Source organism: Physella acuta, unplaced genomic scaffold (assembly GCF_028476545.2).
Source record: "Physella acuta isolate Inbredline_101_S28 unplaced genomic scaffold, ASM2847654v3 ptg001242l, whole genome shotgun sequence".
NCBI classification, from domain to species: domain Eukaryota; kingdom Metazoa; phylum Mollusca; class Gastropoda; family Physidae; genus Physella; species Physella acuta.
In genome coordinates, this window is record NW_026732758.1 from 1 (window position 1) to 72,089 (window position 72,089).

Consider the following 72,089-nt stretch of genomic DNA (forward strand, 5'->3'; position numbering starts at 1 on the left):
GTTCAGTAAAGAGGCCTTTTTTGGAAATTTAAATTATTTCTACAATATAAAGGAAACTGGGTTTCCTTTTTATTTTTAAAATTATTTACATAAAATAAATATTAAAATTCCAATATAAAAGTTTTAGTTTTTTTAAGAGAGAAAAGGGCCCCTATGTGCCTTGGGCCCCCCATTGCCTTGCTTACGCTAGCTTTACGGTAGCTACGCCACTGTTTCATAACCTTGTTTTCTAAAACAGAGTTAATTAAATGTAAACAATGCCTGCGCTTGGATCATAATAGTCGGGACACGTGTTTACCTCCACTACCGCATGAAAACCTTGAGTGTGCGTTAATCACTCAGCGAAATAATTTAGGTAGAACACACTTCGGTAACCACCCATGTGTCAAGGACGTAGAGGGGCGCTCTCGGGAGTCCCCAGTTATATTACCGCAGAGGTGCCGCGTACGGCCCCTGGATGCTTAAAAATAACATAGGCAACATCTGCTCATAGGATAACCCAGCGTGCCAGATAGCATTCTGTTAACAACGATGCAGATTGCGTCATTTGCTAAAGTGACACAAATGAACAGGATTTTTTCTTTAACACGTAAAAAAAAATATTTTGACGTGTTTTAATTATCAGTGTGATTGATGCATATGTTAGCGTTAGTAAAGGTCTATTATTAGATGACGGATCTCAATTTCTGATTGGATTGTCTAAAATTAGATGCTAATTGGATTATTCGCAAAGTGACGAAACTGTTTGGATTTTTTTACGGACAAAACGAAACATCACAGTTAATAATATAACCTTGGTTAATTTTTCGGATTATTAAAATAAAACTTATTATATGGCCCTCAGTGACCTCTGTTGAGCCTTTTGGGGCGGAAAGTGAAATTTCTTCGCAGCCAAATCGCACCCTTCCAGTGCGCCTGTGGACAAGTGGGATCCAATTTAGTGAGCGACTGTAACGCCCCTTCTTATCTATTGTCTATCACACTGTTCAGAACGAACGTAGTCGCCATAGTCATGGTATTTTTGTGCCTGATTACGCGATTACTTGGGTTAGATTGGGGGGGGGGGGGGGAGATTCAACTTCATTTACCACTGTCCTGTAACTTTAGGTCTATTTTTATACCCAGCGTTTGTGTGACATTAATGTCACTCTACACAATAACGGCCTGTCCCGTTCTAGTAGTGAGGTGGGGGAAGGGTATAACCAAATCAGAGTGAACATAGCGTCAGTTTTTAGATGACTGTTCTAAAAAATACATATACAATTACACTGATTAAGAAATAGATTTAAATAAGTAAAAGTGGTATTACGACAGTAAAAAATTTTTTACAGGCGGGTCCTAGCCCCCCCCCCCCTCGTCTTGCCTATGCCACTGCTACAAATTTAGTTTCTTAACTTTAACAAAATTCTAAACATCCCAACCCCAAAAGAAGAACGACGTCATTTATGGACCACGACCTCACCCTATTCACTGCTATAAGGCTACGTTTGATATAACTAATTAAAAAATCTGAAAATCTCAACCCCTATAGGAGAACGATGTCATTTATGGACCACGAACAACCCCCCCCCCCCCCCTCCGTCCCATTCAATGTTTATAAAGATTTGGTTTATAACTATCAGTACGTGTCAGCTTGAAAAGTAAACGCTGACAGAATTTCAAAGAGAATGAAGAAACATAGGACTGACAGCAATGACAAAGGACAAATAGGAATACAATTACAGGATAGTAAACAGGTTAACGTTAAACTGAAAGTTTAGATAGACACACTCGAAAAATAACTAACATAATGGGACATGTGTTTTAATAGGTGTGTATAAAAAGTCTTACCTATTTCAAATATACCATACCGTGTAGCTTTAATGCTTCTTAATGTGCTCTACACGCTTCTACACACCATAGTTATTGAATAGATTCCACAACTGGCACAAAGTCATTCTATAATGTATCCAATTCTCTGACTATATGCATCTATTTATAGGCACAGATTTCCCGGAATCCACTTTTGTTTTCTTTTCTAAAAATAGACTGTTGTTATTTAAGTGTTTAAAGCGAAACTGGAAACAGGTTAGTGGAATAAACGTGCTTATTTAAAGGATGGCGTAGCAGAATGGAATGTATGGTAGCTGTCACGGAATCTTCAGTTTCGAAACCCAGTAGCCTATAGCAAGGCTGTTCATTTTCTGTTAAGGTACGCATCTTAGTTAGGGTTAGCACTGTTTCTTTCAGGCATCTCTTCGAGAGAAGGGGGGACCCCGAAAGAAATAACATTTATTTAGAAAATATATATTCTTTTAACAGTGTCCGCTCCTCCACCCCGAAATTTTCAAACCTATGTGAATAAAATTTATAACACTTAGTAACTTTTATGGCATTTTATTCTATCCACTTCCCATCTTGCCTAGGACTGAGCTGGGTGATCTGTATACAGTGACCATTTTCCCACTGTCTTTTTGTTTCTAGCCATGGGTTAATGAAAACTTTTGGCTTCACATTTCATGATGGGGCATGGGGCAGCAGCTAAGTAAGCCCTCAAAAGAAACTGAGTTGCATCCCCTAATTATTGTTTTCATTTAGGTTTTATGTCATTTTAAATTTCTTCATTTAATTACTGAATGTAAACTTTATCATAATGTTTTTGAAACTGTTAAAAGCTACACAAAAAAAATTGAAATTTAAAAACATAAGATATAAACCTAGGGGACTTATCAAACTTATAAAGCATGTCAACCAATGGGAATGAATTCAACTTTTTTTTAATCGAAATGATAAGTTTGAAAAATGAAACTTGCTTAAAAAATCATCCACATTAAATATTTTTTTGTATTCATTTAGATAATAAACGCTTTAAGAATATTGCACTATGGCGATCAAGTCGATTTTTACTTACATACCCTTTTTGACAACGGTCGATTCTCTGTCATATACATACAGACACAGAATCCGTTTGAGACAGGACTAACCCGGAAAAAAATACATTTTGTGTTCACGGACTACTGCACACGCCTTTACAAAAACGAACCGACACACAAGGATAAACAAGACGAATATCTAAGCAACATCAAACCACTAGACGAATACGACAAAAACATAATAGATACATCCTTTAACTTAGACGACATCAAGAAACCTATCCAAAAACTAAACGACAATAAATATCCTGGACCTGACGGCCTGACAAGCGAATTTTATAAGATTTTCATCGCAGACCTAAGCCCCTTCTTATTAGACACTTTTACTGAAATGTATATATTAGAGCATTGCCATGAAAACTTTAATACATCATATATAACACTTATTCACAAACCAGAAACAGACCCTAAACTTACCAAAAACGATAGGCCCATATCCCTTCTAAATACAGATTACAAAATATTAACCAAAGCACTTGTAACCAAAATAGAACCACACCTACCAAAACTAATACATACAGACCAACAATGCAGTGTCACAGGCAGAAACATACAGAACCATAATCACCTAATTAGGGACATTATACAATATACACACGAGAAAAAAAGATGTATATTAAGTTTAAATCAGGAAAAAGCTTTCAATCGAGTTTCCCAAAAATAACTACACAAAGTGCTTAAGGCAAACAACTTAGATCATTTTTTTACTACTTGGATAAAATAATCTACAAAGATCCCAAAAGCCACCTTCTTACAAACAGTAATATTATCAAACCTTTTAGAATATGCGAATCGGTTAGACAAGGGTGTCCCCCTATCATCCATACTATACATCTTAATCCTAGAACCCTTACTAGAAAGGATTAGAAGAAACGCGGACATTAAAGGAATAGACATATCGAACTCGACTAACAAAAAGATAATAGCATATGCAGATGACAAAGCCCTTATTTTACAGACAGAAAATTCTATAAAATTAGTGAAATTCCTAGATTACGGACAGGAGAGCGGAACTAAAATAAACCTAAACATGGAAATAGCATACAAACGTATCTACAACGCAACACCTCTGAGACACAAACTTAAAATTAACACACAAACATAAATCTCTTTGCTATTTGTGCAAACAAGACCCATCGTAAACAGAAAAACACATCTATCTTGACTGCTCAACCATTCATTCCATAAAGAAAACCGTAGAAACTATACTAACGAATAAAAACGAGAATTCCAACATTGACATAGCTATAACATTAAACAAAATACCAAGTCAGAGAGACTGTGTTGGAACGCAAAATAAGGACAGTAGCTATATATAGACAAACTATCTGGTGCTACAGAAATAGGGCAAAATATAATGTGCAAGACTTTACCAAACAGACTTTGGACCTGATATTTAGCCTCGACAGGTAACACAACACCGTAGTAGCTAGGTCACGCAACATCGCTCCTGTTACGTGGTCTGCCGCACCCAACCAATCCCCACCCCCTTCCAATCCATGCCCCATGACCTCACCCTACCCACCACTAACGGCGATGTTTGTTTTTTAGCCACATACACTATTGTTAAAAATCTATAAATCTATATTATAAGTGTTTAGAATACACACTGTGTGAACCTTAAATTTTCTTAACAACCTCAGATGTTCTAGATCATAAGCTTTTGCAAATACTATCAATGTAATATAGCTAATTTTTAAATAATTTTTATTACTCCAACTCAACAATGATTTTACACATTTGAGACGTAATGACATAAAACAAATACCTGCTCTCAATACTACTAGAATATTACTACCATTTGAAAGCCTTGTGATGAAATACTATTTTATATTCTGATGATCAGGTATTACCAAAATGAACAAAGACAATGTTAATCACACGATTGATAAACGTACATACAAATACCCCGTATAAGTCCATCATCTCTAGACTTCCTATATAAATCCAGACAAAAACACGCACTCTCACATTCTTACAACTAACCCACCCCAGATCAAATGACACAAAATGGAAGGCTCTTGTCTAATCAACAGCAACGCCCCCCCCCCCATTACAGTAGCTACTCACAACAAAGACAAAACACAACCATTAAGACACGCACCACTGCCCACGACCGGTCCACAGTGACTTTCCCTTCGCCCCCCCCCCCCCACCCCCACTTCCTCCCACTAACTCAGCCTAACCCAACATTCATGATCATAAGACTTCTGTCGCACCTGATTGAATTCGTCCCTATGACTCTTCCTCAGAGTTTCTTCCAGCCATCTGTTCGGGGAGGCTCTGCCCACCCCCCGAAAAATGTCTCTCGCCTCCCCCCCCCCCCCCCCCCCCGAAAATTTAAAGTGCACCCCCCCCCCACGGAGAAAAAAGTCTGGAAGAAACACTGTTCATCCCTTTTTTTCAACTTGTTCTTCTTTTATTCGTTTCCATTATGTTCCATTTTTAATTTTGGGAGTTCCCTGTTTTGTGTAGCATTCTGTAAATGATTAGATGGCATGTGTATTTTTTTTTATATCTTTAAACACTCTATATATAATAATATGTTACTACAGACATGCATTCACACACATGTTGATGTTGTATGTTTTATTCGAAAATAAAAGTATTACAACAAAAAGTATCAGTTTGAGCTTTATATTGTATATCTATGTGGTTTCGTTGAATTTCCAAGTCACACAATAGGCTTTAAAAGTCTATGTAATCATGTAAACATTTTTGAAAAGTCTATGTAATCATGTAAAATTTAAAAACAATATTTTTTTAAATATGGTCAGCGACACAATTACAGATACATTGTTTAAAATTAAAGTCCCTTGGGAACTATTGATTACACTTATTTTCATATTTTTGTATTGAATATAAGCCGTTGAAAATTATTATAGAATTATTATATCAATTCAATTATTTTTTAAAAAAACGACCTCATTCACTCCTTGCTCGCTAACCTCATCTTCCCGGGATCCGAACAAAAGACTTTTGAAGTTAGCATTCTTAAACTCTCATAATATATAAAGGACCAAACTCTCAACAAACCAATCTTACCCTCTAAGACACCAGCCTCTCTCGACTGACCAGCCTCTCTCAACACACCATTCTTACCATACAAGACACCAGCCTTTCTCAACATATCCGTCGTAAAATACAATAGACCAGCCTCATATAACAGACCAGCCTCCCCCAAAAAGACCTGTGTTACCATACAAGAGACCAGCCGCTCTCAAAAAACCAGTCAGACCTATCAAGAATGCGACAGATATTTGTGCACTGCAGTACAACCTTGATGCTACTATCTACTTCAAAGTCAATTAGCAAATAGCTGGCAATTGCTAAGCTAGGGTCGTAAGATTATGATCTTTTCTGTAGCCCCTGACAAGTTGTACAACAGCATAAAAAAAATAAAAGTTGTCATATATGAGCACCTACAAGCTAGTCATAAATACACATTTTTATGATGATTTGCCTAATTTTAAAAACATGTGTCATTTTAATGTTTCTTGATGTGACGTTTTATTTAAAGAATTAATTTAAAAATTAACATATTTTTTGTTGCGTTTTGTAAAATAAGTAAACCTTAAGTCATTATTAATGTGAATATTGTGTTATGTCTCATTCATAATATATCTGACAATAAGGTTTATATTTTTACTATTATCATTCTACAAACCCAGCACCCACCAGATTTAGTTAAATAAACTGTGAGAATAGAAAGATGCAATAAATAATAACCTTCAACAGTTAACAAGTCTAGTTCTAAAGACAGCCATAATGAATAAACAGTCGAAAGCAACACAGCCATACTAAAACATCTCTACTAAAATTAAACTGACCCCATAAAGTAGAATAATCTCAAATAATTAAAATATGAGCCCAAAAATATACTCTAAATATTATGAAGTGTTAATTATAAGTTAAAAACACACACATAACTAAACAAAGTTCTTTTGACAAAACGAACGAACGCGGCTGAGACCGAAATTCTCGTTTCTAAACGGCCAAGTCTACGCACGCACAGATAGACGATTTGGTAGCGAGGGTTTTAGACCGACAAAACCGACTATCTTTTAAAACCTGCAATAATGTAAATATTAGCCAAACTCATTTTAAAACGCTAGAGTATAAGGTAGAGAGTTACTTCGCACATTAAAAACAAATTTGTAATAGAGCGATCAACAAGGAAATAATCAATTTCTTTTTGTCTCCGCTGTAAATTTACATTATATATATATATATATATAAATATATATATATATATATATATATATATATATATATATATATATATATATATATATATATATATATATATATATATATATATATATATATGGTTCGATCATCAAATCATTACATGTTTAATGTTAATGTAAACATAGATGGTGCAAGATATTCCTTCAAAATATCTTCAAAGCATTTCTTCACACAATTTTCCATGACTTGTAGAACAGCCAATGTCAAGATTTCTCAGATTCTAATAAAATAATCAGCCCATCTTACTCCCATATTACACACATACGCTCTATCTACAACCTGAGATAACATCCGAACGGCCAGAAAGTCAAGAGAGGTCGAGGACTCTCCAACTGTTCGTATTTTACAGGGTCTAAACATATTGGGATCTCTGACCATTTTCTCTCAGCGAGCCTCGCTATAGGAGTTTTAAACATGAGAGCGTCCTGTAGAACTAGGGGTAGTTCTAAACTTTTGATCCGCCGCGCTCTGTTGGCGCCGAACCCCATGTGGGTGGACACGGTGATGAAGGCGAGTTTCACCAGTGGCCACGGTTTGCAAGCTGCAAGTTTCACGTCTTCGTTATCTGAACCAGGTGATCTGTGATAATCTCGCATTTCTTGGAGATCTGTTTTGGTTAGGTAGCAGTTTGAAATCAGGTATTTTATTATGTCTTCTTTGTCACACTTCAAAGCCATGGAGAAAAGAGTGTGGTACTTTTGGTGTTTGTGCATATAGCCGTTACTCACACATAACCGAATGCTTTCAACTGGGTTGATATCAGAGATATTCTCAGCTAAGAGACCAGACTTTTGCAATAATTTCTCAAACACCGGCTGATCCACTTTCAAGACAGGGTTGATTTTCAAATTTAACAAAATTTCAGCGTTGAATTTTTTCGCGTTCGTATTTGTGAGAAACAGTCCATATGATGTCGATCTCTTGTTTGTAAAGGCATAATACAAAGCCGTCCTGTGCTTGTTGTCCTCTATGTTGATGTTGATATTCTCCGCGGTGTGTAACTGCGAATGGGTGTGAAATATTTCGTATTTGGCTGTGTACATTAAAGCCGTTTTACCTTTCTTGTCTTGCAAGTTCACGTTAGCGCCAGCCGCCAACAAGAGCTCTTCAATCCTAGAAAAACTTGTGGAATGTGTTTCAGCGTTGTGTATTAGGGCGGTTTTTCCTACGTTGTCCTGTAAGTTAACATTAGCTCCCCTTTTTATCAGCAAGTCAACGGTTTCTATTCTTGAAAGTTTCACCATTTGTATAAGATGGGTTTCTCCATTGTTGTCTTGTATATTTACGTTATCGCTAGCAACCAACAAGAGCTCTTCAATCATAGAACAATATGGGAAAAGGTTTGCTGCATTGTGCATTAGGGCAGTTTTTCCATCGTTGTCCTGTACGTTAACATCAGCTCCCGAAAATATCAAGAGGTCAACTATACTTGGTTGTGACAGTTTCACCATTTGTATAAGATGTGTTTCTCCATTCCTGTCTTGCATGTTCACGTTAGCGCCAGCTTTTAACAAGAGCTCTTCAATCATAGAACAATATGGGGAATATGTTGCAGTGTTGTGCATTAAAGCAGTTTTTCCATCGTTGTCCTGTACGTTGACGTCAGCTCCGAATGGTATCAGCAAGTCAACGGTGTCTATTCTTAAACTTTTCACCATTTGTATAAGATGGGTTTCTCCATTGTTGTCTTGAATGTTCACATTGGTACCAGCCGACAACAAGAGTTCTTCTATTCTATCAAACCACGGGTGGTGTGTGACAGTATTATACATTAGGGCAGTTTTTCCTTCGCTGTCCTGTGCGTTAACATTTGCTCCAGATTTTATCAGCAGATCAACCATTTCTAGTTCTAAACGTTTCACTGACTGAATTAGATATGTTTCTCCCATTGAGTTCCTGGCACTGATGTCCGCCCCGGCGCGAATCAAAGACCCAAGCCTGATCATTGATCTATCAAAAATGGCGTGCTGTACTGCAGCTAATCCTAAATTATTTTTTTGTACAACCTTCGCGCCATGGTCAAGCAACAGATTAATTATTTCAATTTTACCTTGTACTACAGCTAACATTAACGGCGTTTGACCGTGTTTATTTTGTAAATTTACATTGGAATTATATTGGACCAATAATCGAATCAGAGGAAAACCTGGATTATAGGTTACTACGTGTAGCAGAGGCGTGTCCCCGTGTTCATCTAAAACATTGGGATCCGCCCCTGCTTCTAGTAATATCTCCACCATATCTATATTGCGTAAGTGTAAACCAATTTGTAAAGCGGTTTTGTTATTATCATCTGTCATATTTACATCAGCGCCAGCGTCAGTTAACAAATTTACTAAATAACAACTATCTATACTGGCTGCAATGTGTAAAGCAGTCTGCATTCTCCTATTGACAACATTGATAAAGTCGAATTCGTCTGTGTCACTTGTTCTAGACATATCGATTTCTTCTCTTGTATTTAGTTTTGTTTTAACAATCAATGCCGCGATATCCTTTCTCTGTTTTCTTAAAGCATGATGTAGGATGGAGCCATCATTGAAATAAACTGTATCTAACGCGGCCCCGGCTTCCACGAGAAGCTGCACGGCTTCACAGCTCCCGAGTATCACGGCTTCATACAGAGCGCTGACACGTCTGCTGTTTAGACAATCAACGTCTGCTCCGTGCTGCACCAAATGACGTAGCAGGTCAATATTGCCAGCTTTAACCGCCATCATCAACGCCGTCTCCCCCCGGGCGTTGAAAGCTTCCAGCCCCGCCCCGTTACTCACAAGAAGTTCCCACATGTCTGTGTCGTTCTTCTCAATGGAAATAAAAAGGGCGTTAACCCCATTTACTGTAACATCTACATCTGCTTTGTGTTGTAGAAACAATTTCATCAGCGCAACATTTCCTGTTTCCGCCACACGGATTGGATTTGGAAGAAATTTCCCTCCGCATAAGTTAACATCGGCCCCTTTTCTTAACAAGTTATTTATCATATCTGTGTCGTTTCTATCAACAGCAATATTCAATGGCGTCTCTCCTACTTCGTTGTCTATATTGACGTCAGCGTTGCCTTCAATCAAAACATTGGCCACATCAAGATGATTTTCTACTAGAGATCTGAAAAGCAAGGACCTCCCACGAGTATCTTTTATGTTAGGATCGGCCCCTTTTTCAAGAAGTAAACGAATTAATTTTACATTTTTGCCATCGTCGTTTTCTACATCATCTAAATCAAAAGCGGAAACGAAAGTCTGACCTTCAAAAACGTTTAAACAAGCTTGCGTCAAGGCCGTCTGCCCATCAAAGTCCTTGCTGTCCAAGTATACCCCAGCATGAATTAAACACTCGGCAATGTCCGTGTGCTGGGAATTGATGGCACGCTGCAGGATTGTCTGGCCAAACTTGTCCAGTTTATCTAAATCCGCCCCACATTTGACCAGAGCCTGCACCGTTTCAAGATCTCCTTCCTCGACCGCGAGATACAACGCCGAGCTTTCCAGTCCTTCATGACGCCGGAATTCATTCTCAAGGTACACAATATCTTCTAAAAACCCATTCTCTCGTGCGATATTTAAAATAGTTCCAGATTGGATACAATCCACGCGCGCTCCTAGACCGACTAAAGTCTTAACAACATCGACGTATTCCTTCGCGCCTGCCAAAGACAAGGCGGTAAATTTACCGTCTGGGTCTTTACTTATTTCTAAATCCGCGCCGTGTCGTGTTAACATTGTGACGACCGTGGGGTTTTGTTCTCTGACGGCGATCATCAGCGGCGTCTCCCCAGCGCTGTTTTGTTCGTTGATGCGGCTCTTGTCTATGGCGTTCAGTGTGTTGTTACAAGCTGCAGTGTAGATGGACGCTACGTAAGTAGCCACCGCTTCCGGGTTTACAATAACTATTTCGAGGTCGCTTGAATAATTACTGTCCTGTTCATCAGATTGATATGGGGAATTGGAAAGTATAATATTGGATGAAGAGTTGTCTTGCATCCTGTCATCTAAAGAATAATCTTGCACAGTATCATCTGAAGAGTAATCTAGGCTAGTACCATCTGAAGAGCAATCTAGGCTAGTATCTTCTGAAGGGCAACCTAGGCTAGTATCTTCAGTAGAGCAACCTAGGCTAGTATCTTCTGTATAGCACTCTAGGCTAGTATCTTCTGAAGAGCAACCTAGGCTAAAATCTTTTGAAGGGCAACCTAGGTTAGTATCTTCTGTATAGCACTCTAGGCTAGTATTTTCTGAAGAGCAACCTAGGTTAGTACCATCTGAAGAGCAATCTAGCATGGCATTATCTGAAGAATATTTTTGAATAGGGTCTTCTGTAAACGTCGTTTCCATTGTAAACCTTTGAGATAGTGTTAGCTTTGTTTCATTTAAAGAAAACTGTTGAGTCATATTTGTGGGGGGGTTTTGTTCACTATCTTCAGATGAATACTCCAAAATAATATAATTTTCTGTATTAGCTTTGGAGCATGGCGTGTTGGAAATTTGTATTTTAAAGTTCATAAACTTGGGATCGCTGGTCTGATCTTCTGATTGGATGGGAGAAATGTGACGTTGAACATCACGTGATGCGGGGTTTAATGCCATTGTCTGTTACTCCCTGTGATCAGATTAAATACTTATGTAAAGACGAGATGGTAAGATAGAATAAGTGTTTGAATCACACACGACTAAAGTGGTAGGACAAAATACATATTTGAATCAGAACAATACTGAGACACTATCACACACGACTAAAGTGGTACGACAAAATACATATTTGAAACGTTTAAACTGACGGTCAATTAAAACCAAAGAGAGACTTTATTGCATAACATTGAAAAATAACAACAGTTTAACTGCAAGTAAATGCCCATCACAAAAGAGGTCACAATTTTTGTCGCTTTCATATCCCCCCCCCCCCCCTCCAAAAAAACATACACAATTTCCCCCCGTTGTTATCACATATTGTAAAAACCTTATCGAGACATCGATATCTTTCTAAAATGTGTTAGCTGACGCACCCCCACTCCCCCGGCACATAAGTCGAACCCAAACCCCTGAAGGCTGTAGCGTCATTTATGGGCCATCACCTTTGGGGCAAGCATAAATATCAAGCTTGTTTAAACTATTGTAGTCTCCTCCACCCTACTCCCCCCCCACACAGGCCTCAACCCCTCCCTCTCCACACACACACTGTTAAATGTCACCCTACCACCCGCCTCAATATTATAATATGATATTGTTTGTTAAACAGTATCTTCTTGAAAATATTTACTTACATAAAGTTCATTAATCAAGTTTTATTTCAATTTACCGAAATTAATCTTTTTTTAAAAATAAAATAAATTAATGGATACAAATTCAGTTGTTTTTTTTAAATCCCCACCCTATTGGAGAGCGACGTCATATATGGACCACGACCCCCACCCCATTCCATGCTTATAAGGCTTCGGTTTATAACTAGCAGTACGTGTCAGCTTGAAAAGTAAACGCTGGCATAATTTCAAAGAGAATGAAGAAACATAGGACTGACAGCAATGACAAAGACAAATAGCAATACAATAACAGGATAGTAAACAGGTCGACGTTAAACTGAAAGTTTAGTTAGACACACTCGAAAAATAATTAACCTAATTATCATAATGGAAAATGTGTTTAACTAAGTCTGTATAAAAAGTCTTACCTATTTCAAATATAGTATGCTGGGTAGCTTTAAAACTTCTTAACGTGCTCAAACAGTTCTACACAGAACCGTTATTGAATAGATTCCACAACTGGCACAGTTATTCAATAATTTATTGAACTCTCTGACTACGTGTGTCTATTTATAGGCACAGGCTTCCCGGAACTCACTTTTGTTTTAGTTTCTAAAAATAGACTGTTGTTATTTAAGTGTTTAAAGCAAAACTGAAACTGATTAGTAAATTAAACGGGCTCATTTAAGGGTTGGCGTATTTGAATGAAATGTATGGCAGCTGTCTTCGGTTTTGCTATAGCTGGGTAGTTCATTATCTGTTTATCTAAGTTAGGGTTAGCACCATTTTTTCAGGAATGTATTTGGGAGAAGACTGGACCCCGAAAGAAATAGAATTTATATATATATATATATATATATATATATATATATATATATATATATATATATATATATATATATATATATATATATACTTGAAACAGTTAGTCCGGAGCCCTTCCCCAGACATTTTCAAGTGATCTGCCCCCCAGGAGAAAATTGTCTGAAGGGAATACTCAAGGTTAGGGGTTAGGGTTGGTCTAAGGAAGTAATAATAAAGATTAAGAAATTTTAACTGAACTAAAGGAAGAAGCATCATTTGAAGCATCCACTTTACAATTACTTAAGCAGTGTTTATTTCCATGAAAAATAAAACATTGGCAAAAATAAGCGTGTTGCTTATTTTGTGTCACTGACTTGAAATAGAAAGTGTTGAAAATAACTACGTCACTGGGAAGGGCTTCAAAAGGCGTGTACTCCATTATAATGGTGCCTTAAAAATCGATCGTCTGGTAAGTGTATTATAGGTTAGGCGTCGTCCATAAACGACGTCACGCTCTATTGGTGAGGGGGGTGGGGAGTGAGGTTGAACTTTTGTGACTATGCGTGGTACGGGGGTGGGGTGGGGGAGAGTTAACAATATGTAACGACACATTTTTGCATTTTATATGTAATCTTAGAAAATGAGTTTCATCCGTTATATTTCATTTCAAAAGACATGTATTGGAAATTGAATTAATAATTGATCACCCAATATGTTAAATAGAAATCGCTGTTTAAAAACATAAAGAAAAAATTTGAGGGATTTAGTAAGCGGTGACATTTTTTAGGTTGTGGTCCCGACGTGTTAATACGTCTTATATGTATTACTCGTTAGGTATAATATTGGGAAACAGTTAAGCTTATGGTTGGGGTTAGTGTTGGAACATATATGCCTTATGCATGCATACATAAATGAAAATATGCATATACATATAAATAAATAAATAAATATATATATATATATATATATATATATATATATATATATATATATATATATATATATATATATATATATATGTGTGTGTGTGTGTGTGTGTGTGTGTGTGTGTGTGTGTGTGTGTGTGTGTAAGTGTGTGAGTGTGTGAGTGTGTGTGTGTGAATAAAATTTATAACATATACATTTATGGGCTTTAATCTATCCTCTTGCCATCTTGCACAGGACTGAGCTGGGTGATCTGTATACAGTGACCATTTTCCCATTTTCTTTTTGTTTCTAGCTATTTTTTTTTTTTGCAAATGTTTGGCTTCATATTTCAAGATGGGCATGGGGCAACAGCTAAGTAAGCCATCAAAAGAAACAGAGTTGCATCCCATAATGATTGTTTTCATTTGGTTTGTATGCCCTTTTACATTTCTTCATTCCATTACTAAATGTACACTATATCATAATTTTTTTGAAACTATATAAAACTACACAAAAAATATTTTTTTTTAATTTAAAAACATAACAAATAAACATATGGGACTTAAAATTATAAACTTATATTAAACTTATATAGTGTATAAACCAATGGGAATTAATCAAACTTTTAGACAAATAAGCTAATGATAATTAACATTCAATCAAGGTATTAACTACAGTAGTGCTGTATTAAGCTGCTTTGACATTTCTGTTTTTCTTAGAAAAGGAAAGTAATAGAATTTTTTAAAAATAAAAACACATCTAAGGTCAAAGGTTATTTATTAAATGTATTTAATAAGAGCAACTTGTATGATCACAGTGTAAATGTTTTTTTGTTTTTTTTAATTAGGCTTGATAATCATGGAGAATAAACCTAAACACAATCCAGATATTCTAGGTAAAAACATTATTCTGATTGTAAAATCAGCAAAAACATTAACATGGTTATTGAAAAAGTTGTTTTTAAAACAGTTTAGTTTTTTAAGAAAAACGTTAATTAACATTAAAAATGTGTCAATTTAAAAGTTTTACATAAAACAAGCAATTTTATAGGAAAATTTTAAATACGTCAATTGTATTTAAAAAAATTATTTTCAGCAATTTTTAATAAAAAGCATAGTAAAGTTTAGGTAGTTTTGAAAACATTAAGTTAAAAATAAAAGACAATGGCAGCAATTCTCTGAAAGCAAATTTCTAAGGTAAAGTTATGAAAAAAGAATAGAGTTATTAAAGAAAAAGAAAAAACTTCATTTTCAGAATTTTTGAAAACAAGAAGGCCAATTCTAATGGTAAACTGACAATAAAAATGGAAGTTGTAGAGACAAATAGAATTTAAGTAAAATAGATTCATTAATTCATCAATTAATATAAATAAATTAACAAAACTGTTTTAAAATAAAAGCATGGTCTCTTTTTTAACACAAATATTAAAGCTGTGTTTATAAAATTATTTTGAGACATATAATTATATATCAATGTCTTACAGTAATAATGGTCAATAAAAATTTTAGATTAGTAAAGAATTAAAAAATAAGAAATATAAAAATGATGGTTTACATGACCCGTGTTTGACCCATTCTTCACATGGACTGCAACCTGTAACTTGGAGAATTGCTCAAAAATTGTAGAATGACTATAAGTTATTTTTAAACAAGTTTGTAATGAGTAGTATTTGTTAATGATGTGCAAGCTGATCTAATAAAACAAAAACAATTATTTGACATAGTCAAAATAATTACTTTTGGCACAACTGGTGCATATCTGTCAAGCTAAAGTAAGCAATGAATTGTATATAAAACAAAAATAAAACATTGAAATAGACTTCGGTATAAAATTATAAAGTTAAAATATGTCTAACATAAACAAATTAGTACAACTAACCAAACTATATTTTAATATTATAATTGAGTTAATATATAATTTATTTTATTTAGAATTATATATGTTTTTTTTTAAAACCGACCTAACTGTAAAACATATGGTTACCAGCCAAAGTGGGGATAACAAATAAAGTTTTAATTCATAAAGTTGCGGCCCATGTGGGGCCGTAGCCCTGTTGATGTAGTTGTGTTGCATGCTCTTGTGAGCCATTTCACCTGTGGGTAGCTTCGTGCCTAGCAAGGCTGCTGTCTGTGGACACGTTGATGGTACCAAGATGTAGACCTAATGAAGGTAGTGTTGGTATATAAATTATGTTTATTGTTAGAATACTTATTTGTGTATTCCTGCTAGTGCTGTATGTGCACGCTAGTTAGGTTGAGTATTAAATTATTTAAGTATTTATTGTTGTACTACTTATTGGTACTTGTTGGCAGTACTGTGTAATGATCGCAACATTTTATTGTACCCGTGTATATTGTAGCCTACACGTGGTGTTCTCATGAATGTAACTTTTTCTTTACATTTGTTTTAGGGCTAAAGTTCTTTTTTACAGTCTTCTTTGTTTTCTTTTTTTGGTTTTCCTGTTCGTTTGGTATTCATCTGTAATCGTCGTATTTCTGTTGTTCTGCATCACCGTCATGGCTCGATGTAGTGAATAAAGCCCGTACTTGACAACAACTGTCGGTGTCAGTGTGTCCTAAATCTCAGGGTCAGCCCGTCTTAACCACAACATCTCAGTGGGTAAAAGCATCACCACTGAGTGAGGGTTACATTTGGCGCCCAACGTGGGGCTCGACCTTGAGAGATAGGCATGGCGAGCAGCGATCCGACGTTCGAGAAGTTGTCGCAGAAGCTGGCCGAGTTGACGACTAAGATAAAATAACCATCCCTAACGTACGTTAGACCCGGGCATATGAGGCTCGATAGATGGGGAAAGCAACCCATCTAGAATAGAAACTCCAAAATCAAACAACCGTTGATTTAGGTTTGCTCTTTGGTAGAAAAAAAGCTATGGAAGCGAATCTTGGAAGAAAAGCAGGTTAAAATCAGAATCAACGCGCCTCATGACGCATAACATGTTGACACGTGATACTTGATTGTGTTGGAGGAAATCTCATCCAACATTACAAATAAGAATTTTAAAAATTGAAAAAAAAAGATTTACATTAGATAATAATAATTATCAAAAGATAACAAGAACACTTCTAATAACTTTTAGATAAATGTCATTTTCAAATTTCAAAAACGTATTATAGAAAACCCCAACCTACAACATCACATCAAAGCCAGCTCAAACTACAGCCTTAAAAAACAACCGTACGGCCAGAATCTCAACAAAGGTCGCGGGTTCTCCAATTTTTCATATTCCTCCACATCAAAACACACGGGGATCTTGGACCATTTTTTCCTTGCTAGCCTGGCTATGGGGGTTCTAAACATCAGGGCGTCCTGCAGGTCAATGGGCAGTTCTAGACTTTGGATCCGCTGCGTTCTGTTAGCACCGGAACCAAGGCGAGTGGACACGGCGATGAAGGCCAGTTTGACCAACGGCCACGGGTTGCAAGCTGCACGTTTAATCTCCGGAGTACTGGCACGGGGATGTTTGCTAAAAGCCTGGATTATGCGAAGATCAATTGACATTAGGTAACAGTTTGAAATCAGATACTTGATAACGCCAGCTCTACCATTCGACATGGCCAGACAAAGCAGGGTTTGGCGCTTTTGATGTTTGTACATGTAGCCGTTACTCACGCATAACCGCATGTGTTCAAATCTGTTAAAGTTGGATATTTCGTTATTGAAAGCTAAAAGACCACACCGAGAAAACAAGCTCTCAAATATCTGCTGGTCAATGTATAAACAAGGATTGATTTTAAGATTTAACAGAAGTTCAGCGTTGAATTTACTTGCATTGACTTCAGTAATGGTATAGCTTGGAAATATTATGTGAATATTTTTAAAGGCATAATACAAAGCAGTCCTGTGCTTGTTGTCCTCTATATTGATGTTGATATTCTCCGCGGTGTGTAACTGTGAACTGGTGTGAAACGTTTTGTACTTAGCCGTGTACATTAAAGCCGTTTTACCTTTCTTGTCTTGCATGTTTACGTTAGCGCCATCAGCCAACAAGAGAGCTTCAATCCTAGAAAAACTTGTTGACTGTGTGGCTGCGTTGTGCATTAAAGCAGTTTTTCCATCGTTGTCCTGTACGTTAACATCAGCTCCTGAAATTATCAACCGGTTAACTATATCTGGCTTTGACAGTTTCACCATTTGTATAAGATGGGTTTCTCCATTCCTGTCTTGCATGTTCACGTTAGCGCCAGCTTTTAACAGGAGCTCTTCAATCCTAGAAAAAGATCTTGAAGTGTTGTGCATTAGGGCAGTTCTTCCTTCGTTGTCCTGTGCGTTAACATCAGCTCCGGATTTTATCATCAAGTCAACGGTTTCTATTCTTAAACTTTTCACCATTTGTATAAGATGAGTTTCTCCATTGTTGTCTTGAATGTTCACATTGGCACCAGCCGCCAATAAAAGTTCTTCAATTCTATAAAAAGACATTGAATGTGTTGCACGGTTGTGCAATAGGGCAGATTTTCCTTCGCTGTCCTGTGCGTTAACATCTGCTCCAGATTTTATCAGCACATCAACAATTTCTAGCTGTAAACGTTTCACTGACTGAATTAGATATGTTTCTCCGCTTGAGTTCCTGGCATTGATATCCGCCCCGGCGCGATTTAAAGACTTCAGACTGATCACTGATCTCTTGAAAATGGCGCGCTGTACCGCATCTAATCCTAAATTAGTTTTATGTACAACCTTCGCGTCATGGTCAAGCAAGAGATTAATTATCTCGATGTTGCCTTGTTCTACAGCTAACATTAACGGCGTTTGGCCGTGTTTATTTTTTATATTTACATTGGAATTATGTTGGATCAACAAACGTGCTATGGGAAAACCTTGAGCACAGGTTACTGCGTGTAGCAAAGGCGTTTCCCCGTGTTCATCTAAAACATTGGGATCCGCTCCTGCTTCTAGCAATATCTCCACCATATCTTTATTGTCTATATTGCTTATACCAATTTGTAAAGCGGTGTTGTTATTATCATCTGTCATATTTACATCAGCGCCAGCGTCAGTTAACAAATTTACTAAATAACAACTATCTATACTGGCTGCAATGTGTAAAGCAGTCTGCAATCTCCTATTGACAACATTGATAAAGTCGAATTCGTCTGTGTCACTTGTTCTAGACATATCGATTTCTTCTCTTGTATTTAGTTTTGTTTTAACAATCAATGCCGCGATATCTTTTCTCTGTTTTCTTAAAGCGAGGTGCAGGATGGAGCCATCATTGAAATAAACTGTATCCAACGCGGCCCCGGCTTCCACGAGAAGCTGCACGGCTTCACAGCTCCTGAGTATCACGGCTTCATACAGAGCGCTGACACGTCTGCTGTTTAGACAATCGACGTCTGCGCCGTGCTGCACCAAATGACGTAGCAGGTCAATATTGCCAGCTTTAACCGCCATCATCAACACTGTCTCCCCCCGGGCGTTGAAAGCTTCCAGCCCCGCCCCGTTACCCACAAGAAGTTCCCACATGTTTGTGTCGTTCTTCTCAATGGAAATAAAAAGGGCGTTAACCCCATCTACTGTAACATCTACATCTGCTTTGTGTTGTAAAAACAATTTCATCATCTCAAAATTTCCTGTTTCCGCCACACGAATTGGATTTGGAAGAAATTTCCCTCCGTATAAGTTAACATCGGCTCCTTTTCTTAACAAGTTCTTTATCATATCTGTGTCGTTTCTATTAACAGCAATATTCAATGGCGTCTCTCCTACTTCGTTGGCTGTATTGACGTCAGCGTTGCCTTCAATCAAAACATTGGCCAGATTAAGATGATTTTCTTCTAGAGATCTGAAAAGCAAGGACCTTCCACGACTATCTTTTATGTTTGGATCGGCACCCTTTTCAAGAAGTAAACTAATTAATTTCTTCATTTTGTCTAAATTGAAAGCCGTCCGTCCATAAAAGTCCTTGCTATCCAAGTAGACCCCAGCATGAATTAAACACTCGGCAATGTCCATGTGCTGGGAATTGATGGCACGCTGCAGGACTGTCTGGCCAAACTTGTCCAGTTTATCTAAATCCGCCCCACATTTGACCAGAGCCTGCACCGTTTCAAGATCTCCTACCTCAACCGCGAGATACAACGCCGAACTTTCCAGTCCTTCATGACGCCGGAATTCATTCTCAAGGTACACAATATCTTCTAAAAACCCATTCTCTCGCGCCATATTTAAAATAGTTCCAGATTCCATACAATCCACGCGCGCTCCTAGACCGACTAAAGTCTTAACAACATCGACGTATCCCTTCACGCCTGCCAAAGACAAGGCGGTAAATTTACCGTCTGGGTCTTTACTTATTTCTAAATCCGCGCCGTGTCGTGTTAACATTGTGACGGCCGTGGGGTTTTGTTCTCTGACGGCGATCATCAGCGGCGTCTCCCCAGCGCTGTTTTGTTCGTTGATGCGGCTCTTGTCTATGGCGTCCAGGGTGTTGTTACAAGCTGCGGTGTAGACGGACGTCACGTAGGTAGCCACCGCATCCGGGTTTATAACAACTATTTTGAGGTGGCTTGAATAATTTCTGTCCTGATCAGCAGATTGATATGGGGAATTAGAAAGTATAATATTGGGTGAAGAGTTGTCTTGCATCCTGTCATCTAAAGAATAATCTTGCATGGTATCATTTGAAGAGCTATCTAGGCTAGTATCATCTGAAGAGCTATCTAGGCTAGTATCATCTGAAGAGTTATCTAGGCTACTATCTTCTAAAGGGCAACCTAGGCTAGTATCTTCTGTATAGCACTTTAGGTTAGTGTCATCTGAAGAGCAACCTAGCACAGCAATATCTGAAGAATATTTTTGAATGGGATCTTTTGTAAATGTCGTTACCATAGTAAACCTTTGAGATAGAGTAAGCTTGGTTTCATTTGTGGGGAATTTTTGTTCCCTAACCTCAGACGAATACTCTAGTATAATATCTTTTTCTGTATCAGCTTTGGAGCACGGCGTGTTGGAAATTTCTATTTTAAAGTTCATAAACTTGGTATCGATGGTTTGATCTTCTGATTGGATGAGAGAAATGTGACGTGGAGCATCACGTGATGCGGGGTTTAATGCCATTGTCTGTTACTCCCTGTAATCAGATTAAATACTTATGTAAAGACGTTGTTGGCGAGATGGTCAAACAGAATAAATGGTTGAACCACACACAACCAAAGTGGTAGGACAAAATACATATTTGAATCACACACGACTAAAGTGGTAGGACAAAATACATATTTGAATCACACACGACTAAAGTGGTAGGACAAAATACATATTTGAATCACACACGACTAAAGTGGTAGGACAAAATACATATTTGAATCACACACGACTAAAGTGGTAGGACAAAATACATGTATGAATTACATACGACCAAAGTGGTAGGACAAAATATATGTATGAATTACATACGACTAAAGTGATAGGACAAAATACATGTATGAATTACATACGACCAAAGTGGTAGGACAAAATACATGTATGAATTACATACGACCAAAGTGGTAGGACAAAATACATGTATGAATTACATACGACTAAAGTGATAGGACAAAATACATATTTGAATCAGAACAAAACTGAGACACTATCGCACACGACTAAAGTGGTAGGACAAAATACATATTTGAATCAGAACAAAACTGAGACACTATCGCACACGACTAAAGTGGTAGGACAAAATACATATTTGAATCAGAACAAAACTGAGACACTATCGCACACGACTAAAGTGGTAGGACAAAATACATATTTGAATCAGAACAAAACTGAGACACTATCGCACACGACTAAAGTGGTAGGACAAAATACATATTTGAATCAGAACAAAACTGAGACACTATCGCACACGACTAAAGTGGTAGGACAAAATACACGTTTGAATCAGGACAAAACTCAGACACTATCACACGCGACTAAAGTGGTAGGACAAAATACATGTTTGAATCATAACAAAACTGAAACACTATCACACACGACTTTAGCGTTTAAACTGACGGTCTATTAAAACCAAAGAGAGACTTAATTGCATAGCAATGAGAAATAACAACAGTTTAACTGCAAGTAAGTGCCTATCACAGAAAAGGTCACAATTTTTGTCGCTTTCATATCCCCTCCACCCCACAAACATACACAATCCCCCCCCCCCGTTGTTATAACATATTGTCACAAACCTTATCGAGATATCTATATCTTTCTACAATGTGTTAGCTGACGCACCTCTCCTCCCCCTTTCCCCGTTTTTACTTATAAACTGTAACATTATTGAACTACCTCTAGTAACAAAACTAGATGTTAGACTTTTTTTATTAACCTCCCCCTCCCCCTCCCCCCCCCCCCTCTCCGTCACATAAGTCGGACCCAACCCCTGAAGGCTTTGTCGTCATTTATGGGCCATCACCTTTGAGGCAAGCATAAATATCAAGCTTGTTTAAACTAGTGTAGTCTCCTCCACCCCCTCCCCCCATCACATCGGCCTCACCCCCCTCCCCACACTACTAAATGTCACCCTACCACCCGCCTCAGTATTACAATTTGATGTCGTTTTCTAAACAGTATCTTCTCTAAAATATTTACTTGCACAAAGTTCATTGATCAAGTTTTATTTCAATTTACCGAAATTAATCTTTTTTAAAAAAAAAATAATGGATACAAATTCCGTTTTTCAACTTACCCTTCATCACAAAAATCTGAAAATCCCAACCCCTATATGAGAACGACGTCATTTATGGACCTCGACACCCCCCCCCCCCTCCCATTCAATGCTAATAAGGCTTCGGTTTATAACTAGCAGTACTGTGTCAGCTTGAAAAGTAAACGCTGACAGAATTTCAAAGAGATTAAAGGGACATAGTACTGACAGCAGGGACAAAGACAAATAGGAATAGGCCTACAATAACATGATAGTAAACAGGCTAACGTTAAACTGAAAGTTTAGTTAGACACACTCGAAAAATAATTTACCTAATTATCATAATGGAAAATGTGTTTAACTAAGTCTGTATAAAAAGTCTTACCTATTTCAAATATACTATGCTGGGTAGCTTTAAAACTTCTTAACGTGCTCTATACAGTTCTACACAGAACCGTTATTGAATAGATTCCACAACTGGCACAGTTATTCAATAATTTATTGAACTCTCTGACTACGTGTGTCTATTTAAAGGCACAGGCTTCCCGGAACTCACTTTTGTTTTAGTTTCTAAAAATAGACTGTTGTTATTTAAGTGTTTAAAGCAAAACTGAAACTGATTAGTAAATTAAACGGGCTCATTTAAGGGTTGGCGTATTTGAATGAAATGTATGGCAGCTGTCTTCGGTTTTGCTATAGCTGGGTAGTTCATTATCTGTTTATCTAAGTTAGGGTTAGCACCATTTTTTCAGGAATGTATTTGGGAGAAGACTGGACCCCGAAAGAAATAGAATTTATATATATATATATATATATATATATATATATATATATATATATATATATATATATATATATATATATATATATATATATACTTGAAACAGTTAGTCCGGAGCCCTTCCCCAGACATTTTCAAGTGATCTGCCCCCCAGGAGAAAATTGTCTGAAGGGAATACTCAAGGTTAGGGGTTAGGGTTGGTCTAAGGAAGTAATAATAAAGATTAAGAAATTTTAACTGAACTAAAGGAAGAAGCATCATTTGAAGCATCCACTTTACAATTACTTAAGCAGTGTTTATTTCCATGAAAAATAAAACATTGGCAAAAATAAGCGTGTTGCTTATTTTGTGTCACTGACTTGAAATAGAAAGTGTTGAAAATAACTACGTCACTGGGAAGGGCTTCAAAAGGCGTGTACTCCATTATAATGGTGCCTTAAAAATCGATCGTCTGGTAAGTGTATTATAGGTTAGGCGTCGTCCATAAACGACGTCACGCTCTATTGGTGAGGGGGGTGGGGAGTGAGGTTGAACTTTTGTGACTATGCGTGGTACGGGGGTGGGGTGGGGGAGAGTTAACAATATGTAACGACACATTTTTGCATTTTATATGTAATCTTAGAAAATGAGTTTCATCCGTTATATTTCATTTCAAAAGACATGTATTGGAAATTGAATTAATAATTGATCACCCAATATGTTAAATAGAAATCGCTGTTTAAAAACATAAAGAAAAAATTTGAGGGATTTAGTAAGCGGTGACATTTTTTAGGTTGTGGTCCCGACGTGTTAATACGTCTTATATGTATTACTCGTTAGGTATAATATTGGGAAACAGTTAAGCTTATGGTTGGGATTAGTGTTGGAACATATATGCCTTATGCATGCATACATAAATGAAAATATGCATATACATATAAATAAATAAATATATATATATATATATATATATATATATATATATATATATATATATATATATATATATATATATATATATATATATGTGTGTGTGTGTGTGTGTGTGTGTGTGTGTGTGTGTGTAAGTGTGTGAGTGTGTGAGTGTGTGTGTGTGAATAAAATTTATAACATATACATTTATGGGCTTTAATCTATCCTCTTGCCATCTTGCACAGGACTGAGCTGGGTGATCTGTATACAGTGACCATTTTCCCATTTTCTTTTTGTTTCTAGCTATTTTTTTTTTTTGCAAATGTTTGGCTTCATATTTCAAGATGGGCATGGGGCAACAGCTAAGTAAGCCATCAAAAGAAACAGAGTTGCATCCCATAATGATTGTTTTCATTTGGTTTGTATGCCCTTTTACATTTCTTCATTCCATTACTAAATGTACACTATATCATAATTTTTTTGAAACTATATAAAACTACACAAAAAATATTTTTTTTTAATTTAAAAACATAACAAATAAACATATGGGACTTAAAATTATAAACTTATATTAAACTTATATAGTGTATAAACCAATGGGAATTAATCAAACTTTTAGACAAATAAGCTAATGATAATTAACATTCAATCAAGGTATTAACTACAGTAGTGCTGTATTAAGCTGCTTTGACATTTCTGTTTTTCTTAGAAAAGGAAAGTAATAGAATTTTTTAAAAATAAAAACACATCTAAGGTCAAAGGTTATTTATTAAATGTATTTAATAAGAGCAACTTGTATGATCACAGTGTAAATGTTTTTTTGTTTTTTTTAATTAGGCTTGATAATCATGGAGAATAAACCTAAACACAATCCAGATATTCTAGGTAAAAACATTATTCTGATTGTAAAATCAGCAAAAACATTAACATGGTTATTGAAAAAGTTGTTTTTAAAACAGTTTAGTTTTTTAAGAAAAACGTTAATTAACATTAAAAATGTGTCAATTTAAAAGTTTTACATAAAACAAGCAATTTTATAGGAAAATTTTAAATACGTCAATTGTATTTAAAAAAATTATTTTCAGCAATTTTTAATAAAAAGCATAGTAAAGTTTAGGTAGTTTTGAAAACATTAAGTTAAAAATAAAAGACAATGGCAGCAATTCTCTGAAAGCAAATTTCTAAGGTAAAGTTATGAAAAAAGAATAGAGTTATTAAAGAAAAAGAAAAAACTTCATTTTCAGAATTTTTGAAAACAAGAAGGCCAATTCTAATGGTAAACTGACAATAAAAATGGAAGTTGTAGAGACAAATAGAATTTAAGTAAAATAGATTCATTAATTCATCAATTAATATAAATAAATTAACAAAACTGTTTTAAAATAAAAGCATGGTCTCTTTTTTAACACAAATATTAAAGCTGTGTTTATAAAATTATTTTGAGACATATAATTATATATCAATGTCTTACAGTAATAATGGTCAATAAAAATTTTAGATTAGTAAAGAATTAAAAAATAAGAAATATAAAAATGATGGTTTACATGACCCGTGTTTGACCCATTCTTCACATGGACTGCAACCTGTAACTTGGAGAATTGCTCAAAAATTGTAGAATGACTATAAGTTATTTTTAAACAAGTTTGTAATGAGTAGTATTTGTTAATGATGTGCAAGCTGATCTAATAAAACAAAAACAATTATTTGACATAGTCAAAATAATTACTTTTGGCACAACTGGTGCATATCTGTCAAGCTAAAGTAAGCAATGAATTGTATATAAAACAAAAATAAAACATTGAAATAGACTTCGGTATAAAATTATAAAGTTAAAATATGTCTAACATAAACAAATTAGTACAACTAACCAAACTATATTTTAATATTATAATTGAGTTAATATATAATTTATTTTATTTAGAATTATATATGTTTTTTTTTAAAACCGACCTAACTGTAAAACATATGGTTACCAGCCAAAGTGGGGATAACAAATAAAGTTTTAATTCATAAAGTTGCGGCCCATGTGGGGCCGTAGCCCTGTTGATGTAGTTGTGTTGCATGCTCTTGTGAGCCATTTCACCTGTGGGTAGCTTCGTGCCTAGCAAGGCTGCTGTCTGTGGACACGTTGATGGTACCAAGATGTAGACCTAATGAAGGTAGTGTTGGTATATAAATTATGTTTATTGTTAGAATACTTATTTGTGTATTCCTGCTAGTGCTGTATGTGCACGCTAGTTAGGTTGAGTATTAAATTATTTAAGTATTTATTGTTGTACTACTTATTGGTACTTGTTGGCAGTACTGTGTAATGATCGCAACATTTTATTGTACCCGTGTATATTGTAGCCTACACGTGGTGTTCTCATGAATGTAACTTTTTCTTTACATTTGTTTTAGAGCTAAAGTTCTTTTTTACAGTCTTCTTTGTTTTCTTTTTTGGTTTTCCTGTTCGTTTGGTATTCATCTGTAATCGTCGTATTTCTGTTGTTCTGCATCACCGTCATGGCTCGATGTAGTGAATAAAGCCCGTACTTGACAACAACTGTCGGTGTCAGTGTGTCCTAAATCTCAGGGTCAGCCCGTCTTAACCACAACATCTCAGTGGGTAAAAGCATCACCACTGAGTGAGGGTTACATTTGGCGCCCAACGTGGGGCTCGACCTTGAGAGATAGGCATGGCGAGCAGCGATCCGACGTTCGAGAAGTTGTCGCAGAAGCTGGCCGAGTTGACGACTAAGATAAAATAACCATCCCTAACGTACGTTAGACCCGGGCATATGAGGCTCGATAGATGGGGAAAGCAACCCATCTAGAATAGAAACTCCAAAATCAAACAACCGTTGATTTAGGTTTGCTCTTTGGTAGAAAAAAAGCTATGGAAGCGAATCTTGGAAGAAAAGCAGGTTAAAATCAGAATCAACGCGCCTCATGACGCATAACATGTTGACACGTGATACTTGATTGTGTTGGAGGAAATCTCATCCAACATTACAAATAAGAATTTTAAAAATTGAAAAAAAAAAGATTTACATTAGATAATAATAATTATCAAAAGATAACAAGAACACTTCTAATAACTTTTAGATAAATGTCATTTTCAAATTTCAAAAACGTATTATAGAAAACCCCAACCTACAACATCACATCAAAGCCAGCTCAAACTACAGCCTTAAAAAACAACCGTACGGCCAGAATCTCAACAAAGGTCGCGGGTTCTCCAATTTTTCATATTCCTCCACATCAAAACACACGGGGATCTTGGACCATTTTTTCCTTGCTAGCCTGGCTATGGGGGTTGTAAACATCAGGGCGTCCTGCAGGTCAACGGGCAGTTCTAGACTTTGGATCCGCTGCGTTCTGTTAGCACCGGAACCAAGGCGAGTGGACACGGCGATGAAGGCCAGTTTGACCAACGGCCACGGGTTGCAAGCTGCACGTTTAATCTCCGGAGTACTGGCACGGGGATGTTTGCTAAAAGCCTGGATTATGCGAAGATCAATTGACATTAGGTAACAGTTTGAAATCAGATACTTGATAACGCCAGCTCTACCATTCGACATGGCCAGACAAAGCAGGGTTTGGCGCTTTTGATGTTTGTACATGTAGCCGTTACTCACGCATAACCGCATGTGTTCAAATCTGTTAAAGTTGGATATTTCGTTATTGAAAGCTAAAAGACCACACCGAGAAAACAAGCTCTCAAATATCTGCTGGTCAATGTTTAAACAAGGATTGATTTTAAGATTTAACAGAAGTTCAGCGTTGAATTTACTTGCATTGACTTCAGTAATGGTATAGCTTGGAAATATTATGTGAATATTTTTAAAGGCATAATACAAAGCAGTCCTGTGCTTGTTGTCCTCTATATTGATGTTGATATTCTCCGCGGTGTGTAACTGTGAACTGGTGTGAAACGTTTTGTACTTAGCCGTGTACATTAAAGCCGTTTTACCTTTCTTGTCTTGCATGTTTACGTTAGCGCCATCAGCCAACAAGAGCGCTTCAATCCTAGAAAAACTTGTTGACTGTGTGGCTGCGTTGTGCATTAAAGCAGTTTTTCCATCGTTGTCCTGTACGTTAACATCAGCTCCTGAAATTATCAACCGGTTAACTATATCTGGCTTTGACAGTTTCACCATTTGTATAAGATGGGTTTCTCCATTCCTGTCTTGCATGTTCACGTTAGCGCCAGCTTTTAACAGGAGCTCTTCAATCCTAGAAAAAGATCTTGAAGTGTTGTGCATTAGGGCAGTTCTTCCTTCGTTGTCCTGTGCGTTAACATCAGCTCCGGATTTTATCATCAAGTCAACGGTTTCTATTCTTAAACTTTTCACCATTTGTATAAGATGAGTTTCTCCATTGTTGTCTTGAATGTTCACATTGGCACCAGCCGCCAATAAAAGTTCTTCAATTCTATAAAAAGACATTGAATGTGTTGCACGGTTGTGCAATAGGGCAGATTTTCCTTCGCTGTCCTGTGCGTTAACATCTGCTCCAGATTTTATCAGCACATCAACAATTTCTAGCTGTAAACGTTTCACTGACTGAATTAGATATGTTTCTCCGCTTGAGTTCCTGGCATTGATATCCGCCCCGGCGCGATTTAAAGACTTCAGACTGATCACTGATCTCTTGAAAATGGCGCGCTGTACCGCATCTAATCCTAAATTAGTTTTATGTACAACCTTCGCGTCATGGTCAAGCAAGAGATTAATTATCTCGATGTTGCCTTGTTCTACAGCTAACATTAACGGCGTTTGGCCGTGTTTATTTTTTATATTTACATTGGAATTATGTTGGATCAACAAACGTGCTATGGGAAAACCTTGAGCATAGGTTACTGTGTGTAGCAAAGGCGTTTCCCCGTGTTCATCTAAAACATTGGGATCCGCTCCTGCTTCTAGCAATATCTCCACCATATCTTTATTGTCTATATTGCTTATACCAATTTGTAAAGCGGTGTTGTTATTATCATCTGTCATATTTACATCAGCGCCAGCGTCAGTTAACAAATTTACTAAATAACAACTATCTATACTGGCTGCAATGTGTAAAGCAGTCTGCAATCTCCTATTGACAACATTGATAAAGTCGAATTCGTCTGTGTCACTTGTTCTAGACATATCGATTTCTTCTCTTGTATTTAGTTTTGTTTTAACAATCAATGCCGCGATATCTTTTCTCTGTTTTCTTAAAGCGAGGGTCAGGATGGAGCCATCATTGAAATAAACTGTATCCAACGCGGCCCCGGCTTCCACGAGAAGCTGCACGGCTTCACAGCTCCTGAGTATCACGGCTTCATACAGAGCGCTGACACGTCTGCTGTTTAGACAATCGACGTCTGCGCCGTGCTGCACCAAATGACGTAGCAGGTCAATATTGCCAGCTTTAACCGCCATCATCAACACTGTCTCCCCCCGGGCGTTGAAAGCTTCCAGCCCCGCCCCGTTACCCACAAGAAGTTCCCACATGTTTGTGTCGTTCTTCTCAATGGAAATAAAAAGGGCGTTAACCCCATCTACTGTAACATCTACATCTGCTTTGTGTTGTAAAAACAATTTCATCATCTCAACATTTCCTGTTTCCGCCACACGAATTGGATTTGGAAGAAATTTCCCTCCGTATAAGTTAACATCGGCTCCTTTTCTTAACAAGTTCTTTATCATATCTGTGTCGTTTCTATTAACAGCAATATTCAATGGCGTCTCTCCTACTTCGTTGGCTGTATTGACGTCAGCGTTGCCTTCAATCAAAACATTGGCCAGATTAAGATGATTTTCTTCTAGAGATCTGAAAAGCAATGACCTCCCACGAGTATCTTTTATGTTAGGATCGGCGCCTTTTTCAAGAAGTAAACTAATTAATTTCTTCATTTTGTCTAAATTGAAAGCCGTCCGTCCATAAAAGTCCTTGCTATCCAAGTAGACCCCAGCATGAATTAAACACTCGGCAATGTCCATGTGCTGGGAATTGATGGCACGCTGCAGGACTGTCTGGCCAAACTTGTCCAGTTTATCTAAATCCGCCCCACATTTGACCAGAGCCTGCACCGTTTCAAGATCTCCTACCTCAACGGCGAGATACAACGCCGAACTTTCCAGTCCTTCATGACGCCGGAATTCATTCTCAAGGTACACAATATCTTCTAAAAACCCATTCTCTCGCGCCATATTTAAAATAGTTCCAGATTCCATACAATCCACGCGCGCTCCTAGACCGACTAAAGTCTTAACAACATCGACGTATCCCTTCACGCCTGCCAAAGACAAGGCGGTAAATTTACCGTCTGGGTCTTTACTTATTTCTAAATCCGCGCCGTGTCGTGTTAACATTGTGACGGCCGTGGGGTTTTGTTCTCTGACGGCGATCATCAGCGGCGTCTCCCCAGCGCTGTTTTGTTCGTTGATGCGGCTCTTGTCTATGGCGTCCAGGGTGTTGTTACAAGCTGCGGTGTAGACGGACGTCACGTAGGTAGCCACCGCATCCGGGTTTATAACAACTATTTTGAGGTGGCTTGAATAATTTCTGTCCTGATCAGCAGATTGATATGGGGAATTAGAAAGTATAATATTGGGTGAAGAGTTGTCTTGCATCCTGTCATCTAAAGAATAATCTTGCATGGTATCATTTGAAGAGCTATCTAGGCTAGTATCATCTGAAGAGCTATCTAGGCTAGTATCATCTGAAGAGTTATCTAGGCTACTATCTTCTAAAGGGCAACCTAGGCTAGTATCTTCTGTATAGCACTTTAGGTTAGTGTCATCTGAAGAGCAACCTAGCACAGCAATATCTGAAGAATATTTTTGAATGGGATCTTTTGTAAATGTCGTTACCATAGTAAACCTTTGAGATAGAGTAAGCTTGGTTTCATTTGTGGGGAATTTTTGTTCCCTAACCTCAGACGAATACTCTAGTATAATATCTTTTTCTGTATCAGCTTTGGAGCACGGCGTGTTGGAAATTTCTATTTTAAAGTTCATAAACTTGGTATCGATGGTTTGATCTTCTGATTGGATGAGAGAAATGTGACGTGGAGCATCACGTGATGCGGGGTTTAATGCCATTGTCTGTTACTCCCTGTAATCAGATTAAATACTTATGTAAAGACGTTGTTGGCGAGATGGTCAAACAGAATAAATGGTTGAACCACACACAACCAAAGTGGTAGGACAAAATACATATTTGAATCACACACGACTAAAGTGGTAGGACAAAATACATATTTGAATCACACACGACTAAAGTGGTAGGACAAAATACATATTTGAATCACACACGACTAAAGTGGTAGGACAAAATACATATTTGAATCACACACGACTAAAGTGGTAGGACAAAATACATGTATGAATTACATACGACCAAAGTGGTAGGACAAAATACATGTATGAATTACATACGACTAAAGTGATAGGACAAAATACATGTATGAATTACATACGACCAAAGTGGTAGGACAAAATACATGTATGAATTACATACGACTAAAGTGATAGGTCAAAATACATGTATGAATTACATACGACTAAAGTGATAGGACAAAATACATGTATGAATTACATACGACCAAAGTGGTAGGACAAAATACATGTATGAATTACATACGACCAAAGTGGTAGGACAAAATACATGTATGAATTACATACGACTAAAGTGATAGGACAAAATACATATTTGAATCAGAACAAAACTGAGACACTATCGCACACGACTAAAGTGGTAGGACAAAATACATATTTGAATCAGAACAAAACTGAGACACTATCGCACACGACTAAAGTGGTAGGACAAAATACATATTTGAATCAGAACAAAACTGAGACACTATCGCACACGACTAAAGTGGTAGGACAAAATACATATTTGAATCAGAACAAAACTGAGACACTATCGCACACGACTAAAGTGGTAGGACAAAATACATATTTGAATCAGAACAAAACTGAGACACTATCGCACACGACTAAAGTGGTAGGACAAAATACACGTTTGAATCAGGACAAAACTCAGACACTATCACACGCGACTAAAGTGGTAGGACAAAATACATGTTTGAATCATAACAAAACTGAAACACTATCACACACGACTTTAGCGTTTAAACTGACGGTCTATTAAAACCAAAGAGAGACTTAATTGCATAGCAATGAGAAATAACAACAGTTTAACTGCAAGTAAGTGCCTATCACAGAAAAGGTCACAATTTTTGTCGCTTTCATATCCCCTCCACCCCACAAACATACACAATCCCCCCCCCCCCCCCCCATTGTTATAACATATTGTCACAAACCTTATCGAGATATCTATATCTTTCTACAATGTGTTAGCTGACGCACCTCTCCTCCCCCTTTCCCCGTTTTTACTTATAAACTGTAACATTATTGAACTACCTCTAGTAACAAAACTAGATGTTAGACTTTTTTTATTAACCTCCCCCTCCCCCTCCCCCCCCCCCCCCTCTCCGTCACATAAGTCGGACCCAACCCCTGAAGGCTTTGTCGTCATTTATGGGCCATCACCTTTGAGGCAAGCATAAATATCAAGCTTGTTTAAACTAGTGTAGTCTCCTCCACCCCCTCCCCCCATCACATCGGCCTCACCCCCCTCCCCACACTACTAAATGTCACCCTACCACCCGCCTCAGTATTACAATTTGATGTCGTTTTCTAAACAGTATCTTCTCTAAAATATTTACTTGCACAAAGTTCATTGATCAAGTTTTATTTCAATTTACCGAAATTAATCTTTTTTTAAAAAAAAATAATGGATACAAATTCCGTTTTTCAACTTACCCTTCATCACAAAAATCTGAAAATCCCAACCCCTATATGAGAACGACGTCATTTATGGACCTCGACACCCCCCCCCCCCCCCCCCCCGTCCCATTCAATGTTTATAAGGCTTCGGTTTATAACTAGCAGTACTGTGTCAGCTTGAAAAGTAAACGCTGACAGAATTTCAAAGAGATCAAAGGGACATAGTACTGACAGCAGGGACAAAGACAAATAGGAATAGGCCTACAATAACATGATAGTAAACAGGCTAACGTTAAACTGAAAGTTTAGTTAGACACACTCGAAAAATAATTAACCTAATTATCATAATGGAAAATGTGTTTAACTAAGTCTGTATAAAAAGTCTTACCTATTTCAAATATACTATGCTGTGTAGCTTTAAAACTTCTTAACGTGCTCTATACAGTTCTACACAGTACAGTTATTGAATAGATTCCACAACTGGCAAAGTTACTCAATAGTTTATTGAACTCTCTGACTCCGGGTATCTATTTATAGGCACAGGCTTCCCGGAACTCACTCTTGTTTTTAGTTTCCAAAAAAGAATTGTTAAGTGTTTTAAGCGAAATTTGAAACAGGTTAGTGATTAAATCGTTTATCACACCATAGATTAACTTAATGGAAGAAGTATCACCTGAAGCATCCACTTTACAAAGATATAAGCAGTGTTTATTTCCTCGAGAAAAAAAACATTGTCGAGAATAAGCGTGTTGCTTCTTTCGTCTTCGACACTACCTTGAAATAGAAAGTGTTCAAATTAAGTACGTCACTGGTAAAGGGCTTCAAGGGGCGTGTACTCCATTATAATGCTGCCTTAAAAATCGATCGTCTGGTAGATGTGTTACAGGGGTTAGGCGTCGTCCATAAACGACGTCACGCTCTATTGATCGGGGAGGGGGGGTGAGGTTGATCTTTTGTGACTATGCGTGGTACGGGGGTGGGGTGGGGGAGAGTTAACAATATGTAACGACACATTTTTGCATTTTATATGTAATCTTAAAAACTGAGTTTCATCCATTATATTTCATTTCAAAAGACATGTATTGGAAATAGTAATAATAATTGATCAGCCAATATGTTATATAGAAATCGCTGTTTAAAAATATAAAGAAGAATTTTGAGGGGTTTGGTAAGCGGTGACATTTTCCAGCTTGGGGTCTCCACAACCACCCCCACCCATATGGATATTATTCCATGGAGTCAATACTTCCCTAGAAAATTACCCCCCCCCCCCCCTCACACACCTTTTCTGACCATCAATAAACTTGAACATAACACTAACCCCAACCAAACTGTATATCTATCCCTAACCACCCCATTGTATTTTAATAAACAATACTCTCCCTCAAGCCAGATACACATCAATGACAGCTGTCAGCCAATTCAGGGCATTCGTTTACTGAGAATCAAGGGAAATGATCCCTAAATTCCACAGTAACCATTTAAAACAAAGAAAGTAGCCTCCCATGACAAGTTTTCAATACAAAAAAAGTTATTTCAAAAATTGCCCTCCAACTCCTCTATATTGTTCTTTTCTTCTAAATGAAAACCCCGCCTAGTTCAACATAGGTGTGTGACAATGTCGCTGAAGATGTATTTAAATTTGTAAACCTATGTGAATAAAATGTATAACATATACATTTATGGGACCTTATTCTATCCACTTCCCATCTTGCCTAGGACTGAGCTGGGTGATCTGTATACAGTGACCGTTTTCCCACTGTTTTTTTTTCTAGCCTTGGGTTGATTTAAATTTTTGGCTTCATATTTTAAGATGGGGCATGGGGTAAGCCATTAAACGAAACAGAGTTGCATCCCCTAAAGATTGTTTTCATTTAGCTTTTATGCCCTTTTAAATTTCTTCATTCCATTACTAAATGTACACTTTATCATAATTTCTTTGAAACTATATAAAACTACAAAATAATATTTTTAAAAAAATTTAAAACCATAACATATATACCTATGGGACTTACAAAACTTATAGAGCATGTTAACCAATGTGAATGAATTAAACTTTTAATATGTAAACCAATGGTAATTAATTCACCATTCAATCAAGCTATTAACTGCAGTAGTGCTGTATCAAGTTACCGTAGACATTTCTGTTTTGCTTAGAACAGGAAAGTAATAGAATTTTTGAAATAAAAATAAACACATCCAAAGTGAAAGGTTATTTATTAAATGTATTTATTTAATTTGTATGATCACAGTGTAATTGTTTTTAAAAAGTTAGGCTTGATAATCATGGAGAATAAATCTAAACACAATCCAGATATTCTATGTAAAAACATTATTCTGATTGTAAAATCAGCAAAAACATTAACATGGTTATTGAAAAAGTTGTTTTTAAGACAGTTTAGGGTTTTAAGAAAAATGTAATTAACATTAAAAATGTGTCAATTTTAATGTTTTACATAAAACAAGCAATTTGATAGAAAAATTTTAAATACGTCAATTTTATTTAAAAAAAATTATTTTCAGCGATTCTTTATAAAAAGCACAGTAAAGTTTATGTAGTTTTGAAATCATCAATTTAAAAATAAAAGACAATGGCAGCAATTCTCTGAAAGCTAGTTTCCAAGGTAAAGTTATGAGAAAAGAATTGAGTTATTAAAGAAAAAGAAAAAAGCTTCATTTTCAGAATTTTTGAAAACAAGAAGGGCTATTTTAATGGTAAACTGACAATAAAAATGGAAATTGTAGAGAGAAATACAATTTTTTTTAAATAGATTAATCAATTCATCAATTAATATAAATAAATTAACAAAACTGTTTTTAAAATAAAAGCATAGCCCCTTTTTTAACACAAATATTGAAACTGTGTTTACTACATTATTTTAAGACATATAATTATATATCAATGTCTTACAGCAATAATGGTCAATAAAAATTTTAGATTAGTAAAGAATTAAAAGATAAGAAATATAAAAATGATGGGTTACATGAACCATGTTTGACCCATTCTTCACATGGACTGCAACCTGTAACTTGGAGAATTGCTAAAAAATTGTAGAATGACTATATGTTATTTTTAAACAAGTATGTAATGAATAGTATTTGTTATTGATGTGCAAGCTGATCTAATGAAACAAAAACAATTATTTGACATAGTCAAAATAAATTACTTTTGGCACAACTGGTGCATATCTGTCAAGCTAAAGTAAGCAATGAATTGTATATAAAACAAAAATAAAACATTGAAATAGACTTCTGTAAAAAGTTATAAAGTTAAAATATGTCTAACATAAACAAATTAGTACATCTAACCAAACTATATTTTAATATTATAATTTAGTTAATATATAATTTATTTTATTTAGAATTATATATGTTTTTTTTTAAAAACCGCCCTAACTGTAAAACATATGGTTACCAGCCAAAGGGGGGATAACAAATAAAGTTTTAATTCATTGAGTTGCGGCCCCTGTGTGGCCGTAGCCCTGTTGACGTAGTTGTGTTGCATGCTCTTCTGAGCGATTTTACCTCTGTCCCATGTCACGTGACATGGGACTGTGGGTAGCTTCGTGCCTAACCGTGTCAGTCACACGCAAGGCTGCTGTCTGTCGACACGGTGACGGTACCAAGATGTAGACCTAATGAAGGTAGTGTGGGTATATATATTATGTTTATTGTTAGAATACTTATTTGTGTATTCCTGCTAGTGCTGTATGTGCACACTAGTTAGGTTGAGTACTAAATTATTTAAGTATTTATTGTTGTATTACTTATTGGTACTTGTTGGCAGTACTGTGTACTGACCGCAACATTTTATTGTACCCGTGTATATTGTAGCCTACACGTGGTGTTCTCATGAATGTAACTTTTTCTTTACATTTGTTTTAGGGCTAAACTTCTTTTTTACAGTCTTCTTTGTTTTCTTTTTTGGTTTTCCTGTTCGTTTGGTATTCATCTGTAATCGTCGTATTACTGTTGTTCTGCATCGCCGTCATGGCTCGATGTAGTGAATAAAGCCCGTACTTGTCAACAACTGTCGGTGTCAGTGTGTCCTAAATCTCAGGGTCAGCCCGTCTTAACCACAACATCTCAGTAAGTAAAAGCATCACCACTGAGTGAGGGTTACATTTGGCGCCCAACGTGGGGCTCGACCTTGAGAGATAGGCATGGCGAGCAGCGATCCGACGTTCGAGAAGTTGTCGCAGAAGCTGGCCGAGTTGACGACTAAGATAAAATAACCATCCCTAACGTACGTTAGACCCGGGCATATGAGGCTCGATAGATGGGGAAAGCAACCCATCTAGAATAGAAACTCCAAAATCAAACAACCGTTGATTTAGGTTTGCTCTTTGGTAGAAGAAAAGCTATGGAAGCGAATCTTGGAAGAAAAGCAGGTTAAAATCAGAATCAACGCGCCTCATGACGCATAACATGTTGACACGTGATACTTGATTGTGTTGGAGGAAATCTCATCCAACATTACAAATAAGAATTTTTGAAATTGAAAAAAAAAAGATTTACATTAGATAATAATAATTATCAAAAGATAACAAGAACAATAACTTTTAGATAAATGTCATTTCCAAATTTCAACAGCGTATTATAGAAAACCCTAACCTACAACATCACATCAAAGCCAGCTCAAACTACAGCCTTAAAAAACAACCGTACGGCCAGAATCTTAACAAAGGTCGCGGGTTCTCCAATTTTTCATATTCCTCCACATCAAAACACACGGGGATCTTGGACCATTTTTTCCTTGCTAGCCTGGCTATGGGGGTTTTAAACATCAGGGCGTCCTGCAGGTCAACGGGCAGTTCTAGACTTTGGATCCGCTGTGTTCTGTTAGCACCGGAACCAAGACCAGTGGACACGGCAATGAAGGCCAGTTTGACCAACGGCCACGGGTTGCAAGCTGCAAGTTTAATCATTGGGATATTGACACGGGGATGTTTGCTAACAGCCCGCATTAAGGAAAGATCATTGCTCACAAGGTAACAGTTTGAAATCAGGTACTTCATAACGTCAACTCTAAGATTCGTCATGGCCAGACAAAACAGGGTTTCGTGTTTTTGATGTTTGTACATGTATCCGTTACTCACGCACAACCGCATGTGTTCAAATCTGTTGAAGTTGGAGATTTTGTCATTGAAAGCTAAAAGACCACACCGAGATAACAAGCTCTCAAATATCTGCTGGTCAATGTTTAAACAAGGATTGATTTTAAGATTTAACAGAATTTCAGCGTTGAATTTACTTCCATTGACATTATTTAAGCTATAGCTTGACAACATTCCGTGCATATTTTTAAATGCATAATACAAAGCCGTCCTGTGCTTGTTGTCCTCTATGTTTATGTTGATATTCTCCGCGATGTGTAACTGTGAACTGGTGTGAAACATCTCGTATTTGGCTGTGTACATTAAAGCCGTTTTACCTTTCTTGTCTTGTATGTTTACGTTAGCGCCAGCCGCCAACAAGAGCTCTTCAATCCTAGAAAAACTTGTGGAATGTGTTGCTGCGTTGTGGATTAGGGCAGTTTTTCCTTCGTTGTCCTGTACGTTAACATCAGCTCTTGATTTTATCAGCAAGTCAACGGTTTCTATTCTTAAACGTTTCACCATGTGTATAAGAAGGGTCTCTCCATTTTTGTCTTGAATGTTAACGTTAGCTCCAGCTTTTAACAATAGCGTCTCAATCCTAGAAAAAAATGGGGAATGTGTTGCTGCGTTGTGCATTAGGGCAGTTTTTCCTTGGTTGTCCTGTACGTTAACATCAGCTCCTGAAATTATCAACCGGTTAACTTTATCTAATTGTGACAGTTTCACCATTTGTATAAGATTGGTTTCTCCATTGTTGTCTTGAATGTTAACGTTAGCTCCAGCTTTTAACAATAGCGTCTCAATCCTAGAAAAACTTAGGAATTGTGTTGCTGCGTTGTGCATAAGGGCAGTTTTTCCTTGGTTGTCCTGTACGTTAACATCAGCTCCTGAAATTATCAACAGGTTAACTATATCTGGTTTTGACTGTTTCACCATTTGTATAAGATGCGTTTCTCCATGGTTGTCTTGAATGTTCATATTGGCACCAGCCGCCAATAAAAGCTCTTGAATTCTATTAAACGCCATTGAATGTGTTGCACCGTTATGCATTAGGGCACTTTTTCCTTCGCTGTCCTGTACGTTAACATCTGCTCCAGATTTTATCAGCAGGTCAGCGATTTCTAGTTGTAAAAGTTTCACTGACTGAATTAGATATGTCTCTCCCCTTGAGTTCCTGGCATTGATATCCGCCCCGGCACGAATTAAAGACTTCAGGCTGATCATTGATCCCTTGAAAATGGCGTGCTGTACCGCATCTAATCCTAAATTAGTTTTATGTACAACCTCCGCGCCATAGTCAAGCAAGAGATGAATTATTTCGATGTTGCTTTGCTCTATGGCTAACATTAACGGCGTTTGTCTGTGTTTATTTTTAATATTTAAATTGGAGTTGTATTTTACAAGCAAACGTTTTAGAGTAAAACCTTGATAATACGTTACTGCGTTTAGCAAAGGCGTGTCTCCGTGTTCATCTAACACATTGGGATCCGCCCCTCCTTGTAATAATATCTCCACGATATTTGTATTGTGTAAACCGATTTGTAAAGCGGTTCTGTTATTACCATCTGTCATATTTACATCAGCGCCAGCTTGAGTTAACAATTTTACTAAAGAAACACTACCTCTGTCGGCTGCAATGTGCAAAGCAGTCTGCATTCTCCTATTTACAACATCGACAAACTCAAATCCAATTTTTCTAGGGATATCCCGTTCTTCTTTTATCTTTACTATATCAATTTTTGTTTTAACAATCAATGCCGCGATATCTTTTCTCTTTTTTCTTAATGCGAGGTGCAGGATGGAGCCATCATTGAAATAAACTGTATCTAACGCGGCCCCGGCTTTCACGAGAAGCTGCACGGCTTCACAGCTCCCAAGTATCACGGCTTCACACAGAGCGCTGACACGTCTGCTGTTTAGACAATCGACGTCTGCTCCGTGCTGCACCAAATGACGTAGCAGGCCAATATTACCAGCTTTAACCGCCATCATCAACGCCGTCTCCCCCCGGGCGTTGAAAGCGTCCAGCCCCGCCCCGTTACCCACAAGAAGTTCCCACATGTTTGTGTCGTTCTTCTCAATGGAAATAAAAAGGGCGTTCACCCCATTTACTGTAACATCTACATCTGCTTTGTGTTGTAGAAACAATTTCATCAGCTTAACATTTCCTGTTTCCGCCACACCGATTGGATTTGGAAGAAATTTCCCTCCGTATAAGTTAACATCGGCCCCTTTTCTTAACAAGTTCTTTATCATATCTGTGTCGTTTCTACTCAAAGCAATAATCAATGGCGTCTCTCCTACTTCGTTGGCTATATTGACGTCAGCGTTGCCTTCAATCAAAACATTGGCCAAATCCAGATGATTTTTTTCTAGAGATCTGAAAAGCAAGGACCTCCCACGAATATCTTTTATGTTAGGATCGGCGCCTTTTTGAAGAAGTAAACTAATTAATTTCACATTTTTGCCATCGTCGTTTTCTACGTCGTCTAAATCTAAAGAGGTTACATTTAAACAAGCTTGCGACAAGGCCGTCCGACCATAAAAATCCTTGCTGTCCAAGTAGACCCCAGCATGAATTAAACACTCGGCAATGTCCGTGTGCTGGGAATTGATGGCACGCTGCAGGACTGTCTGACCAAACTTGTCCAGTTTATCTAAATCCGCCCCACATTTGACCAGAGCCTGCACCGTTTCAAGATCTCCTACCTCAACCGCGAGATACAACGCCGAACTTTCCAGTCCTTCATGTCGTCGGAATTCATTCTCCAGGTACACAATATCTTCTAAAAACCCATTCTCTCGCGCGATATTTAAAATAGTTCCAGATTTCATACAATCCACGCGCGCTCCTAGATCGACTAAAGTCTTAACAACATCGACGTGTTCCTTCGCGCCTGCCAAAGACAAGGCGGTAAATTTACCGTCTGGGTCTTTACTTATTTCTAAATCCGCGCCGTGTCGTGTTAACATTGTGACGGCCGTGGGGTTTTGTTCTCTGACGGCGATCATCAGCGGCGTCTCCCCAGCGCTGTTTTGTTCGTTGATGCGGCTCTTGTCTATGGCGTTCAGTGTGTTGTTACAAGCTGCAGTGTAGATGGACGCTACGTAAGTAGCCACCGCTTCCGGGTTTTCAATAACTATTTCGAGGTCGCTTGAATAATTACTGTCCTGTTCATCAGATTGATATGGGGAATTGGAAAGTATAATATTGGATGAAGAGTTGTCTTGCATCCTGTCATCTAAAGAATAATCTTGCACAGCATCATCTGAAGAGTAATCTAGGCTAGTACCATCTGAAGAGCAATCTAGGCTAGTATCTTCTGCAGGGCAACCTAGGCTAGTATCTTCAGTATAGCACTCTAGACTAGTATCTTCTGAAGAGCAAACTAGACTAGTATCTTCTGAAGAGCAACCTAGGCTAAAATCTTTTGAAGGGCAACCTAGGTTAGTATCATCTGAAGAGCAATCTAGCAAGGCATTATCTGAAGAATATTTTTGAATAGGGTCTTCTGTAAACGTCGTTAGCATTGTAAACCTTTGAGATAGTGTTAGCTTGGTTTCATTTAAAGAAACCTGTTGAGTCATATTTGTGGGGGGGGGGGGGGGGTTTGTTCACTATCTTCAGATGAATACTCCAAAATAATATAATTTTCTGTATCAGCTTTGAAGCACGGCGTGTTGGAAATTTGTATTTTAAAGTTCATAAACTTGGGATCGCTGGTCTGATCTTCTGATTGGATGGGAGAAATGTGACGTTGAACATCACGTGATGCGGGGTTTAATTCCATTGTCTGTTACTCCCTGTGATCAGATTGAATACTTATGTAAAGACGGTATTGGCGAGATGTTAAGATAGAATAAGTGTTTGAATAACACAAGACTAAAGTGGTAGGACAAAATACATATTTGAATCAGAACAAAACTAAGACACTATCACACACGACCAAAGTGGTACGACAAAATACATATATGAAACGTTTAAACTGACGGTCAATTAAAACCAAAGAGAGACTTAATTGCATAACAATGAGAAATATCAACAGTTTAACTGCAAATAAGTGCCCATCACAAAAGAGGTCACAATTTTTTGTCGCTTTCAAATCCCCCCCCCCTCCAAAAAAACATACACAATTTCCACCAGTTGTTATCACATACTGTAAAAACCTTATCGAGACATCTATACCTTTCTACAATGAGTTAGCTGACGCACCCCCACTCCACCCTTTTACTTATAAACTGTAACATTATTGAACTACCTCTAGTAACAAAACTAGATGTTAGACTGTTTTAATTAACCTCCCCCTCCCACTTCCCCCCTCCCCCCCCCCCCCCCCCCCGTCACATAAGTCGGACCCCAACCCCTGAAGGCTGTGTCGTCATTTATGGGCCATCTCTTTTGGGACAAGCATAAATATCAAGCTTGTTTAAACTATTGTAGTCTCCTCCACACCCCCCCCCCTCCCACATAGGTCTCACTTCCCTCCCCACACACATGTTATCGCCCTACCACCAACCTCATTAATAAAATTTGTTTCAGTTTGATAAACAGTGTCTGTCTTCTCGAAAATATTTACTTACACAAAGTTCATTGATCAAGTTTTATTTCAATTTACCGAATTTAATTTTTTTTAATTGAACTAATAGATACAAATTCAGTTTTTTTAACTTACCATTCGTCACAAAAATCTGAAAATCCCAACCCCTATATGTAAACGACGTCATTTTTGGACCACGACCCATCCACCCCCCCCCCCCCGTCCCCCGTCCCCCGTCCCCCGTCCTCCGTCACCCCGTCCCATTCAATGTTTATAAGGCTTCGGTTTATAACTAGAAGTACGTGTCAACTTGAAAAGTAAACGCTGACAGAATTTCAATGAAATTAAAAGAACATAGGACTGACAGCAATGACAAAGACAAATAGGAATACAATAACAGGATAGTAAACAGGTCAACGTTAAACTGAAAGTTTAGTTAGACACACTCGAAAAATAATTAACCTAATTATCATAATGGTAAATGTGTTTAACTAAGTCTGTATAAAAAGTCTTACCTATTTCAAATATACTATGCTGTGTAGCTTTAAAACTTCTTAACTTGCTCTATACAGTTCTACACACCATAGTTATTGAATAGATTCCACAACTGGCACAGTTATTCAATAATTTATTAAACTCTCTGACTACGTGTATCTATTATAGGCACAGGCTTCCTGGAACTAGCTTTTGTTTTAGTTTCTAAAAATAGACTGTTGTTATTTAAGTGTTTAAAGCGAAACTGAAACTGATTAGTAAATTAAACGGGCTCATTTAAAGGTTGGCGTATTTGATTGAAATATTTGGCAGCTGTCTTCGGTTTTTCTATAGCTGGTCAGTTCATTATCTGTTTATCTAAGTTAGGGTTAGCACGAATTTTTTCAAGAATGTATTCGGGAGAAGAGTGGACCCAGAAAGAAATAGAATTTATATATATATATATATATATATATATATATATATATATATATATATATATATATATATATATATATATACATGCATTGACCGGCTCTCTTGGCTAAAGCCCCAAGAACTTAGCACTAAGATCGTATTTTGTACATTGGTCGGGCAATGCGCGCACTGGCCGGGACGTACTGGCCAAAGTCCGAAGCGCTTAAACTTGACAGCGTATTTTGTACATTGGCCGGCCAATGCGCACACTGGCCGGGATGTCCTGGCCAATGTTCTATCTAGACTAAGTTTTAATCGCGTTTTCATTATTCTGGGTGCGTCAGACCATGAAACAGACTTAGCACTTCAAATCTACCCAGAGAGGCTCTTGATAGAATAGTTACTGAGGAAGATCTTGAGAACATTGAACAAGAAATGGAGGTTGTCATAAATGCAACGACTTCCTCAACTGACACATCTGCTGCCGTGGCGGAACGTCCTGACCAGTTGCGTGACAATAATGTGGCCAACAGATTCTGTGTATAGTTTGTGAAAAATAGTGTAGTGCGCCTCATTCTTATGGATCCCGTGGCAACGATGTACATGCTATTTGCGAATAGCAATGAAGCAGACGAAGGGTACGGAGGAAATATTACCTGCGGATTATGTCACAACAAAAAGACATCATGGAACACAGGTCAGCAGCTCATACTAGCTTGCAAACTCAAGGTGCTAAGATGCTTAAAATATCAAATACAAAATTAAATTCTAAGGAAATAATAATAACGAGCGGACCCACTGCGTATCATACGCCGCTATTTAGTTGTTTTTTTTTTTCTACTTTTCAGTAATTTATAATTTGTGAATTCGACAGTACAAATGCTGCCACTGAAAATATTTGCTTAAAAACAGTAAACCCCCCAATCCCCCCCCCCACCCCCCCCCCCCCCCCACGTGAAAGCAGCCTCCTCTTAGTTACCTCCTCTAAGCTTACAATCGTTTCAAACTAAATTATCTGCCCCTAATAGCCGTCACCAAACCCGTAAAATGTAAACAGCGTGACCACAGCTCACCAGACAATGTGGGGATGGGATGGGGGTGGTAGTGATAGTGATAGAGAGAAAGAGAGGGGACTGCAAGGAGGCGCTTGCAGCTTGTTTTCTAACGGCTCCCAGAAGAGAATTATATATATAGATGATTAAGAATTTTAACTGAACTAATAGAGGAAGCATCATTTTAAGCCTCCACTTTACAAATAGATAAGCAGTGTTTATTTCCATGAAAAATAAAACATTGGCAAAAATAAGCGTGTTGCTTATTTCGTGTCACAAAATTGAAATAGAAAGTGTTGAAAATAACTACGACACTGGTAAAGGGCTTCAAGGGGCGTGTAACTCCATTATAATGGTGCCTTAAAAATCGATTGCTCGATAGGTGTGTTACAGGTTAGGAGTCGTCCATAAACGACGTCACGCTCTATTGATCGGGGAGGGGGGGAGTGAGGTTGAACTTCTATGTGTCGTACGGGGTTTGGGAGAGTTCACAATATGTAAGAACACATTTTTGCAATTTATATGTAATCTTAGAAACTGAGTTTCATCCGTTATATTTCATTTCAAAAGACATGTATTGGAAATTGTAATAATAATTGATCAGCCAATATGTTAAATAGAAATCGCTCTTTAAGAACATAAAGAAGAATGTTGAGGGTTTGGTAAGTGGAGACGACATTATCGAGGTTGGGGTCTGGACGTGTTAAGGAGTCTTATATGGATGACTCGTTACGTATAATATTGGGAAACAGTTAAGCTTATTCTTGGGGTTAGTGTTAGATCCTTTAGGCCTTATGCATGCATACATAAATAAAAATATGCATATTGTATATATATATATATATATATATATATATTATATATATATATATATATATATATATCTATATATATATATATATATTTGTGTGTGTGAATAAAATTTACAACATATACATTTATGGGACTTTATTCTATCCACTTCCCATCTTGCCTAGGACTGAGCTGGGTGATCTGTATACAGTGACCATTTTCCCATTGTTTTTTTGTTTCTAGCCATGGGTTAATGTAAATTTTTTGGCTTCATATTTCAAGATGGGGCACGGGGCAACAGCTAAGTAAGCCATCAAAAGAAACAGGGTTGCATCCCCTAATGATTGTTTTCATTAAGTTTTTATGCCCTTTTAAATTTCTTCATTCCATTACTAAATGTACACTTTATCATAATTTCTTTGAAACTATATAAAACTACAAAATAATATTTAAAAAAAAATTTAAAACCATAACATATAAACCTATGGGACTTACTAAACTTATAAAGCATGTTAACCAATGTGAATGAATTAAACTTTTTAATATGTAAACCAATGGGAATTAATTCAACATTCAATCAAGCTATTAACTGCAGTAGTGCTGTATCAAGTTATGTTTGGCTTCATATTTCAAGATGGGCATGGGGCAACAGCTAAGTAAGCCATCAAAAGAAACAGAGTTGCATCCCATAATGATTGTTTTCATTTGGTTTTTATGCCCTTATACATTTCTTCATTCCATTACTAAATGTACACTATATCATAATTTTTTTGAAACTATATAAAACTACACAAAAAATATTTTTTTTTGAAATTTAAAAACATAACATACAAACATATGGGATTTAAAATTATAAACTTATATTAAACTTATATAGTGTATAAACCAATGGGAATCAATTAAACTTTTAGACAAATAAGCTAATGGTTATTAACATTCAATCAAGGTATTAACTACAGTAGTGCTGTATTAAGCTGCTTTGACATTTCTATTTTTCTTAGAACAGGAAAGTAATAGAATTTTTGAAATAAAAATAAACACATCCAAAGTGAAAGGTTATTTATTAAATTTATTTATTTAATTTGTATGATCACAGTGTAATTGTTTTTTAAAGTTAAGCTTGATAATCATGGAGAATAAATCTAAACACAATCCAGATATTTTAGGTAAAAACAATATTCTGATTGTAAAATCAGCAAAAACATCAACATGGTTATTGAAAAAGTTATTTTCAAAACAGTTTAGGGTTTTAAGAAAAATGTTAATTAACATTAAAAATGTGTCAATTTTAATGTTTTACATAAAACAAGCAATTTGATAGGAGAATTTTAAATACGTCAATTGTATTTTAAAAAATTATTTTCAGCAATTTTTTATAAAAATCATAGTAAAGTTTATGTAGTTTTGAAATCATCAATTTAAAAATAAAAGACAATGGCAGCATTTCTCTGAAAGCAAATTTCTAAGGTAAAGTTATGAGAAAAGAATTGAGTTATTTAAGAAAAAGAATTGAGTTATTAAAGAAAAAGAAAAAAACTTCATTTTCAGAATTTTTGAAAACAAGAAGGACTATTCCAATGGTAAACTGACAAAAAAAATGGAAATTGTAGAGACAATTACAATTTTTTTTAAAATAGATTCATTAATTCATCAATTAATATAAATAAATTAACAAAACTGTTTTTAAAATAAAAGCATAGCCCCTTTTTTAACACAAATATTGAAGCTGTGTTTACTACATTATTTTAAGACATATAATTATATATCAATGTCTTACAGCAGGGGTCTCCAAACTACGGCTCGCAAGATCCTCTTTTTAGGCCCGCGGAGATCTTTTTGTCCACGGAAAAAAAATATCTGTTGGAGGTAGCTGAGGAACTTTGCCCAAAACAATTTAAAAATGTAGCTTTGGGTGCAAATACCTTTGCCCCCCCCCCCCCCCCCCCCCCCCCCCCGATTGCAGACATTGGTGAAAACATTGTGACTCAAATAGCGAAAAATACAACCACTTTTCACCATTTTTTTTAAAGTTGCAATGGATGAGTCGCTGGACAGCTGTTCCACCTCTCAACTGTTTGTGTTCATTATGGGTGTGGATGAAAACATGAACATAACACAAGAGCTGGCTTCCCTACATAATATGTATGGCGCTGTTACAGGAGAGGATATATTCAATGAGTTAAAGAAAACATTTGCTGATTATAACTTAGACTGGACTAACCTCAGTTACCTGACTGTTGATGTGGAAAAGTATATTAGTGGCATAGAGAAAGGCTTGGTTGGACAAGCGAATGAGAAAAATATTCTACAACCAATGCTCCTGCACTCTATTATTATTCATCAGCAAGCTTTGAGCGCTAAATATATGGACATTAGCAGTGTACTGAATCCTGTGGTAAAGATGGCGAATTTTATAAGGTCTCATGGGCTCAACCATAGATATAGAATAAGTGAAGAATAATTTGAAAGCAAACTTGGGCCTCGAGTGTGTTGTCGGCCCCCGACAATCAGTATATAATTACTATACATATACAGTTTGAATCGTGTGATTAATTTTTAAAATTACAATACAGAAACAAATACAACTGATGAGGCACCTCTATTTAAATTTACTGCGTAGTGGTGGGGAAATTTTGACAAGGTCATCACGATGAAATAGTAGTATTCTTACAGTTTGGGCGATAGTGATTACGATTACAAATTATATGAAACAGTTACAACCCCCCTACTCCATGGACCCCTCTGTAAAAAAAATATTGTCATAATACCACTGCTACTTATTTAAATCTATTTCTGTAATATATATTTGTGTAATATATATTTGTGTAATATATATGTATGTTTAGAACAGTCATCTAAAAACTGACGCTATGTTCACTCTGAGCTGGTTATCTCCCCCCCCCCCCCCCCACACACACACCACCTCACCACCACAATTGTGTAGAGCAACATTAATATCACACCTAGGTAAACACTGGGTTGGATAATTGACCTAAAGTGACCGGACAGAGGTGAATGAAGTTGAACCCCCCTCCCCCCCCAACCCACCCCGAACTGATCTGTTAAGTACATGTAGAAAAAACGCGTAATGATGTACCAAAGTACCATGCCGCCAGAAAATTAGCTTTTTAAACGTAAAACTCTGTGAAAATTGTTTTTGCAATTACTAGTAAAAAGGTGTGTGATCAATGCAGTGATCTAACCCATACCTATAACTATGTTAAAAATGATCTTTAAAGACTATAAAGAAGCAGTAGTTAATTAAAAATATATGATCTGACCTAAAAGACCAGTAGTTAGTTAAATGTAGGCTGTTATTCTGGATGTTGTTCTATTATATCGAAAAGCGTGGTTTTATACCGACTATGATTTTAAAAACTTTCATTATGCTGTAATACTTTAGCAATTATGATGACGATATATTAAATTCAGATTATAGACAAAAACATGTTGTAAACAGGAATAATGTTAAACTATTTCATTATATTCTAAAGTAATTATTTATTTGTTTTGACATTTATAATTAAATGTGTAGATACATACATATTTATATATTTATATTAAGAGAGTGATTATTTCCCCTATTTCACTTGTCTTAAATTATTTCCCAGGAATTATTTTGTAAAAATTTTTTTACAAGAATTACAAAACAGGTTGTGTTGCGTTCATTGTTTTTGGTTGTAGTGTGTGTATATTTTTTGTTTAGATTGATACAATTTTTGTTTTGTCGGCCTACATTGTGTGTTTTTTCTTATTTCTTCATAGTGCTACTTTCAATTTCTTTTACATCATAGCGAAGTAATGACATACAGCTAGTAATTATAATATATATATATATTTATATATATATATATATATATATATATATATATATATATATATATATATATATATATATATATAATACACGTATAGAGAACGTGTTACAAAATTCGGCGCCTTTTTTTGCTCTTTTCGCCCCCCCCCCCCCCCCTACAACGAAAACCTGGATACGCCTCTGCCGACAATGTTTCTTTCAGATTTTTTTCCCTTGGGGGGGCACTTGAAATTTATATATATTTCTATATAAATTATATTTTGTTGGGACGGGGGGGGGGCGGGGCTGTGTAGGTTTTTTTTTTGGGGGGGGGGGGGGGGGCTCCATAACACCGTAGATTTGCCTTGAAGAAACTCTGGCCCCAGAACTGATATTTGATAGTCGATGCGGCCCTCGGTCTGAAAAATTTGGAGACCCCTGTCTTACAGGAATAATGGCCAATTAAAATTTTAGATTAGTAAAGAATTAAAAAATAAGAAAAAATAAAAATGATGGGTTACATGACCAATGTTTGACCCATTCTTCACATAGACTGCAACCTGTATCTTTGAGAATTGCACAAAGATTGTAGAATGAATACATGTTACTCTTGAACATGTTTGTAATGAACAGTATTTGTTAGTGATGTGCGATCTGATCTAGTGAAACAAAAACAATTACTTGTCAAAATAAATTACTTATGGCACATTTGGTGCATATATTTCAAGCTAAAGCTGTTAATGAATTGTATATAAAACAAAAATAAAACTATGAAATAGACTTCTGAATAAAATTATAAAGTTAAATTATGTCTAACATAAACAAATAAGTACAACTAACCAAATTATATTTTAAATAAAAATTTAATATAATAATTTATTTAATATATAATTTATTTTATTTAGAATTATAAATGTTTTTTGTTTGTTTTTTTAAACTGCCCTAACCAACAATCATCATGAAATGACCATCCCTAACGTACTTTAGACCCGAGCATATGAGGCTCGATAGATGGGGAAAGCAACCCATCTAGAATAGAAACTCCAAAATCAAACAACTGTTGATTTATGTTTGCTCTTTGGTAGAAAAAAAAAGCTATGGAAGCGAGTCCAGAAAGAAAAGCTGGTTAAAATCAGAATCAAAGCGCCACGTGACGCATAACATGTTGATACGTGATACTTGATTGTGTTGGAGGAAATCTCATCCAACATATCAAATAAGTATTTTAAAAAATTAAAAAAAGATTAACATTAGATATATTAATTATCAACAGATAACAAGAACACTTCTAATAACTTTTAGATAAATGTCATTTCCAAATTTCAACATCGTATTATAGAAAACCCCAACCTCCAGCATCACATCGAAGCCAGCTCAAACTACAGCCTTAAAAAACAACCGTACGGCCAGAATCTCAACAAAGGTCGCGGATTCTCCAATTTTTCATATTCCTCCACATCAAAACACACGGGGATCTTGGACCATTTTTTCCTTGCTAGCCTGGCTATGGGGGTTCTAAACATCAGGGCGTCCTGCAGGTCAAAGGGCAGTTCTAGACTTTGGATCCGCTGCGTTCTGTTAGCACCGGAACCAAGGCGAGTGGACACGGCGATGAAGGCCAGTTTGACCAACGGCCACGGGTTGCAAGCTGCAAGTTTAATTGTTGGGATATTGACACGGGGATGTTTGCTAACAGCCCGCATTAAGGAAAGATCATTGTTCATTAGGTAACAGTTTGAAATCAGGTACTTTATAGCGTCTACTCTAAGATTCGTCATGGCCAGACAAAACAGGGTTTCGTGATTTTGAGGTTTGTACATGTAGCCGTTACTCACGCACAACCGCATGTGTTCAAATCTGTTGAAGTCGGAGATTTTGTCATTGAAAGCTAAAATACCACACCGAGAAAACAAGCTCTCAAATATCCGCTGGTCAATGTTTAAACAAGGATTGATTTTAAGATTTAACAGAATTTCAGCGTTGAATTTACTTCCATTGACATTATTTAAGCTATAGCTTGACAATATTCCGTGAATATTCTTAAAGGCATAATACAAAGCCGTCCTGTTCTTGTTGTCCTCTATGTTTATGTTGATACTCTCCGCGGTGTGTAACTGTGAACTAGTGTGAAACTTTTTGTACTTAGCCGTGTACATCAAAGCCGTTTTACCTTTCTTGTCTTGTATGTTTACGTTAGCGCCAGCCGCCAACAAGAGCTCTTCAATCCTAGAAAAACTTGGGAAATCTGTTTCAGCGTTGTGGATTAGGGCAGTTTTTCTTTCGTTGTCCTGTAAGTTAACATTAGCTCCCCTTTTTATCAGCAAGTCAACGGTTTCTATTCTTGAAAGTTTCACCATTTGTATAAGATAAGTTTCTCCATTGTTGTCTTGTATGTTCACATTGGCACCAGCCGTCAACAAGAGCTCCTCTATTCTATCAAACCTCGGGTGGTGTGTGACAGTATTATGCATAAGGGCAGTTTTTCCTCCGTTATCCTGTGCGTTAACATCAGCTCCAGATTTTATCAGCAGATCAACCATTTCTAGTTCTAAACGTTTCACTGACTGAATAAGATATGTTTCTCCCATTGAGTTCCTGGCACTGATGTCCGCCCCGGCGCGAATCAAAGACCCCAGGCTGATCACTGATCGCTTCAAAAAGGCTTGCTGTACTGAAGCCAATCCTAAATATGTTTTATGTACAACCTTCGCGTCATGGTCAAGCAAGAGATTAATTATCTCGATGTTGCCTTTCTCTATAGCTAACATCAACAGCGTTTGGCCGTGTTTATTTTTTATATTTACATTGGAATTATATTGGACCAGTAAACGTACTAGAGGAAAACCTTGAGCACAGGTTACTGCGTGTAGCAAAGGCGTTTCCCCGTGTTCATCTAAAACATTGGGATCCGCTCCTGCTTCTAGCAATATCTCCACCATATCTTTATTGTCAATATTGTGTAAACCGATTTGTAAAGCGGTTTTGTTATTATCATCTGTCATATTTACATCAGCGCCAGCGTCTGTTAACAAATTTACTAAATAACTACTACCTATACTGGCTGCAATGTGTAAAGCAGTCTGCATTCTCCTATTGACAACATTGATAAAGTCGAATTCGTCTGTGTCACTTGTTCTAGACATATCGATTTCTTCTCTTGTATTTACCAGATTTAGTTTTGTTCTAACAATCAATTCCGCGATATCCTTTTTCTTTTTTCTTAAAGCATGATGTAGGATGGAGCCATCATTGAAATAAACTGTATCCAACGCGGCCCCGGCTTCTACGAGAAGCTGCACAGCTTCACAGCTCCCGAGTATCACGGCTTCATACAGAGCGCTGACACGTCTGCTGTTTAGACAATCGACGTCTGCTCCGTGCTGCACCAAATGACGTAGCAGGTCAATATTGCCAGCTTTAACCGCCATCATCAACGCCGTCTCCCCCCGGGTGTTTACAGCTTCGAGCCCCGCCCCGTTACCCACAAGAAGTTCCCACATGTTTGTGTCGTTCTTCTCAATGGAAATAAAAAGGGCGTTAACCCTATTTACTTTAACATCTACATCTGCTTTGTGTTGTAGAAACAATTTCATCATCTCAACATTTCCTGTTTCCGCCACACGGATTGGATTTGGAAGAAATTTCCCTCCGTATAAGTTAACATCGGCCCCTTTTCTCAACAAATTTTTTATCATATCTGTGTCGTTTCTATTAACAGCAATATTCAATGGCGTCTCTCCTAATTCGTTGGCTATATTGACTTCAGCGTTGCCTTCAATCAAAACATTGGCCAGATCAAGATGATTTTCTTCTAGAGATCTGAAAAGCAAGGACCTCCCACGAGTATCTTTTATGTTTGGATCGGCACCCTTTTCAAGAAGTAAACTAATTAATTTCTTCTTTTTGTCTAAATTGAAAGCGGAAACGTTTAAACACGCTTGCGACAAGGCCGTCCGTCCATAAAAGTCCTTGCTATCCAAGTAGACCCCAGCATGAATTAAACACTCGGCAATGTCCGTGTGCTTGGAATTAATGGCACGCTGCAGGACTGTCTGGCCAAACTTGTCCAGTTTATCTAAATCCGCCCCACATTTGACCAGAGCCTGCACCGTTTCAAGATCTCCTCCCTCAACCGCGAGATACAACGCCGAACTTTCCAGTCCTTCATGACGCCGGAATTCATTCTCCAGGTACACAATATCTTCTAAAAACCCATTCTCTCGTGCCATATTTAAAATAGTACCAGATTCGATACAATCCACGCGCGCTCCTAGACCGACTAAAGTCTTAACAACATCGACGTGTTCCTTCGCGCCTGCCAAAGACAAGGCGGTAAATTTACCGTCTGGGTCTTTACTTATTTCTAAATCCGCGCCGTGTCGTGTTAACATCGTGACGGCCGTGGGGTTTTGTTCTCTGACGGCGATCATCAGCGGCGTCTCCCCAGCGCTGTTTTGTTCGTTGATGCGGCTCTTGTCTATGGCGTCCAGGGTGTTGTTACAAGCTGCAGTGTAGACGGACGTCACGTAGGTAGCTACCGCATCCGGGTTTATAACAACTATTTTGAGGTGGCTTAAATAATTTCTGTCCTGATCAGCAGATTGATATGGGGAATCGGAAAGTATAATATTGGGTGAAGAGTTGTCTTGCATCCTGTCATCTAAAGCATTATCTTGCATGGTATCATCTGAAGAGCTATCTAGGCTAGTATCATCTGAAGAGCTATCTAGGCTACTATCTTCTAAAGGGCAACCTAGGCTAGTATCCTTTGTAGAGCACTTTAGGCTAGTATCTTCTGAAGAGCAACCTTGGCTAAAGTCTTTTGAAGGGCAACCTAGGTTAATATTATCTGAAGAGCAATCTAGCACTGCATTATCTGATGAATATTTTTGAATAGGATCTTTTGTAAATGTCGTTACCATAGTAAACCTTTGAGATAGAGTAAGCTTAGTTTTATTTGTGGGGGATTTTTGTTCCCTAACCTCAGACGAATACTCTAGTATAATATCTTTTTCTGTATCAGCTATTTTAAAGTTCATAAACTTGGGATCGCTGGTCTGATCTTCTGATTGGATGAGAGAAATGTGACGTGGAGCATCACGTGATGCGGGGTTTAATGCCATAGTCTTTAACTCCCTGTAATCAGATTGAATACTTATGTAAAGACGTTGTTAGCGAGATGGTCAAACAGAATAAATGTTTTAATCACACATGACCAAAGTAGGAGGACAAAATACATATTTGAATTACACACGATTAAAGTAAAAAATAGGAAAAAATACATGTTTGAATCAGGACAAAACTGAGACACTATCACACACGACCAAAGCGGTAGGACAAAATACATGTTTGAATCAGGACAAAACTGAGACACTATCACACACGAAAAAATTATATAAACTAACTGTCAGTTAAAACCAAAGTGGGACTTTATTGCATAACAATGAGAAATAACTGCGACTAAATTCTTTCACAGAAGAGGTCACATTTTTTGTTGCTTTCATATCCCCTCCCCCCCCCCCCCCCCCCCCCACAAACATAAGTCGAACCCCAACCCCTAAAGGCTGTGTCGTCATTTATGGGCCATCACCTTTGAGGCAAGCATAAATATCAAGCTTGTTTAAACTATTCTAGTCTCTTCACCCCCCCCCCCCATCACATTGGCCTCACCCCCATCCCCACACGCACACACAATTAAATGTCACCCTACCACCCGCCTCAGTATTACAATTTGATTTCGTTTTCTAAACAGTATCTTCTCTAAAATATTTACTTACACAAAGTTCATTGATCAAGTTTTATTTCAATTTACCAAAATTAATCTTTTTTTTTTTTAAATTAAAGTAATGGATACGAATTCCCATTTTTGAACTTACCCTTCGTCACAAAAATCTGAAAATCCCAACCCCTATATGAGAACGACGTCATTTATGGACCTCGACACCCCCCCCCCCCTTCCCACATTCAATGCTTATAAAGCTTCTGTTTATAACTAGCAGTACGTGTCAGCTTGAAAAGTTAAACGCTGATATATTTTCAAAGAGATTAAAGGGACATAGTACTGACAGCAGGGACAAAGACAAATAGGAATAGGCCTACAATAACATGATATTAAACAGGCTAACGTTAAACTGAAAGTTTAGTTAGACACACTCGAAAAATAATTAACCTAATTATCATAATGGAAAATGTGTTTAACTAAGTCTGTATAAAAAGTCTTACCTATTTCAAATATACCATGCTGTGTAGCTTTAAAACTTCTTAACGTGCTCTATGCAGTTCTACACAGTACCGTTATTGAATAGATTCCACAACTGGCACAGTTATTCAATAGTTTATTGAACTCTCTGACTACGTGTATCTATTTATAGGCGCATGTTTCCCGGAACTCACTCTTGTTCTTAGTTTCCAAAAAAAGAATTGTTAAATGTTTTTTAAGCGAAACTTGAAACAGGTTAGTGATTAAATCGTTTATCACACCATAGATTAACTTAATGGAAGAAGTATCACTTGAAGCATCAACTTTACAATAATACAAGCAGTATTTATTTCCTCGAGAAAAAAAACTTTGTCGAGAATAAGCGTGTTGCTTCTTTCGTCTTCGACACTACCTTGAAATAGAAAGTGTTCAAATTAAGTACGTCACTGGTAAAGGGCTTCAAGGGGCGTGTACTCCATTATAATGCTGCCTTAAAAATCGATCGTCTGGTAGATGTGTTACAGGGGTTAGGCGTCGTCCATAAACGACATCACGCTCTATTGATCGGGGAGGGGGGGTGAGGTTGATCTTTTGTGACTATGTGTGGTACGGGGGTGGGGTGGGGGAGAGTTAACAATATGTAACGACACATTTTTGCATTCTATATGTAATCTTAAAAACTGAGTTTCATCCATTATATTTCATTTCAAAAGACATGTATTGAAAATAGTAATAATAATTGATCAGCCAATATGTTATAAAGAAATCGCTGTTTAAAAATATAAAGAAGAATTTTGAGGGGTTTGGTAAGCGGTGACATTTTCCAGCTTGGGGTCTCCACAACCACCCCCACCCATATGAATATTATTCCATGGAGCCAATACTTCCCTAGAAAATTAACCCCCCCCCCCTCACACACCTTTTCTGACCATCAATAAACTTGAACATAACACTAACCCCAACCCAAACTCTATATCTATCCCTAACCACCCCATTGTATTTTAATAAACAATACTCTCCCTCAAGCTAGATACACATCAATGACAGCTGTCAGCCAATTCAGGGCATTCGTTTACTGAAAATCAAGGGGAATTTTCCCTGAATTCCACAGTAACCATTTAAAACAAAGAAAGTAGCCCCCCTTGACAAGTTTTCAACACACAAAAAAGTTAATTCTAAAATTGCCCTCCAACTCCTCTATATTGTTCTTTTCTTCTGAATGAAAACCCCACCTGGTTCAACATAGGTGTGTGACAATGTTGCTGAAGATGTATTTAAATTTGTAAACCTATGTGAATAAAATGTATAACATATACATTTATGGGACCTTATTCTATCCACTTCCCATCTTGCCCAGGACTGAGCTGGGTGATCTGTATACAGTGACCGTTTTCACACTGTTTTTTTTTTCTAGCCATGGGTTGATTAAAATTTTTGGCTTCATATTTTAAGATGGGGCATGGGGCAACAGCTAAGTAAGCCATCAAAAGAAACTGAGTTGCATCCCCTAATGATTGTTTTAATTTAGTTTTTATACCCTTTTAAATTTCTTCATTCCATTACTAAATGGACACTATATCATAATTATTTGAAACTATATAAAACTACAAAAAAAAATATTTTTTAAATTTAAAAACATAACATATTATAAACGTATGATATTTATTTAACTTATAAAGCATAGTAACCAATGGGAAATAATTAAACTTTTAGACATGTAAGCTAATGGTAATTAATTCAACATTCAATCAAGGTATTAACTTTAACTGCAGTAGTGCTGTAATTTTTTTAAGTTACCTTAGACATTTCTGTTTTGCTTAGAACAGGAAAGTAATTGATATTTTAAAAATAAAAACACATCCAAGGTCAAAGGTTATTTATTAAATTTATTTAATAAGAGCAACTTGTATGATCACAGTGTAAATGTTTTAAAAAATTAGGCTTGATAATCATGGAGAATAAACCTAAACACAATCCATATATTCTAGGTAAAAACAATATTCTGATTGTAAAATAAACACAAAATTAACATGTTTATTGAAAAAGTTATTTTCAAAACAGTTTTGTGTTGTAAGAAAAATGTTAATTAACATTAAAAATGTGTCAATTTTAATGTTTTACATAAAACAAGCAATTTGATGGAAAAATTTTAAATACATCAATTTATTTTTTTAAAAAATTTCCAGCAATTCTTAATAAAAATCAGAGTAAAGTTTATGTGATTTTGAAAACATAAATTTAAAAATAAAAGACAATGGCAGCAATTCTCTGAAAGCAAGTTTCCAAGGTAAAATTATGAGAAAAGAATTTTTTTTTAAACAAAAAGAAAAAAAACACTTCATTTTCAGAATTTTTGAAAACAAAAAGGCCTATTCTAATGGTATACTGACAAATTAAAAGACAAATTAAATAAAAAAAACAATAGATTCATTAATTCATTAATTAATGTAAGTAGATTAATAAAACTGTTTTAAAATAAAAGCATGGCCTCTTTTTTAACACAAATATTAAAGCTGTGTTTACTACATTATTTTAAGACATATAATTATATATCAATGTCTTACAGCAATAATGGTCAATAAAAATTTTAGATTAGTAAAAAATTAAAAAATGAGAAAAATAAAAATGATGGGTTACATGACCCATGTTTGACCCATTCTTCACATGGAGTGCAACCTGCAACTTGGAGAATTGCTCAAAAATTGTAGAATGACTACATGTTACTCTTGAACATGTTTGTAATGAACAGTATTTGTTAGTGATGTGCAAACTGATCTAATGAAACAAAAACAATTACTTGACATAGTCAAAATAAATTACTTTTGGCACAACTGGTGCATATCTTGCAAGATAAAGCTATTAATTATTTGTACATGAAACAAAAATAAAATAATGAAATAGACTTGTGTATACAATAATAATATTAAATCATGTCTAACATAAACAAATTAGTACATCTAACCAAACTATATTTTAGCAGACATCTCAATTTTAAAAATTACATTTTAAAAGTATATATTTCTTTTAAAAAATGAAACCATTTAAAACCTTTGAACTGCTTTAAAGTGCTTATTAAAACGTTTTATAAAAACACAAAAAAAAAAACAGCTCCTTTACGACAAGAAAAAGATGTAAAAATAATATGTATCAAAAACAAAGCTTTGCTGAAGCAGAGAAATAAACAGATAAGATTGGTTTTTTTTATGAATCATTAATGCAACATGTGCATTCTAAAAAGAATGAATAGTAATCATTTTACAGCTCAGAAATGTACCTTTAAATCAGCTTGTATAGCTAACTTTTATAAAAATAAAAAAAAGATCTTGTGGTGATGGGAGGGTGTTGATAAAGAGACATGTTTAGATTTTATTTTTACTGGGACTTGCATTAACACACTTATGTTTTTTTAAGTTGTATTGCCTTGTATACCCTTTGGAACAGACACCACACACAAATGGTTTGAAAGGCATTTCTTTTGATAAGGCTGCACTTTCTTCATCCACTGTTTTCTCTGACGGCTTCTCAGGGTTAGTAATCATTCTCTTTGCCATTCTTCTTGTTGTAACTACATGTTCATCACAAGGAAAAGCTGTTGTTTCAGGAGCATTGGGGTGGTTTTCAGGATCAGCAACCATATTATTTGATGTAGCTTCATGGTTTTCAGGATTAACCGCCACATGTGTATGTGCCTCTATGTGGATTTCAGGATCAGGTGCCACATGTTTTGTTGTGGTTGTGTGGTTTTCAGGATTAACCGCCACCATTTCTGTTGCTGCTTGATGATTTTCAGGATAAACTGACACACTAAGTTGTGCTGCTGTGCAGTTTTCAGGATTACCTGCCAGGTTGTTTTGTTCAACTAGCTGGTCTTCAGAAGCTGCTATTATTTCCTTTGATGTGGCTGTGTGGTTTTCAGGTTCAGCTACAATTTCCTTTGAAGTAGCTGGGTGGTTTTCAGGATAAACCACTCTCCTTTTTAATGCAGCAGCTTGCTCTTGAAGATTTTTTACCATTATCTTTGCCATTTTTCTAGCATTTATTGCTACCGTTTCTGTTGATATGTTGCTTTTAGGTTCAGCTACAATTTCCTTTGAAGTGGCTGGGTGGTTTTCAGGTTCAGCTACCATTTTCTTTGATGTGGCTGTGTGGTTTTCAGAAACTGTTACTGTTTCCTTTGATGTGGTTGTGTGGTTTTGAGGAAAAGATCCCATATGTTCTATTGTAGTTGTGTAGTTTTTGGAATTAATTGCCATAGTTTCTGTTGTGGCTGTGTGGTTTTCAGGATAAACCACTCTCCTTTTTAATGCAGCAGCTTGCTTTTGAAGATTTTTCACCATTATCTTTGCCATTTTTCTAGTATTTATTGCGTGTAGTCCAGGATTAAAAGACATTGTTTTAGCAGCTATTGGGTGGTTTTCAGGATTAACTGCCAAGATTTCTGTTTTTTTATTTTTGTCATAATCTGCCAAAATTTCTGTTGTGGATTGTGGATTTTCAGGATTAACAGACACACTGAGTGATTTTGATATGTAGTTGTCTGGATTATCTGCCACAGTTTCTGTTAAGGATATGTTGAATTTAGGTTCAGCTACTGTTTCCTTTGATGCGATAGAGTGGTTTTCAGGATCAGCTACAACTTCCTCTGATGTGGCTGGGTGGTTTTCAGGATCAGTAAATGTTTTCTTTGGTGTGGTTGAGTGGTTTTCAGGATCAGTAAATGTTTTCTTTGGTGTGGTTGAGTGGTTTTCAGAATCAGTAAATGTTTTCTTTGGTGTGGTTGAGTGATTTTCAGAATCAGCAAATGTTTTCTTTGGTGTGGTTGAGTGATTTTCAGAATCAGCAAATGTTTTCTTTGGTGTGGTTGAGTGGTTTTCAGAATCAGCAAATATATTCTCTGGTATGATTGAGTGGTTTTCAGAATCAGCAAATATTTTCTTTGGTGTGGTTGAGTGATTTTCAGAATCAGCAAATGTTTTCTTTGGTGTGGTTGAGTGGTTTTCAGAATCAGCAAATGTTTTCTTTGGTGTAGTTGAGTGGTTTTCAGAATCAGCAAATGTTTTCTTTGGTGTAGTTGAGTGATTTTCAGAATCAGCAAATATTTTCTTTGGTGTGGTTGAGTGGTTTTCAGGATCAGCAAATGTTTTCTTTGGTGTGGTTGAGTGGTTTTCAGAATCAGCAAATGTTTTCGTTGGTGTGGTTGAGTGGTTTTCAGGATCAGGAATTTTCTTTAATGCAGCCGAGTGGTTTTCAGGATCAATTATCATTTGCTTTGATGTGGCTCTGTGGTTTATGGGATCAGACGCCATTTGATTTGATGTTGTTGAGTGGTTTTCAGGATTACCTGCCACACTCACTGTGGCAGTTGTCTGCCTGTAAGGATTATCCTCTGCACTTTCTGGTGCGGCTCTTAAGTTACCAGGATTGACTGCCACAGTTTCTTTTGTGGCTGTTTGGTTCTTTGGATGTACTGCCATCCTCCTTGGTACAGTAATGTGGTTTTCAGGATTAGCTCCCATGGTATTTTGTACTGGAAAGTGGCTTTCAGGGTAAGATGCTATTCTTTTTGGAGGGGTGGGGTGGTTTCCAAGATTATTCATAACCCTTTTCGGCGCTGGTGCATGGGCGTTGGGATTAACCACCATCCTTTGTGGTAATCCTGTTTTGTTTTGAGGATTACCCACAATCTTTTGTGATGCATTATGGTGGTTTTCAGGATTAAAAACCACTCTTTGAGGTACCCCTGCATGGTTTTTTGGATCAGCAGTCATTCTATTGAAAGTAGTTTGGTTTCCTTGAGGATTAGCTGCCCTCCTATGTGTAGCTAAAGTGTGGTTTTCAGGGTAAGAAACCATTCTGTTTGAGGCTGTTTGGTTGTCAGGATTAACCATCAAACTGTTTGGTGCAGTTTTGAAGCTTTCCTGATAAACTGCTGTCCTTCTTGGAGTTATATGATGTTGTTCAAGATTCAACAGCATCCTTTTTGATGTGGCTGAGTGATTTTCAGGATTCAATGACATTTTTGTCTTAATCAAAGAGTTTTTTGTTTCAGATTTAATCACAATTTGTTCTGATGCAACTTTTTGATTAACAGAATTAATCCCCATTCTTTCTGGTGCGACTTTTTGGTTTACTGGAATAAATCCCATTCTTTCTGGTGCAACTTTTTGGTTTACTGGAATAATTCCCATTCTTTCTGGTGCAACTTTTTGGTTTACTGGAATAAATCCCATTCTTTCTGGTGCGACTTTTTGGTTTACTGAATTAATCCTCATTCTTTCCTCTGCAGCTTTCTGTTGCACTGGATTGACCATCATTCTTTTAGGCGCCACGTATGAGTTTACTGGATCACTAGACATTCTTTTTGGCGCAGCTCTGGGGAATCCTGGATCAACTGCTTCTCTTTCGAAGCCACTCTGGCTATCTCCGGCATGCTTTTTCAAATGAAGCACCAACGCCCCAATGTTAAATGTAAAGTACCCACACGTGCAGCAGGTGTAACGTCTCTTACTTTTATGCATCCAGTAGTGGGTGGCCAGATCATGGCCTTCAATGATTTTACAAACACAGAGCTTACAGCTGTATGAGTCTCTGCTTCTAGAACCTTTGCTGAAGGAGACAGGTGTGAACATTCCACTCAAGGCCTCAGGTAAATGTGTGCCTCTAGCTGCAGTGCTCATCTTCAAGATTTTTTATTGCCAGAATCTGATTGAACAAAAATACAATAGTCCAATAGTAAATCTGCTTAGAGAAATATTTCTAAACCAATTAATGATAGCTGCTGTAAGATATGTGTCAGTGTATGTTAATATAATGTTATTAGGCTTATTCTATAGTTATAGTCATCTATTAATTAAATTCTAATATTTGTACAAGAGTGTTAAATATATTACTATCAGCACTGATTGTATATTTTTAAAAATTATGCAAGCTTTTTATTAAAATAGACCTGAAAATTTCTTTAAATCTAAGATTTTAAAATGTAATAAGATGAAAGTGAAAGCACAGCTAATCTTATTACAGGCATGATGATTCATAATCTTATATTTGTAGATCTCTATTTTAATGTAACATAACCAGAGTTTCTTCCAGTCATCTCTTTGGGGGGCAAAGCCCCCCCGTAATTTTTTTACCGCCCCCCCCCCCCCCCCCCCCGAACGAAATGAAATTTATATAATTTATATAGAAAATATATACTTTTAACAGTGTCCCCCCCCCCCGAAGAAAGTTTACCGCCCCCCAAAAATTTCAAGTGCCGTGCCCCCCCCCGGAGAAAAAAGTTTGGAAGAAACACTGAACATAACGTGACTGGTGTTGTATTAAATAAAAATAATTAATTCTTTTCTACCTAGATCTAGAATATAGCTAGATAAATTATTACTCCCTGCCGTTCAGTAGTGAATCAGCAGTATGTTAGCTTAGTATTACGCAGAATGGCTGAGTAGGGTAGGCATGTTGGATCTGGTGCACTTTGACAATCCTATCTATAGTTTTTTTAAGTATAACTTATAGATTAATAAAGATATATATTATAAATATATATAGACTAGATCTAGATTCTAGAATCTAATCTCGATTCTAGTATCGTAAACACTTCCACTTTGACTTATCGTGACTTATGACTTATCACCATGTGGCTTATGCTTGGTGAAGTTATTTGTAACTTGTATCTGTGTGTGAGTGTTAGTACTTACGTAGTACAATGTAGTTGACTACTACTACTAGACTACTGTAGACTGTGTAACTGTGTAGACTGTGACAGACTGTGGGTGTGTGCTGTGTAGTCAGTAGTTAGTGTCATAGATTGTCATAGATAGTCAAAGTGTACTGTCACTCCTGATCTCAGTTAAGACAAGTTTGAAGTTAATACTTTTTTTTTACTGTGTTCCGTGTTAGTTAGGCCTAGTGTTACTGTTAGTAGTGTTAGTAGTACTGTTGTACCTGTGACTGTACTGTAGTGAAGTGTTAACGAACAGTGTTAGACGTTAGTGTTAGTGTTTAGTTTAGTGTTTGTTTAGTAAATTAGTAATGTTTAGGTTTAGAAAATAATTTAGATTTCTACACTCTAGACTAGAGTCAACTACTAAAACTACTTACATCAAAAAGTAAGCTAGATCTAGATCTAGATCTAAAATCTAGATAGACTAGATCTATATCTTGATCTAGACTTATAAAATATAGAAATATCTATTATAGATTATAGAAAGATCTAATCTATATCTATATAGATCTAGACTCTATAGATCTAATATAATTTTATAAAAGTTTGGATCAATCTTGCAAAATGAGTGAGAAACTTGTCAAACTTCAAGCGGAAATCGTGAAGCAGTTGTACTACAGGTTTAGCAGTTTGAATCTAGAACTAGATGTAGTAGATCAAGTTTCTATGTACTAGATCTAGATTCTAGATCTAGATTTATGTAGATCTATGGCCTATTTTTTTGAAACGCTAAAATCTAGTATTTTTCTGCACAACTGTTGCTAGATTCTAGATCTTAATGTATCTGTGTGGTCTCTACGGAGGCGGCGTAGAATGTAGGCTTACATATTAACACTCCCCAATCCCTATGGGGTCGTCCATAAATGACGTCACACTCGTAGGAGGAGGGGGTTCCGTAATTTTGTGACTGAGTGTGATGAGGCGGGGGGTGGGGGGGGGGGGGTTAAAAATAAAATGGTACGACGTCACGCTTTTGCATTATAAAAAATCAATGTAAGAAAAAGAATTTTAGACGTTATTTCGCGTTTTAGAAAACTGTTTTAATAAATTGTAATAGGAATTGATAAAACAAGTAATTAAAAAAAGTCTAGTGACAATTTTAGCGCAATTTCCTTGTTATCTAAAAATAGCTCTGTCGTAGCGTAAATCAAGAGCAGGGTTAGTAAAACCATTGGTTAGTTATTAAAACGTTTTTTATTAATTCTTTTTCAGTATTTTACATGTTTTATTTACAATAGAGTAACATGACTAAAAACCATTGCGCGCCTAGCTACCGAACGTGATGTCATAGCCATTGAACGTGATGGCGCAGCTATTGAACGTGATGACGCGTGTGGTGTGGTTGCATAAAATGCCTACTAATTCGGTCCAAATTTTAATTAATTCAAAAAAATTTTTGTGACCAAACGAAAGGATATTTTTGAAAACTTTCTTCGGCAATATTGTTCTAAATTATGGCAGGAATCGATTGGTACATGTTTCAAGTCGCTAAGTGGTCTGGTTGCCGAGATATGGCCATGGGCCAAAAACTGAATTTTTTCGAGGTTTTTTGGCTTTTCCGGGAAATCCATGAAAGAAACCCGGAATTTTTATGGCCTATGTTCATCCTCGTAACTTGCTTAACATAATTGTTTTTGTAACTAGTCATCGATATTGCTTCGTTGAGGAGGAGATACGACTTAAAGCTGCGGACACACATCCATACATTCATCCATCCATCCATCCAGAAATGACGGGTTAATAAACGCAATTCTCCAGAATGGAAATTGCGCTAAAAATACTCTATTTTGACAGAGTTCAGACAAAATTTTGGAAAAGTATCGATGTTTTAAGAAAAATTCAACTGCAATTTTGATGGGGGGGGGGGGGGGGGGGGTTGTAGGCTGAAGTCTGACGTCATTTTAGGGGGGGGGGGGGTCTGGCTTTTTGTGACGATGTGTGACGGAGGGGAGGGGGGAGGTATGGATGACCCCTATATCAAAATTTGGCCGTCGTCGCTGTCTTCCTAAAATTTAATGTGCAAAAAGAATTTGCATCTTCTACTAGAAGTTCTAGACATACTTTTTTTTTTATTTTGGCATTCACATTGTTGTAATCTTTGCATCATAAAAGCAATAACCGTTACAATAAAAAAAATTGAGCACCTTGGTTTTATTGGGACAGTAGAGCGCTAGACTGCTAACCTGAAAGTCTTGAGTTCGAATCCAGATCACGTCAAGAGAATATCATTGAGTTCACCCAGCTCCTACATATACCCAGGTCAAGAAACATATGAACTCTACTTCAGCTACCAATGGTTCACTAAAGATTCTAAAAAGGAATCTTTATCTTCACTTGGGTTTTAAAGGTCGTTGACGAATGTCCATTGATTCTGAAAGTGTGTCATAACATATAAAAAAAATGTAGCAGTTACTTTGCAAATGCTTTTGTTTTATGAACTGAAAGCCCCTCTAAACCAACAATTGAATTTGTTTATAACTTGGACAAATAGTAATTGAGTATTTATTTATTCCTTTGGTATCTGTAAAATATTTGTATCCAGGCAAATGATATTCACGCACTCTTATCTTTGATGAAATGTAGAACAAATGTTTATGCATGTGAAAGGCTTGTGGTCAACACCATGCTAAAACACTTATAGGAGCCATCGGCTAATCAAATTGGAAATTCCCCTTAAGTTGAACACAAGCAGTGAACTACAACAACTATAAAGAAAAACTTCAGAAACATCAGAGAAGAAAAAATGTTTGACTAATTATATCATTTATTATCATAATCATAAGGCAGAAGATAAGATGATGGGTGACATACATTCATCTACTTATTGTATATACAAGTCAGTTATGACAATGGACAAAATGAAAAGAAAGAAACAGGCCTATTTTGGGAACTTCAAATTAATTTTTTAAAATTTCTGCCTATTACATTTGTTTACAAATTACAATAATTTTGATTTAAAAAATGTGTATAGGCTTACAGGCTAAATGAAAAAAAAATTTTAAAAATTCTGTTCCTAAAACACAAATTTTAAACAAATTAAACTTGATTCCAACACTATCTTTTGCTTGATTTAGGCACCTTTTGAACTTTTTTAGAGGCATTTATTTTTTTCCTAGCAGGCTTAGTATGAACAAACATATCATCACTAACTCCAAATTCTTCTTGTAAAGCTCTTTTGTAATAACGAATACTTTTGAATATCTGACCCTTGTCAGTTGCAAGATCAAGCAATAATTTCTTATTAGATTTACAGGTTTTTCTTAGACTAGTGATTTGCGCATTTTTCTTATACAATCTATCTTTCATGCTTTTTACTTTCTTTTTAACTTGAGAGTATTTGTGCTTGATCCTTGTGTGGAAACATTCTCTTTTCGCTTCTATCAAAGCTTTCTGCCTGGTTTGGTAAGTTTGCATGAGACTTTCATAGGTTCTTTTGGCTGACAAACATTTCTGGCATTCAGCGGGGATTGAACTGTTTTCATTCCCGGCTGATGTTGAGGAGTTCTCAACAGGGTTGGCTAATGTGCCCTTATCAGCAGCTTGTGGTAAGGGGGCATCACTTATTGCTGACAAAGAAACATTGTCTGAAGGATTGTCTGCGGGTTTTTTTTCACTCTTTTGCGGTAAAACAAATGTCTGTTCTAAAAAAAGTAGAAGCTCCAATTTATATTTTGTAAGATTCTTTTTTAAATAATTAAACTTGTCTTTAATCTTCAATATCTTACAGGGCAATATGTCTCTGAAGAATTTAACATTGCCTCCACACTTCTGGAGTTCAGCACATAAAACTCTTGATACTGCGGCCGGTTTGTTTTGGTTTGAAATCAGTAACCAGGCTATATGGCCGTATTTAATATCGGGGCCATGAATTTCTTTGTACTTCTCTAAGTAAGCTACAAGGTCCTTGGGTGTTAATAAAATGCTGAAAAATATAGAACAATTTTTTAATTACCTATATTTGCATAAAAGTTATATGTATATACAGGTAATTTTAAAGGTAAACATGAATGGGTATATATATCAGCTGTCCTGGACTGACATAAATTTCACTAAATAAATATATATTATATTCACAAAAAATCACAAATGAAAAAGTGCTTAAGGAAAATATATTACCTCCCGTAGGGAATTCATTGATAGGTGTACATTCTAAAACAAAAGACCTGTCTTGAATTTTCATGATTGAACGCCCAGGCTTTTTTTTTTAATCATACCAGCATATTGCTTTAGTAAAGTTACACCAAACCAATTTTTTTAGTGCATTTTTTAGATTATGATTTTTTATTTTTTTTTTGTGATTTTTGAATATAATAAAAGCCTTTTTCCCAAAAAAAAACCACCTTTTAAGTGACATTTATTTTTAATTTGCTCTAGAGGACACTAAATTTAATGAAGAATATAATTACTATAATTTTAAAAAAAACTGGAATTCATTTTTTAAAATTTGTTCTAGAGGTACTACTACTAAACTTATACCTAGCTTCATTTAAACTTGGCTCCTGGCTCACATTTTTTTCAACTGGTTCATTATCATGGACCTCAGTTTTAATCCTGAAGAAGGAATTGCCAAGGACTTAAACAAATATATTTTGCATTTGGTGTAGGATTTTAAAGTAGTATAATATAACAATTTTTTAACATTTATTTTATAAAAGGAGCAATAACTGAAATAACATTCCACAAATTTATTAAAGAAAATCACATCACATAAGGTTGATGTGGTCAGATGGTAGAGATTTCCACTGTTAAGTTAACCCTAAAGTCTTGGGTTTGGATCCTGAGCTAGAGTTTGTATGACATTCCAGAATCCACTAAGCTCTGATGGTTAACTGACTCAAGTTAGTTAAAGTAAAGGCGGCTAGGCATAGTGCTGTTTACACTATCTCTTCATATGCTTAGGTCACTGAAACAGGTGAAATCTACTTCACATGCGCCATAGACAGTAGACTTTCAATGGATACTTTTATCTTAAAATTACACTTATTACCAATTTATTTTTTGAATTAGTTCTAGAAGACTACTAAAGTTATACCTAGCTTCATCAAAACTTGGCTCCTGGCTCTCACTTTCTCTAACTGGATCATCATCATCAACTTCAATTTTAATCCTAAAGAAAAAATAGACAGGGAAACCAAGAGATATTTTTTGAACACTATGGAGGGTCAAACAAATTTTGAAATTGATTTATAAACTGTCATTTTAACAAGTTTAAACCTTTACTTTATAAATGCAGCAATGATGTAATAACATCTCACATTATTTCACATTACAATCTGTTGAAAATTAAGGAAAAATCAGAATGATAAGTGAATGCTGTTGTTAGTAGGTGTGGTGGTCTATTATGCGCCAGACTTTATGTTCTATTAAGTAGCATCAGCACCAACTACAAAGATACCCATTTGGAACTTATGGGGCAATAGTGCAGATGAAGTAGAGATGATCTGTTTCTGTAACCAAAGCATTTGATAAATAAATTATCTAGGTCAGGTTTTATGCCCAGCGACACTTAGTTTCAAAAACATTTGTCCTATGTTGACAGTAGTCCTCTCTAGCATCACTCCACGCAGTTCAATGTTTGTTCCATACACTTGAATAAGATCAAGTGCTTGCATGTAAGTTGCAGGGAAATTGTTCTCGACAAAGCGGGCTATTAAAAATTAATCTAAAAAAATTAGAGCTATCTCAATAACTGTGTTAAATCTCATCATGTGAACGGCTAATGGTCAGCACCATGCCAAACCAGCTAACCCAGCCTTTAGCTAATCAAACCGTGAACTCTACAGCTATAAAGAAAAATTTAAGAAACATCAGAGAAGGAAAAATGTTGAACTACTTTTTTTATTTATTATAATAATCATAAGGCAGAATCGTCAAGATGAATAACAATAACATACATTTATCTACTTATTGTATACACAAGTCAGTGATGATAATGAACAAAATGGATGGAAAGAAACAGGCCTGTTTTATTTTGTGTACGTAAATTAAATTTAAAAAAATTTCTGCCTATTAGCGTAATCTTTTATTTTCACCTATTACAAATATTTAAATTCAAAATTTGTATACAGAATAAATAAAAAAAATTTTTTTTTTTAAAGTTCAATTATATTCTGATCTTGAAAATTCTGTGCCTAAAAAACAAATTTTAAACAATTTTAACTATTCCAATACTATCTTTTGCTTGATTTAGGCAGCTTTTGAACTTTTTCAGAAGCATTTATTTTTTTCCTAGCAGGCTTAGTATGAACAAACATATCATCACTAATTCCAAATTCTTCTTGTAAAGCTCGTTTGTAATAACGAATGCTTTTGAATGTCTGACCCTTGTCAGTTGCAAGATCAAGCAATAATTTCTTATTAGATTTACACGTTTTTCTTAGACTGGTGATTTGCTTATTTTTCTTATACAATCTATCTTTCATGCTGTTTACTTTCTTTTTAACTTGAGAGTATTTGTACTTGATCCTAGTGTGGAAACATTCTCTTTTCGCTTCTATCAAAGCTTTCTGCCTGTTTTGGTAAGTTTGCATGAGACTTTCATAGGTTCTTTTAGCTGACAAACACTTCTGGCATTCAGCGGGGATTGAATTGTTTTCATTCCCGGCTGATGTTGAGGAGTCCTCAACAGAGTTGGGCAATGTTTCCTCATCAGCAAATTGTTGTAAGGGTGCATCATTTATCATTGATGAAGACGCATTGTCTGAGAGATTTTCTCTGGTTTTTTCTTCAAGGGGTGGCGGTAAATCGAACGTCTCTTCTAAAAAATTAAAAATCTGCCTATTATATCTTGCAATATGCTTTTTAAAACTATCAAACTGTATTTTAGTCCTCCTTATTTTAACGTTAAATCTCTTTTTACAGAATTTGATATCGACTCCACACTCTTGTAGTTCAGCATATATAACATTAGCTACTACAGCATATTTGTTTCTATTTGATTGCAGTAACCAGACTATATGGCCGTTTTTAATATCGGGGCCTTGCCTTTCTTTGTACTTCTCTAAGTAAGCTGCAAGGTCCTTGCTAGTTAATAAAATGCTGAAAATGCAGAAAAAGTTATATATATATATATAATATATAAGTTATATATATATATCTATATATATAGATAGATAGATAGATAGATAGATAGATAGATAGATAGATAGATAGATAGATAGATAGATAGATAGATAGATAGATAGATAGATAGATAGATAGATAGATAGATAGATAGATAGATAGATAGATAGATAGATAGATAGATAGATAGATAGATAGATAGATAGATAGATTTATATATATATTAACTTATATGAATATATAGATAATTGGTTAACTTATAAACGGGCGAATATATCAGATTTCCCGCTGTTAAATAGTGTTTTGACAGGGGAGTAAAAATTTCAGTGCTAAGTAAACATACAATGATTTAGTGTACAGATATTACAGCCTTGTAATAATTTGCCACTCTAGGTCACACATAGTGGAACAAGGCTAGCTTTAGAAACCAAACAAAGGCTCATTTCATTTTATTACTAACAAAGTATGGACAAAAAAGCTGTAAAAGTTACAATCCTAACAATCAGTAGGCAGATCATGTAGAGTTTGTGTTTCTTAAACCACGGTCTATAAAGGATGGTGTGGTCAGCACGATAATCTGAGTACATTTTAAGTTAGGTGAACAAAATTTCAAATGTACAAGTATTAGTTTGTATGTGAAAATTTATGTTGATTTTTTAATTGATTTTGGATAATCGGAAGTGGCAATTTACTATATTTCTGTGGGAACAAAATAACTTAAGTACAGTTCCAGTTAAGTAGACGAAATTTCATATTGTATAAAACCTAATACTTGGATTTGTCTCAAACTTTAAATGACCTCTCATATTCGGAAGTGGTACTTTATTTCTGCTTTCTTAAATACATACAGCATAATTACCATTTCAGTTAGGTAAGAGAAATTTTATATGATCTTAGTCTCTTGATTCTGTCAAATTTTGAGCAATTTATGTTAACAAAAGGATGTACTTTACTGTATTTCCAATTTCTAAAAACAAAATTACTTTAACAAGACAATTTGTTTAAAATTGTTCACGTAGGCCAACACTCTATCTCTATGCACTGTGACATAAAAATGGGACTCGATTAGATTTTTAATTAACGTTTTAAAAAGTAATCATCTTCCTTCATAGAGTACTTATTTTCCACGCAATTATGCACAAATTTTAATTGTTCATTTTGTGCACAATTTTTTTTCCAATTCAAATGTATTCTAAAATTCTATTTAAAAAAAAAATGTAAGTTTAAAAAAAAATTAATACAAAATATTTCTTTAGCCTGATTGCATTGAAAGTACCCTCCCTCTTACTGTTCTATGAATATATAATAAGAAAAAGCTAAGGGGAGCTCACTTCTGCTTTATTTTTAACTTGCTCTAGAAGAGTACTAAACATAAATGAAGATAATGATTACCATAACTCTTTAATTTACAAAAATGTTGGAATTGGTTTTTTTAAATTTGTTCTAGGAGATAACTAAACTAATACCTAGCATCATTTAAACTTGGCTCCTGGCTCACACTTTTTTCAACTGGTTCATCATCATCAACTTCAATTTTAATTCTGAGGAAGGCATGGACAAGGATATTAGGAAATATTTTTACAACATTTGGTGAAGGATTAAAAAAATGTATAATGTAACTTCTTTTTAACATTTATTTTGTAAAAGGAATAATGATTGAAAAAACATTCCACAAATTTATTTAAGGAAATTATTTTATACAGAGACTGTGTGGTCAGATGGTAGAGCTTTCAACTGAGTCCGCTAAGCTCTGATGGTTACATGACTCAAA

The 72,089-nt window shown here is 36.2% G+C and overlaps 6 protein-coding genes across 11 annotated transcripts in view; all 6 read right to left on the minus strand.

The window, feature by feature from the left end:
- Positions 1-7,435: 7,435 nt before the first annotated feature.
- LOC131957432 (ankyrin-3-like) lies at positions 7,436-11,749 on the minus strand. The gene has a single exon (XM_059322231.1). The coding sequence runs from the start codon at positions 11,747-11,749 to the stop codon at positions 7,436-7,438; it is 4,314 nt and encodes a 1,437-aa protein (XP_059178214.1).
- A 5,534-nt stretch (positions 11,750-17,283) lies between these two features.
- Positions 17,284-31,252, minus strand: LOC131957434 (uncharacterized). Its single transcript, XM_059322239.1, has 2 exons — positions 27,598-31,252; positions 17,284-20,912 (listed from the first exon to the last, which is right to left on the minus strand). The coding sequence occupies exons 1-2, from the start codon at positions 31,250-31,252 to the stop codon at positions 17,284-17,286; spliced, it is 7,284 nt and encodes a 2,427-aa protein (XP_059178222.1).
- Positions 31,253-37,815: 6,563 nt separating this feature from the next.
- LOC131957435 (putative ankyrin repeat protein RF_0381) lies at positions 37,816-40,180 on the minus strand. The gene has a single exon (XM_059322240.1). The coding sequence runs from the start codon at positions 39,925-39,927 to the stop codon at positions 37,816-37,818; it is 2,112 nt and encodes a 703-aa protein (XP_059178223.1). The 5' UTR covers positions 39,928-40,180.
- Positions 40,181-40,187: 7 nt separating this feature from the next.
- Positions 40,188-41,859, minus strand: LOC131957436 (putative ankyrin repeat protein RF_0381). The gene is made up of 2 exons (XM_059322241.1): positions 40,268-41,859; positions 40,188-40,212 (listed from the first exon to the last, which is right to left on the minus strand). Exons 1-2 carry the CDS (start codon positions 41,857-41,859, stop codon positions 40,188-40,190), a joined length of 1,617 nt encoding a protein of 538 aa, XP_059178224.1.
- An 8,860-nt stretch (positions 41,860-50,719) lies between these two features.
- LOC131957437 (serine/threonine-protein phosphatase 6 regulatory ankyrin repeat subunit B-like) lies at positions 50,720-54,262 on the minus strand. The gene has a single exon (XM_059322242.1). It carries the CDS (start codon positions 54,260-54,262, stop codon positions 50,720-50,722), a length of 3,543 nt encoding a protein of 1,180 aa, XP_059178225.1.
- An 11,748-nt stretch (positions 54,263-66,010) lies between these two features.
- The window catches only part of LOC131957433 (uncharacterized), a 16,177-nt gene continuing 10,098 nt past the window's right edge, over positions 66,011-72,089 (minus strand). For 3 of the 6 annotated variants that reach the window (XM_059322233.1, XM_059322232.1, XM_059322238.1), the window contains 4 exons: positions 71,785-71,859; positions 68,289-68,363; positions 67,733-67,807; positions 66,011-67,178 (listed from right to left, as the gene is read on the minus strand). In XM_059322233.1, coding sequence (XP_059178216.1) covers positions 66,311-67,178; positions 67,733-67,807; positions 68,289-68,363; positions 71,785-71,859 — 1,093 coding nt within the window. In that variant the 3' untranslated portion in view covers positions 66,011-66,310. Of the gene's footprint in view, positions 67,179-67,732; positions 67,808-68,288; positions 68,364-69,075; positions 70,295-71,784; positions 71,860-72,089 lie in introns of those variants that run through there. The other 3 variants (XM_059322234.1, XM_059322236.1, XM_059322235.1) reach the window with 3 other exon arrangements.

Coding starts and splice junctions, on each gene's coding strand:
- LOC131957437 (XM_059322242.1), bottom strand. CDS start 54,262: ATGGTAACGACATTTACAAAAGATCCTATTCAAAAATATTCATCAGAT.
- LOC131957435 (XM_059322240.1), bottom strand. CDS start 39,927: ATGCAGACTGCTTTGCACATTGCAGCCGACAGAGGTAGTGTTTCTTTA.
- LOC131957434 (XM_059322239.1), bottom strand. CDS start 31,252: ATGGTAACGACATTTACAAAAGATCCCATTCAAAAATATTCTTCAGAT. Junction 20,913..27,597: donor GTTGAGATTCTGGCCGTACG/GTTGTTTTTTAA, acceptor AATATTCTTCAG/ATATTGCTGTGCTAGGTTGC.
- LOC131957432 (XM_059322231.1), bottom strand. CDS start 11,749: ATGGCATTAAACCCCGCATCACGTGATGTTCAACGTCACATTTCTCCC.
- LOC131957436 (XM_059322241.1), bottom strand. CDS start 41,859: ATGACTCAACAGGTTTCTTTAAATGAAACCAAGCTAACACTATCTCAA. Junction 40,213..40,267: donor AACGCCCGGGGGGAGACGGC/GTTGATGATGGC, acceptor CATTTGGTGCAG/CACGGAGCAGACGTCGATTG.